The sequence below is a fragment of the Panthera tigris genome, chromosome B4, assembly GCF_018350195.1.
Source record: "Panthera tigris isolate Pti1 chromosome B4, P.tigris_Pti1_mat1.1, whole genome shotgun sequence".
NCBI lineage: Eukaryota > Metazoa > Chordata > Mammalia > Carnivora > Felidae > Panthera > Panthera tigris.
The window spans coordinates 46,250,640-46,314,842 of NC_056666.1; the positions used below are offsets into that span (position 1 = coordinate 46,250,640).

Here is a 64,203-nt window from a genome sequence, read left to right on the forward strand (position 1 = left end):
TTGGCCTTAGGGGGTCCTGAAGGTGACTTTAGGAAAAGACGGCTTCCTCCCCATATACTCCACTGTGTTTAGGAAGCCGCAAGAGGCCTTCAGTTGGCCTTACGTGAGGACACTTCACTCTCCGTCTGACCTCCTCCCTAAAGAGCCATCTGGATTCTTCCCCACATCTTGATTTTGGTTGTGAGATCCAAAACAGTATCCATTTAATGAATAAGAGTTTTACTGGGCCCTAAAGAAGGGTTATGTGCATTAAAAGGGCCAGCGGTTGGCAAAATTGTGAATTAGGGGAAATCTGTCTTCTCTACGACTCTTCCCTATCCAGTGGAAGTCTTTCCTCAGGCTTTGGCTGTCCAACAAGTGTGGGCCCCTACCTTGACCAGCTCTTCCTGGTAATGCCGAAGCCTTTGGTACAATTTCCCGTTGTCCTTCCTCTCCTCATTCCTATCAGAAGACACCTGTTCTGGGTTTCATTCCATCAGGGCATCCCAAGGCCAAAGATGGAACTCACAGTTGAATTTACCAGCCAATATTGGTGTAACAAATCCCTTTTCTCCTGTGACAGTGTATAATGGAACACATTAGTAGTGTCCAGCCTATACTGACCGCACCTCTACACCCCCCAGTTTACTCCTTGGTTCTTTCGCTGGGTATTTGCATTTTGATAGAGGACTTCCAAAGACCCCAAGTCAGTACTTGTTAGTTTGGTTTCCAGTCACTCTGCGATCTGGCCCTATCTTTCTCATCCAACTGTATTTCTTTCAGGTCTCCTGGCCCTATGGTTTATCCAGGTTGGTTTTCCCACTGTGCATAAAGAAACAAACTCCGGTCTGATTGCCTTCTCTTAGATGTTGTCCATGACCTGAATTGCCTTTTGCTTTATTTCCGCTGATCCTGTTCCCTAACCAAATACTTTCCCTACCTCTAAGATTTATCTCTTATTTCCTCTGTGAGCTTCCCTGACTCCCTTAATCCCTGGAGCCCTCACCACTCACCTCCTACCATGAACTCCAAGGCATGCTGGGGTTGGGTCTGTGCTCTTCACAATTAGTGGAAACCATATTTTCTGTCCATTTTATTTGCATCAATCGATTTTCAATAAATAAAATAATCAGTGAATTCAAAATAGTAATAAATAATAAATGTATTAATTTATTTTCTTTGTATTGGCCTCACCCCCTTGATTAGATTTATAGCTTCTTGGTGGGGGTCAGTCTCCACATTTTATGCCCCCATAGCACCTGGCCATCCTAGGTGATGGGTGGATTGTTCAGCTGGGAGAGTCTAATGATAGAATTCCTGACCTTGTGAAGGCAGGTCTTAGCAGTGTGGTTTTCCAGCAGAAGCTTTTTAATGGAAACTACCAGCAAACAAGTCAGGACCTTAACAAACCCCAGACAAATTCATTCTGAAGTGGTGCTCTATCTTTAGAGACTCTTCAACTTTAACGAGCCATTTTCCCCCCCTTTGAGAGAAGAATATTCCAGGGAGGAGAGTCCTCTCCTTTACTTGCTTTAGGCATAATTGTGGTTTGTCAGAAACTGTAAAAGCTAATCTAAAGTTTACTTTAAGGGTAAAGAGATTTTTCCAGATGATGAAATGGGACATCCATGAGAATTCACTCAGAGGGCCTCACGAGTAGTTACATTGCTGTCTGTAGGACAGCAGAGGATTTCCCATTTAATTCTTCCAAGAGAACTGTTCTGGTGACCCTTCCCCTCCCCCCCCCTCCCCCCAGCTAGTTACTCATGGCCACTCCTCACTGTGGTGATGTTTCCATTTCCAGCATGCTTGTCTTCTAAGAAGATTCTTCCTGAGCTCCTGATGGCTTGAGGCAGGTGAATTAATGGGTTAATGACCTCAAAGCCCTTTGAGCATCTTAGATAAAAGAGCTTGTCTCAGGTACTAATTATTGCCATTCTAAAATCTGGGGTCATGGAATTAACCCATCTGCTGCCAGGCCTTAAGGAAACGAGGGCCTTCTGTGCCTACACACGTCCACATTACTCACATCTCCTTTCTTTTGGCTTTTATGCAGCAATGACATCTCACCAAACAGTTCAAATGTGGCTTTGATGAATCAGAGTATATTGATTATAACAAGTCCAATAAAAATGAAGACAAAACAGTCAAGAGGCCAAACGCCTTTTGCCAAACACCGATTTGTGTTGTCTCTTTCTTCCAGAAACAGACCTGGAGGGAATGTTAGAGGTCACCTAGTCTCACCCTCTCATTAATAATTAATAAGCAGGAAGCCAATAGTATAACATGAGAAATTGCATAGCAAGGAGGCAGAGGCCCAGAGAGATGAAGGGAGGTACCGAAGGTATGGAATGTTAGAGGGGATGGCCAGGGCCATCTGATTGCTGGCACATTCCTGCTGCCATATTGGCTATCTCCCTGACACTTCCACCTCGGGAGGACAGGCCTCAGAAGAGAGGAGCACTCAGACATGACACATGGGTCATGACCGGAAAGAAAGAAACATAAAAAAATAGATTACGAGAGTACGTCAGATGCTCGGCATCCTGCAGCACACCCCGCAGCCAGGCGAGGACTGGCCGTGTGGCGCGTGGTGCTGGCCAGGACTGGGTTACCTGCTCATTTTGCTCACTGGCATCTCCAGGACCAGCTTCATGGTGGTGCCACCAGGGACTCCCATTCAGAAGGATCCCATGCTTCAAATTTAGCACCTTGTGGTCACCATCTCGAAATTCTTAATTTTGTCTTTGAATCTGTGTGATGAACGTGAAGTCAGATGAGACAATGGAGCAGGCCCTGAGAGCTTGGAGCCTGGGGTCAGGCGTGATCCTGCCTCCCATTGTCTCTCTGCTTCCCTGAGACAGGCTCTTTGTCGCCTACTCCCTACCACCACTTGGCGCCCTGGGTCACTTGGCTTCCCCATTTCTGGTCCTGCCCCATGACTGCTGGCACACTCCATCAGGGGTCACCTCTCCCCTTGGATTGAGGTGGTGGGCTCTTGGAAAGGGGGGACTGACTTACCCATGGCCAGGTAGGGTGCCACATTTTCATTTTGCACTGAGCCCTGCAAATTATGTAGCAGGCTTTGGGCATCTCATTAAACTTTCCCACATATGGTCAATTTAATGCATATAATATCGGGATGTTACCACTGTACAGTTTAATTGTATATTAATGGGATGTGCAGTTAGTTGCGAGGAACCTACAATGTTTTATCTGGGTCAGCAAAGTGTCAAGACTCAACTGAGTCTCATTTATGAATGAGCAGGGTAGTTTTTGGAAAGGAAATTATCCGACTTTTTTTTTTTTTTTCCAGTTTGCAACTACTGTAACATTTTAATTGAACTAGTATACATCGCTTTCATATTGGGTTGTTTTATCCTCATTAGAAGAAAAGAGATGATGTGCAAAATATAGAGGTATGTCAAGTTTAACTGCTGGATCTGGAAGCGTAAACACAACAACATTGAGAAAAATGTTGACTAAGCATTATAAAAAGGAAAAAGTAGAGGCAGGACCTTAAATATGAAAATCCCCTAAATGTGATTTAATTAAATAAGCAAAGCTTAGCAAAAACCACAGACTTGACACATAATTTTTAATGAAATTTACAGTCTGCTGACTTACCGGGGTTCAGCTTCCAATTTTTGGACTATGGTGGTGCCAAAGAGTAGAAACTGAGCTTCAAATTTGAATTTGATCTTTTTCCGGGCTAACTATGTGCTGAGCAATCTTCTCTCCTGATGTTGGGTGGTGGCAGCCGACAGCTCCCGGTCAGCCACAAGATCATGAGGCTAAACACCTCCATACACTTATAATCACTCTGCCCCCATCCAAGCATTCTGTTTTTCAGCATAGTATTCAATAAATTCTATGAAATAGCCAACACTTTATTATAAAACAGGCTTTGTATTAGATGATTTTGCCCAACTTTATGCGAATGGAAATTTCTGAGCACATGAAAAGGTTTTTTTAAATGTTTATTTAGTTTTGAGAGGGAGACACACAGAATGTGAGCAGGGAAGGGGCGGCGGGGCGGGGTGGGGGGGCGGGTGCGGACATAGAATCCGAAGCAGGCTCCAGGCTCCGAGCTGATGCGGGGCTCGAACCCACAAACCGTGAGATCATGACCTGAGCTGAAGGTGGACACTTAACTGACTGAGCCACCCAGGCGCCCCTGAGCACACTTAAGGCAAATTAAGCTAAGATATGATGCTTGGGAGGTTAGGTGTATTGAATGCATTTTAAACGTACTCTATGTTCGACTTAAGATGGATTTATCAGGATGTAACCCTGTTGTAAATTGAGGAAGATCTGTATACCATAATATCTCATCAAATCTGTCTTATTGCAGAGCACAGAGAAGCTATGTTTTAGCATAATTATAGTCTGCTATAAGTTTTGTGATTTAACTTGATAACATCACTGATCTAAGTTGCCAACACTTTTGGTTATATCGGATACGAGTGACAAGACAATTTTTATGGAAGATTTTTTAAGTTGTTTACATTTAATTTTACTTACAACTAGATTAAATATAATCTCTGAGTTGGAACAATATGTTGTGGATTCAATGTTTATTTAATCTGGAAACATTGCAAAGAAATTACAAGCATGGACAACAAATATGAGCAGAAACAATATCAGAGTTATTAAAAACTGATTAGCAATCATGGTTTATTCATCATGAATCTTTGGCACCTAAATTTCTTGAACCTCATGGATTCATTGAAACCAAGTGAGATGCCAGTGAGCAAAGCCTGTAGAAATATTTTGTTCAGATGTTGGAGCTGACCACATCTACTTACTATACATGATAGAATTTCTGGTCGCCATAAGATACAATATTAAGCAAAGCATGATACATAAACTCAGAAATAAGATTTAGATTTCTTGAACTGGGAAAATATCTCATTTCGCAAGTCCTTTTGGACGTGATACTCGGATAGTAAAAGTGCATATTAGGCTGATTTGGGGGCATCCTTAATTAACAATTTTGGAAGAAAACTATAACATGTCAAACACATTCAAGGATTCCAAAAGACAGGGCAGTTTTAAAAGATGGCTGTCATTATTGGACATTCCTCCAGTCAAGAAACGGGGTCGAATTCCCCACCACTTGAGGGGAGATCTCACTTGGCCGACTCTCTTGTAACCAATAAAATATGGTGGAAGTGATGATGCGTGAATTCTGAGGCTGGGTCAAAATGAGACTTGTAGCTTCTGCTTTGGTCCCTTGGAATACTTGATCCCCAGATGATTTCTCCTGAGACACAGCTACACAGCTCTGATGCTCTGAGAATCCCAAGCCACTAAGAGACCACAGGTAGGTTCGCTGGTCAACAGCACCAGCTCAGTCTTCCAGCCATCCACACCAAAGCACCAGACATGGGAATGGAAAAGCCATCTGGGAAATGGATCCTGTTGTTCCAGGTGTTCCACTGACACTACACTGAACAGAACTTATGTACATGTCTATATGTAAGAATTGTTTGCATTGCTATGAGTTTTCTATAGCTTAATGTTTATTTCTACAGAGTTCTAAAAAAGCCAAGTCAGTACTGGGTGACGAAATCCACTTTGAAGGCAAAGGTGACATTGGCAATTACTACTGAGTGGATTTGCAGAATCAAGTCTGAGTTAGCAAGTTTAGAGAGATCAACGCTAAAAGAGCTGGGTTGGTCTTTTTTTTTTTTTCCCCCCTGACTTGCCAATGTGCTACTCTCCTGTTTTTCATTTCCAGAGGTGAATACCTACCTACTTACCCACTGAGTGGTCAAATGACCAAAAAAAATGAGCATCTGGAAGACGGCACGGTACTCAGCAAGATAGCAAATGTTGGCTTAGCTAATATTGGAAATAATGAATCCCTATGGAAAATTTGTGGACAATACCAGTGCCTGCCCACACGAGAAATGTAACTTTCATAAACTGTTGGATCCTGAGAGAAGGCTCTGTATAACCCATTGACAAAGATGTCCCAGTGACAAATACGCTTTTTGTGTAGAAGTGCATATAATATTTTTCAAGGTTGTAGTTGTCCTGGTCTGAAACACATACCAATTTCACATCTAACCTCTAAATCTTTGTTCCTGTCATCAAGCTTTGAAGTGCGTTGAAACTTCATTCAGTGCTCCAAATGAAAACTGACATGTTTTACTTGGGTGGGTAAGTGGGGGTGTAGTCTAGTTAACGCCTCAGGCCCACATCCCCATACGATCAGAGCGACCAGCACTCCATTGAAACGATGTTCATTCCAGTCTTTAAATTTTCCTTAAAAATGTAATAATTCCAGCTGCTGTATGTTCCCGACATTATTGCAACACATAGAAGGGAACATTATAAAAAAATTTTTTTAATGTTTATTTATTTTTGAGAGAGACAGAGATAGATTGCGAGTGGGTTAGGGCAGAGAGAGAGGGAGGCACAGAATCGGAAGCAGGCTCCAGGCTCTGAGCTGTCAGCATGGAGCCCAACACGGGGCTCGAACTCACGATCTGTGAGATTATGACCTGAGCCGAAGTCGGCCACTCAACCGACTGAGCCACCCAGGCACCCCTAGAAGGGAACATTATAAAATCAGCTTGAATGAAATAAAATGAGAGATACTGTTACACTTCATTTTTCTCTCAAAGTCCCAATCATTCCTTTGTAGAGGAAAATCTGAAGCTTGCAGGGAAAACATTGAATAAAAGATACATTTGCTTTTCACTGAATCTGAGTCAGTAACTCTGAATCAATAATTGAATTAACCTTCGTGAACAGAAAAGAGAATAAGTAATTTCATTTCATTCTGATACTGAAGAATGATTAAGAGGTATTATGTTTGTTATTTAGATTGAGATTTTAATAAATTTCCAGTTCTACATAGAGAGTATTACTATATTACCAATCACAACAACACATTTGGGTGAATTTTTAGGGTTTTCAACTTTTACTGGATTAAAAAAGGCAAAGAACCAGGTTCAACGTATTAGATGTATATCCTCAGGTATACACTTTGTCCAGCAGCTGGAATTATTACATTTGTCTTCAGGTATTCCACTGGAATGAATTTACAAACAGGCAAGCACATCTGTTCACTAAAGAAAAATCATGTCTAAATTTTTGTTTATTTTCAATTTTGGATTTTTATCTTCTGTGTAAATATCAATAGAATCGTATGCAATGTTAACTCTGCTCTGTTTTTATTTACCATTGGTAGTAATGGGAAATATCATTTCATATTTTCATATCATTTGTTTCATCAGTGTGTGGGGGTGTGCATGTGCTGTTACTGGGTTGAAATGTAAGACGTATTTCTGACTGTGGGCTGGGGTTAACAAAAAGTTTGAAAAATCCTAGTTTCATCAAATGGGCACTGGCCTGGAATCCCACTTGGGTTTGGATACCAGCTATGAACTAGCTCTCTGATCCTAGACAATTTTCTCGATTTCTCTGAACTTACATAAATGCTTCCTCTTTCCTGTGGGTATATTTACTTAAAGAAGAAAACATCAGTGATTTCTGTGATAATTTGGTGTTAAAGAGTCTTGAAAGCAAAATGATGATACAAACTCTATGAAAGTTTAAAGAAGACCGTTGAACCTAGGAATACTATTAATTTTAAAGGACTTTTGTAACTTAATTGTCAACATGCAAACTATGATGTTAAATTCAAATGTTAGGTCTACAGAGGAAGGTAGTCCATTTATTTACTTCTAGAGCCTGTCTCTAGAAGTGTATTATCGGCATTAATTCATTCATTTGCTCATTTGTTGTTCTTTTTTTAAAGTTTATTTATTTTATTTTTGAGAGAGAGAGAGGGAGAGAGAGAGAGAAAATCCCAAGCAGGCTCTGTGCTGTCAGTGCAGAGTTCCATGTGGGGAACCCAAGAACCGTGAGATCATGACCTGAGCTGAAACCAAGAGTCAGACACTTAACTGACTGAGACACCAGGTGCCCACTCATTCATTCTTCTAATGACTGTTTCTGAGCATCTGTTTTTGCTTGAGCTGTCACAGCTAATGAGACCTAGGGCCCATTGCTGTATTCAAGTTGCTTATAGACTGAGGTGGGTGGAGAGTGAGCGGATAATGGAAACATTAGGCATTCAGTAAATAATCTGTGGGTACACCCGATGGGGGAATCAGAGAAGACCTTTCAGAGGAAGACATGTGTAAGCCAAGCTAAGCTACGTGAAACGAGGAATCAGAGGGCTCCAGATGGAGGAAACAGCCTGCATGCACAGTGGCTGAGGCCAGGAATGACAAGTAGGTGAGTGGGGGGTGGGGCATGAACAGGTGAGAGAGGAGGAGGGGCCCAGAGCCTTGTATTTTAAAGAATATAGATGCTATTCCGAGGGTAATTTTATTTATGGCATTTAAGCTTTCTATTGCATTACACTTAATAGGATTCATTTGTTCCCATACCCACACATGGCTATGGAACATCTGTAACTACTTCTTGTGTCAAATGCCGTGGACATAGAGATGAAGAAGACAGACATGTTTCTGGCCTCAATGAGCCTGCAGTTTGGTGGGAGAACAGGCAGTAAGACAGCAAATAAAATATATAAATATACATTATTTACTGGTTGTGGAAAGTACTATAAAAGAGACTGTGCTAGCGAAAAATGGGAGTGGGGAGTGCCTCTGTTAGGGTGGCTTAGGAGGGTCTCTCAGCGAAGGGGACACTGAAGCAGAGATGGGATGGGACGGGACAGGAAAGAGCCAGCCAGGACCATGCAGAAAGAGGAAGAGCAATCCAGGCAGAGAGGTAAGATGAGCAGGAGCACGAGGCTGCCAAAGAGTGGAGTGTTTGGGAAATTGAAAGAAGGCCACTGTGTCTGCAGCAAGGGATGAGAGTGGGACAGGAGGTGAGCATCAGACGGTGCAGGCGCTTGGGACCCAGGGAATGGAGCCCGGTGCAACAGAAACCACTAAAGGGCGGTTAGCAGGTTAGTGATGCGATCCAGCTTGGGCATCAGACTGACCCGCTTAGGAACTGGCGGCAGGAGCGTGGATCGGAGAGGATCAGGACAGGAAGCAGGAGGCCACCTCCAGCCCAGGCGGGCCGTGATGGTGGCTGTCGGTTTCCTAGGGCTGGTGGGGGAGGTAGGTGGGAGCCAGTGGGATTCGAGGGACACTTTGGAAGAGGAATCTGACTTGCTGGTGGTTGAGAGACAGAGAATAAAGGAAAACTGGGCCCCTGAAACCCCCAACCTGCTTCACCGGTCCCCCTTCCACATCTCAGTTTATAGCAAATCCATCTTTCTAGTTCCTCAAATCAAAACCTTGGCATCATCTTGACTTTTCTCTTTCTTTCACGCCCCATATGCAATTTAATGGGAAATCCTATTGGTTCTGCCTTGAAAATACATACAGGCTCTGATCGCTTCTCACCACTTCGGTGTCACCCGTTGACCCAAGTCACCATCAACCCTTGTCTGCTTGGCTGAAGGAAAACGCCTAGCTGGCCATCTGCTTCTGCTCTTGTCCCCACCCTAAGCCCGACCCTGTGCCTCTTATAGTATGTAATCAGTACAGCAGCAGAGGGATTCTTTCAAAGGATGGCTTTATGTATCTGCTTAAAATACTGCAATGGTCTTCTCCCTTTTGTGCAGAGGGAAAGCCAGTGCTTTAAAGTGGCCTCTGAGGGGCGTCTGGGTGGCTCAGTCAGTTGAGCGTCCGACTTCGGCTCAGGTCATGATCTCACGGTCTGTGAGTTCGAGCCCCGCGTCGGGCTATGTGCCGACAGCTCAGAGCCTGGAGCCTGTTTTGGATTCTGTGTCTCCCTCTCTCTGACCCTCCCCCATTCATGCTCTGTTTCTGTTTCAAAAAAATAAAGTTTAAAAAAAATTACAAAAAATAAAATAAAATAAAGTGGCCTCTAAGGCCTGACAGGACCAGCTCTTTTCATTACCTCTCTGAACTCGCCTTCTGTGCTCTGGCCTTTGCTGTCGCAGCCCCATTGACCTGCCAGCTTGGCCTCAGTCACACAGGCTTACCTTGTCTTAGGGCTTCACATTGGTTTTTCCTCTGCCTAGAATGTGCTTCCCCCACACCCCACCCCCGTCCCTCCCGCCCCGCTCCCGATATCCACATGGCTAGCTCGCTCACTGCCTCAAGTCTTTGTTCTCTATGGGGCCTTTCCACACTAGTAAAAATTTCACACCATCCTCTAACACTGCCTATTTTCTTATCCAGCTCTACCTTCTAATTTTGCCATAGCATTTATTATTTTCTAAAATATAAGGTAGTAAATGATTTATTATGTCTACTGTTTACTACCTACATACCCAACTCCACAGGGCAAGGATCTTTGTTTCATTCACTGATGAATCTTTAATTTTTTTTTAATGTTTATTTATTTTTGAGAGAGAGAGAGTGAGCAGGGAGGGGCAGAGAGAGAGGGAGACACAGAATCGGAAGCAGGCTCCAGGCTCTGAGCTGTCAGCAGAGAGCCCAATGTGGGGCTTGAACTCACGAATTGCGAGATCATGACCTGAGCCGAAGTCGGACGCTCAACCGACTGAGCCACGCTGGTGCCCCTTCACTGATGAATCTAATCGCCCACAACAGTGGGCATATAGCATACAGTGGGGGCTCCATAAATATTTGTGAAATGAATGAGCGATGAGAAGGAGTCAGTAATGTGTTACGCCCAAGAGGAGAGCCTAACACCACAAGCTATAAACATAAGCTAAAGCATGGTTAATAGCGAGGACTCAGCAGCAGACAGTCAGCAACATGTATGTGGCCCCTGGACTGTCACTCTTGGCCAAGCTTGCCTGGAGGCACTGTGGGAATGGTGATCCAGGAGAGGGCCTCCACTCTTCCCTACCCACCCCTCCAGTCTCTGTAAGAGAAGTTGGGAGGAGACAAGAAACAATTGGCCAACTGGTCAAGTTAAAATGGGGGCTTTCCAAGGAGAATGGCCTTGTTGGCAAGAGGAATACTCTGGTATCAGACGATAGCCACACAGGAGAGGGAGAAGCTGCTTGAGGACCACCCACCAACTGAGGGTTTGTCTCTTACCAGGAAGATTTCCAGGTTTTTGCCTCAAGGTAGTAGGGGGATGGTGTGCTACTTAGACAAGGAAGACTGAGACAGGAAAAGGTCTTGGTGGCTGGACCGAGAGTTCAGTTTCGGACACATCAAGTCCAAAGTACCTGTGAATTGTGTGTGTGAATATGTCAGGTAGTCTGTTGGATAAATGCAATCTGGAGCTTATAGATTTATTTTTGCTTTTTTGTCCTTTTCTTTATGTGCCAGGTTCCTGTTGGTACCAAGCTGGATGACAGGGAGACGGGACACCCCTTCACCCTCACTTTCCAGCTGTCTCTCAGCAGCTGCATAAATTGGGAAGCACATTCTTTCATTTATTCATCCCGCAATCAGACACTGAGCCTTTGCTAAGAACTGGTATTCTGCTGGGAGCTGAGAATACAAAAACAAATAAGCCTAACTATCAGCATTCAAGAAATCACATCGAATTGGTGAGCTATGCTGACAAATGTGGAGATGGATGCACTCGAAGGTGTAACTTGAAGAATAAATGAATACACCCACCTCTCTTCCTACCGGAAAGAGACTCCAGAAAAGGGCAGGCCTTATCAATTACCTATTAACCCCCCACAAGTGGTTATTTCAAAGGTCTTATGTTTTTGCATCACTGAGAGGGGGTCTGTTCAGTGTAGGTCTTAGCAATGGACCCATTTCTTAGTTCCACATGCCTGCAGGCCACCTTTTGAAAGGAGATGGGATGCATACAAAAGTTAAGTCTGGGCTGGAATCGAACACTTGGGAGTCACTGGCACATGGATGGTCACAGAACCCAGGCACGTGATCTGTGAGATCATGGATGGGCTCCCTTGGGAGGGTGTGCAGAGCAAATGATGTGGCAGAAAGAGGGTAGAGTATTACTCGACTCTACCGCACCCCCCCCACCCCGAGAACCACAGCAACCTAAGGGCAGGGTGGGGAGTGAAGGCACTAGGGAGTAGTCTGGGGTGGGTGCACCTCGAGAATGACAGATCACAGGTGTCAAAGGAGGAATGCAAGGGAGAAGGTGGTGACTCTATCAAATGGTACAGAGGAGCCATTTACGCTGATAAAGACCAAAATGTGCCTGCTGGACTTTGTGAATGAGGATCACTTTCAGAGAACATAAATGTCTATCAACAGAGTGAACGAGAGGCAAGGAAATGAATACTCTGTGTGTAATTTGTTTTTATTTTAATTAATTAATTAATTTTCATAGACAGAGAATGTGAATGGAGGAAAGACAGAGAGAGACACAGAATCCAAAGCAGGCTCCAGGCTCTGAGCCATCAGCACAGAGCCCAATGTGGGGCTCAAACCTATAAACTGCAAGATCGTGACTGGAGCCGAAGTTGGATGCTCCACCGACTGAGCCACCCAGGTGCCCCTGTGTGTAAAGTAATTTGTAAGGCAATTTGTGGAGGAAATGAAATGGTACCTGGAAAACAAGACAGGACCAAGGGAAGTTTCTCTGTTTTTTTTTTTTTTTAATTTTTTTTTAACGGTTATTTATTTTTGAGACAGAGAGAGAGCATGAACAGGGGAGGGGCAGAGAGAGAGGGAGACACAGAATCTGAAACAGGCTCCAGGCTCTGAGCTGTCAGCACAGAGCCCGATGCGGGTCTCGAACTCACAGACCGTGAGATCACGACCTGAGCCAAAGTTGGACGCTTAACCGACCGAGCCACCCAGGCGCCCCAAGTTCCTCTGTTTTAACTGGAGGGTGTGAGATGATCATACGTTGGAGAGGAGAGAGCCAGGGAAGAGGAAAAGATTGAAATCATAAGGGTGGAGTAAGATAGTCCAGAATTCTTATGGAAGTGAGACCTGGCCCCAGCAGAGGTGACAGGATAGGTCTCGATGGACAGTGGGACACCTCATTTTCTGTGAAAGGGAAGGAATCAAGGACGGTATTGTCCAACGACCACCAAGCCCTTCTCCTAAGAATTACATAGACTCCAATAAGTCTGTTTCCTCCATGGGGCCTTTGCAGACACAACCAAGTGCTGAAGGTTCCTCTTGGTTTCTAGAATGGCTGAGGCTTGACAGGGCTCTGCCTCTGGTTGAGGCCTCTCCGTTCATGAAACACACTCCGCTCACCCCGCAAACACCCTGTGTGAATGCCCCCATTTGGTGGCCCATAAGAAAGGACTCTAAAATCAGAGTGGAGACAACATGATTACAGACACACATGATATATTCAAAAGTATGTTGTGGACATTGTTTAAGGAGGGGCAATAGTCCTGTGTTTGCAATGGTGGCATATGAACTTCTTTTAGCTGAATTTTAATCTGTAGAGGGAGAGAGAGAGACGGGACAGACCAAGGCTGCTGGTTTGACAGGTAGCGAATAGGTTGCTGCTGGGTATCTGTGTTGTTTCTGGAGTTTTAAGTTCCTGGAGTTTGGTTCACCGAAATTTCAGGCCATGCCATGTACCCTAGGGATACAGGGATTATATCATTGCCACTTTGGCTCAGCCTCAGAATAAATTATACAGGGAGGGAGCGTCCACCCAGTATATTCCCTCTTGGCCTCCTTTCCTTCTTGCCAGATGTTGAACTGAATGTTTAGGAGTATTTGGTCCTGGAGTCAAACTTCCTGAGCTCCCATTCTAGCTCTGTCATGTACCATCTGTGCAGCCTGGCACATGTTAATGAACCTTCCTGAGCTGACCCAGTTCATCTGTAAATGGGGTAGAAATGGTGGCGCCTGTGACTACCTCACAGGGTTGTTGTATAGAATAAATAATTCACATAATGAGTTTGCCTAGGGACATGCCTGGGACATGACGAACGCTCCATAGATGTTAGTCACCAATAGCTTTCATTTAAAAATTCAAAACAATCTACATCAGCAAGACTGAGCATCCACTGTGCACATATCCTTATACTCTGGGGGTGACATGGGGAAGAGGGGTGTAACTGGGGGAATCAGAGAAGAACGTGAAGTCACTTCAGCCGGGATGTGAGGGATGGATAGGGAGGCAAGGGGAGGTTCTAGGTGTGGGAGCAGCATGAGCAAAGGCACGGAGTGGGGAAAGTGAGGGGTACTTTTGGAGAACCAGCATGTATTCTCATGCTATTGGAGGATAAGGAGCCCAGGAGAGGAGAAGAGGCAAGACATGAAAAGAAGCTGGGTTTGAGCCAGCTCATAACATGACTTTCTGATGAGGGTCTAATGAACTCATTGCCAAGGAAAACTTAACTCAAGTTTTATCTGAAGTTTGATTACGAGGTTGCTCTATGCAGCCCATACCGATTCCTGCCACACTTTCAGTCCACTTTGGCATTTCCACCTCACACAGATGGATTCTCCGTTCTGCATTTGTGCACATCGCTTGGGTCTCTCCCCAAACTTCTACAGGATGATGATTGCTAGAGAAACAAAACATCTCTAAAGAGAAAGCCTAGAGCTAGTCAAGAATATAAATTCAATCAAAGGCAAGATCCATGGCATTCAACCAAATGCTATGAAGCTTTAATTACTGTGCTCAAGATCAAAGTAATTTTACTCAAGAGTGAAGAAGCCAAATGTAAATGAAGGAGGTCTTCCTTAAACAAGTGATGACCAGTTCCCTGAACTCAGCCAAATGTTCCACTGTAGTCACAGCCACAATCACCTGACGGCCATTAAGCACTCGTGTAAGCAGGAGAGTGAGGTATCGTGCTGGGTTATGTACAGGACAAAGCTTACTGGGTGGTGCTCACAAAACATACAAGGGTATTAATGCCACAGGAAGATGGCTTCTGGCTGAAGGCAGAGACAGCATCCTTATATACGCAGTTCCAGGCTGTGGTCCTAAGCATCAGACCCTGAGCATAGTTGAGATAATTTGTTAATATCTGTACTCTACTGTTTCCTGGTTTCCAACTTCATTACACAATAATCTCAAATATTAACTATATGCTCTACTCCAGATCCCAGGGAGAGAAGGAGGGAGATGGGGCCAGAGGGCCTTTTCATAACGTTCTATTTTGGGAAAGATACAGACGAGAAGCACATGGGAGTCAGGAAAAGATGTTACCTTCATTAGTTCACAGATTGGCAATTGGAAACCCTGGTTTGTGGTTGTTTTTCATTGTTAAATCCAGATTGAAGATAAACATTTTATTTCCTTCGCTCCTGTCCCTCTTTTTTTCTTAATTCACTGTATCACCATCCAGTCACCCCCTGTCCTCACTGTGGGGTAGGGGGACTGAAAATCAATCCCTTCTGCACTTTGATGGCACTCCACTCTTCTGGGCTTTCAAAGGGGGAGAGAGGAGAGATGGGGGAACAGGAACCACTGGCAGAGGAAGGCAGCAAAGTGCGAAGCCATTTGCACCAGCTCAGAAATGAGAATGTAGAGGGGGCGCCTGGGTGGCTTGGCTGATTAAGTGCCCGACTTTGGCTCAGGTCATGATCTCACAGTTTGTGAGTTCGAGCCCCGCATGGGGCTCTGTGCCAGAGCCTGGAGCAGATTCTGTGTCTCCGTTTCTCTCTGCCCCTCCCTCTCTCCGCCCCCTCTCAAAAATAAACATTTAAAAAAAAAAAAAAGTGAGAATGTAGAATTAAAACCTTTAAGATCCTCTGCAATCTGGCCTCCACCCATCTCTTCAGCTGTCTCTCATTTCTCTCTGTCCCAAATTCTTGATTCCAGGTAAACAGCCCTACTCACTGTCCTCTTGCAGAAACCCCTGTAGATTAGCTACTCCGAAGCCATTCTGAATGTCATTTTCCCTTGTTGCTCCCCACTCCAGAGGCTGGAAAGTTAAACACACACACACTTACCCCATCTCTGTTGCAGGTATGGGGGCTCTATGTCAGTCCTGGCCCATTAGATATAAGTGGAAATCTGCTGGGGGAGTGTCTGCTTGTTTACTCATAAAATTAGATGATACTACTGATACAGCCTTTCCTCCTCTCCCTTTTTTCCTACCTTGAACATGGACGAACGTGCAATGGCAGGAGCTGCGCCAGCCATTTGCAGCCATGAGGGAAACAGCAAGGCAAGTGCAGAGATGTAAGCATTGAGCTAATGAACCTACCACTAGATTTCTTGCTATGCGAGAAAAAAAACTGTATTAGTTTAAGCTACTGTTGGTTCAGTTGTCTGTTACTTAAAGGTTAAATTCATCCCTAAATGATGACCCTGAACTAGGTCAGGGGATATAATGGAGAACAAACCAGGTATGCGGTTCTTCCTTATTATCAAGAAAGAGGGAAGAAAAAAAGAGTAAGTCCCCAAATCACAAATACTGGCTTGCATTAAGAAGGAAAACATAAATACAATGCTATGATAGAAAACTGTGGGGGACCCTAGTTTAGACAGAGGGGCCATTATAGACTTTTTTGAGGATGAGGGGGTTAGGTTAGGGCCTATGGGAAGAGAAGAGGGCCCAGCCACTTGAAAAAGAAGGTAGAAAGGATTTCTGGCAGATACAACAGCTAGTGCAAAGGCTCTGGGGGTGATAAAGAGCTCGTTGTGTTCAAGGAAGCAGAAGTTCACCAAGGCTGGAGGATAGAAGGAAGAGATTATAAAGAAAGGAAGGGGAAAGAGTGCTCAGGGGCCAAATCACACAAGGCCTGGCAGGACATGAAATGGAACATACATTTCAGTCTAAGGGCAAAGTGAGAGTTTTAAAGCAAAGTCCCTCTGGATGTTGTATAGAAACGGACCAAAGGGAGGTGCGACCAGTCAGGAGGCCGCTGCGGGAGTCCAGGGAAGAAAGATGGTGACGTGCCCTAGGATGGTCCCGGTGGAGACAGAGTTGCCTCAGTGGCACTTCCTGATGTAGTAATGCTCGCTGGCCATGTCCTCCTTGCTGATGTTCCCATTTTCTTCCTGCACCACTGACCATGTCTTTGTCAGTCTCTTTTCCTCCGCTCTTCTCCAAACATGGGGTTCCCCTGGATGCTTACCTAGGTTCTCGCTTCTCCTCCGCAGCCTTTCCCTGGGAGAGTCCGTAGTTCATCCACTCCATCTGTATACTGACGGCCTCCGCACATATGTCCTACGTGCAACTGGGAGGCAGCCTCCCTCAGGTGCTCCCGCACGACCATCGCGTGGACGCTGCTCTCGGTCACCTGCTTCTCGCCTGGGCTCCCTGCCACAGAGAGTGGCAGCTCCATCCACCCCGCTCCAGCCAACATCCTGGGCACTGCCCTGGACCCCTTCTCCCTCACCTCACTCACCCGGTCACCTCCAAGTCCTGTCGATCCTGCTTCTCTCGAACTGCCCGCTTCTCCCCACCCCCACGCCACCATCCCACCTTAGGCCCCCGTCCTCTGAGAGTTTCGTGACTGCTCTTCACACCTCCGCTTGCATTCCCTTCCGGTCTCCCTTCCACAGAATTTTCCCTTTAAACCACGGCGGTGTCGTGTTCCTGCTCACAGTCATTCACGTGCTTTTCCTTTCTCTCCGGGTAAAGTTCAAACGCCTTGCCGTGACCTAAGGCCCCTGTGGCCGCGTTGGCATCTTGGCCCTGAGTTCAGTGTGTGAGCCTGTGGTGCTCAGCTGTGTGTGAGGGTCACCACAGTTCCTCCCTCCCAGAGCGTGTACGTGGGGTACGTGGGGTTGCACGTAAGGCACCCAGCACGGTGTTTCCAGGTGGCCAAGGCTCCAGGGTGCTCTCTCACTGGTCTTCAGAGAGGGGCCCGGCCCGGCCCTCAGAAGAGATGGCCGTTCTGAATGGTTGCCAAGAAAGGCGACGGCATAGCTCTTACCCCTTTCCTTAGCAAATCCCGTTTTATCCTGGTGAGGATCCAAGCTCATTTTGGTTTCTTTCCTCGCTGCTCACGTTGTAACTTTCTGATGGGTGCCGAGGTGGGTTTCTCCCAGAAAACCTTTCCAGCTGTCCCCGGGAGGGCTGTTGACAGGACAGGGCCCTGGTACCTGCCCCATGACCCACCAGGCTCTTCTGTCCTCTTGCTTCACCCACACATTCTGTTTCGGCTCAGTCGCTTTCCCGCCTGCCCCTCACAGCCCCCAGAAGCAGGGGGTCGAGGGGCCCTTTCCTTCTCCGCAGGCCAAACCGCACATTCTTCTTCAGCTCATGAAACCAGACCTGCGCTTTTTCTAACCTCATCTCGTCACCATGAATACATCCTCCAAGCAAATTTTCTGCCTTCAGGGATGTGTAACAGAATGTGATGATTTTTCTCATTGGTCTACTTTGGTGACTCCCGGAACCCTTCGTGGACCACAGCTGCAAAAAGGATAGTCAACTCACGGTTGTAGAATCATCACAACACAGTCAAGGTGAACGTCTCTGATGTGGACACGTTCAAGCATATGGCACATGTCCTTCTACCCCGGGATTTTTGGCTTTATATTCTGGAACAAAACTTGGGATTCTTTAACAGTAAACATCATCACTAGTACTCATAACGATGTTATTTATGAGACTCTGGAGTCGTGGAAATAACTATACTTAGGATCGGTATCAGCTGTTTGAATCGAAGATCTTTATTTCCAGACAAAGATCTCGTAAGGACCACAGATGAAAGATCACGCACAAATCACATTTTCCCCTCAATAGCAAAAATACAAGTTCAATAATTTTTAAAAAGCAGTTTTGAGTGCCCTAGATACCTGGAAAAACGTTGCTGATTCTTTTTCTGGTCTACCACAGAGCTTTCTAAGTCAGTCAGAAGGATGCCGCCTACCTGGGCTGTATTATTTCCCACCACGAGAAAAAGAGCAGGGATGGAACATGCTGATTTCAGAAAACTGGCAGTGAAGGGCTCTGAAGGAAGGAAGATTGGTTAAGCTGGAGATACAGCCGGCAGCTTTGCTCCTCCCTCTCCCCTGAGGAAGCGGACACAGAAACACATGTCCAGGAAGGTCTAACTCAGAGAATTACTCATGCTTTCACCAGCCAGACCTCATTGCGGCGTCCGTAGGGCTTCATGGGAGGATCGTACCCAGTGCAGAAGTAGATGTCACTCCGGCAGGTGGCTGTGCCCTCCAAGGCGGTCCGCAGCTGAGCGGCGTGTGCTACATAGTCGGCCTCCTTGGCATAACCACCAAACTGCCTAGGGTAGAAGAACAAGGGGCTGGTTAAGAAAACACAGGGTCTCCAAGAGAGGGGGGAGTCTTTAAAAAAAAGAAGTCACTGGCCGCTCTTACTATGACAAGCACGCGAGAGCAGTAAGACGTTTGCCACTTCCTAGATGGGGAGATTTGACCCCTCTGAGCCTCAGATCCTCGTGTGTACAATGGGGATGTGCTGTCTTTTCCCCCCAAGGTTGTTATGAACATTAAATAGAGTAATGGATGTGAAAAACTAATGCAGAGCCTGAAACACAGGAGTCAAGTGCTAAGTGTGAGCTTCCCTTTCCTTTCTGGAATCTCCCCGAGCGAGGGTAGGCTGACCTTCCCATAGGCTGGGCCTTCACCCTTCTCTCTAGATCTCTCTACCGCCCAGGCAGCCACTCCTCTGGGCCCCTCTGGCTCTAGCTGAGGAAGGAGGAGGAGACAGGGGCGTTAGCTAGGGTGGAGCTGAAGCTAATGTCTCTTCCCCAGCAGATCCTTTTTGAGGAGGGAGCACATCACAGCAGTGACAGGTAGCAGCTCTGTTAAAAACACAGAGCGACCAAAGGCAGAGACCCGAGGAAGGCTTGGGAGGCCCCTTGGCAAGCTGTAAGCATGCCCCAAATAAAGAAATCACTTCTAATAAATCCCTTCTCCTGTTCAAATCATGAAAGCCTTCTTTTTCTAGCATGTAAAAAGACTTTCCTAAATCAGGCTTTTTCTTGATGGCAGAAGGTGGGGACAGAGAAGGAATAAAGCTTGCCTTTTCAAGATGATTATTCCCTCCTTACGTCATCTGCCTACGCTCCAAAATTCATCCTGTGGCCTACCCTAAATATACCACTCTAAATCTGGGTTGCACTAAAATCTTTATTAGAGTCAAATATGTCCCCAATTCTAATGAGCTTTATGACTCAAAAGTCTGAATCTGCACCAGGCCAAGATTAGGCCAAATGCATTATTTTTGGTGGGGTTCTCTGAGTCACGCTTTGCTCTTTTATAAGCGGTTAGTCATGCTGGGCAAGCATTCAGCACGTTGATTACAGGGTTACTGATGTAAAAACACCCAGGATTTCATCTTTAAGGGATTGATTCTTCCAGTGTCTAGACAATCACCATAGAACATGGACAAAGCTGAGACCAATCTGGAAGAGAAGAAAGTTGGTTCAAGTATATCAAAGAAAGACTACAAGGCAGTTGAAGAAAAGCTGAACTCTAACTCAAGGAGAGAAAACTGGATTAGCAGACCAACGATGAACATTAAGGAAAGACTGTTCTGGCAATAAAAGCTTGCAAGACATTGGAATTATTTTCAGAGAATGTCTATAGGTTGAGAGCCACTTGCCTGAGACGAATCAGATGCTGAATGTAGGAGTGCGGTGTGCCCTCTGCATCCCCCTCTCATGCTGTGACACTATATTTTATCCTTGAAAATGAACAATGTTGGCTCTTTAGGCTACTGGGTTTTTGAAATGTCCAAAGAAGGTGTGGTCCTCAAATACCTTCATTCATCGGTTGGAGCCAAAATGGCTAGTTGTGTGCTCAATCATACTACCTCTGCCCTTTCCTAGCTCATGGTCTTGGGCAAATGCTTGAATTTCTCTAATCTTCAGATCCTTCAACTGTTAAATAGGGTTGACAGCAGAATCTCAGAAGGCTGTTGTAAAGATGAAGGGAGAAAAGACTGTGAACTGCTCAGCACAGTGCCCGTCACAAAGTAAGCCCACAACAAACAGAAGCTGTTGCTGTTACTTTGCAATTCTGCTCAGAACAGCTATCTGGTTCCCTGCCTTTGGGGTGGGGGACATGACGGTAATCTACGGTAATATCAGGAACCCGGGAAGACAGCCTAGTAATGAAGACCCGACTCGATAAACAATCTCACCTTCTCAACTGGACCCTCTCTCCAAACCCTGTTTACTTTTTCACTCCACTTCCCCCGCCCCCATTTCTTTTCCCTTTTGCTTTTTGTTTTTTCTCTCACTCTCTTTTGTTTCTTTCCTTTCCTTCCTTCCTTCCTTCCTTCCTTCCTTCCTTCCTTCCTTCCTTCCTTCCTTCCTCAGCACTTATGACCTTCTAACATACTATATAATTCATTTATTGTGTTCATTGTCTATGGTCTGAATTCCTGAAAGAATATAGGCCCCATGAAGGCAGGGATCTTTGTCACTTTCCCCCCTGGTATATTCTGAGCACCTAACACAGTGCCTGACACGTATTAGATCTATTGGCTAGATGAACAATTCTGGGATAAACAATAAGGATTAGGGTCTTCAGGTCGACAGACCTCAAGATGATAGCACTTAGGTCTATTGGCCTCCATATTCCCTCACTCATGTAATAAAATCTGAAGCACATACTAAGGGGACAGTAGTGGTAATTTAAACAAGAAAACTGGATTGACTGGAGCCACACTGGGAAGGGCTTTGAATGCCATGCTGACTTTGAACCTGATCCTAGATGCAAAGGTGGACCTACAAGGGGGTTGAAAGAAAGAGGCTGACATGATCAGGTTGTGTTCTGGAGAAATTCCTCTGGTGGCAGTGGAGGGAGAGATAGAGTCAGTGGAGGCCAGGAACAGCCAGGTGTGAGGTGGAAAAGGCTTCTGGACAAAGGCACGCGTGAGGGGTGACTGGATATGAGGGGAGGGCAGGGAGAGGTGGAGGAGTCGAAGATTCTCCAGGGCTTCCAGTAAAGTCTCTAGATGGCAACTGGTGCCAATAACCAGAATAGGGATGCTAGGTTGAAGAAAAGAAGGAGCGGGGTGAGGACGGTCAATAATATGGTTTGGGGGCATGTTGATATGAAGGTGCATCTGTGAAATACATTCATGCAACTATTACTGTGTACCTAGGTGTGTGTCGGGCACTGTGAAAATCTCCTCAGACCTGGGAAAGAACTGGAGTCAGAGATCCTGATGTGGGAAGGTGGGCCTAGTGACAGCTACTGGGAGTCCTCAGTGAGTAGCTACTGGCTGTCATCATGGTAAGGAGGGAGACGAGGCCTGGATGGTGAGCAGACAGAGGGTCAGCAGTTTGCTCTTGGGAGTCCTCCTCCCCAAGCAGTGAGCGGAAAAAGTGGCCTTGGCAAGGGCCACTGGAGAAGGAACTTGTCTGAGACGTGACATGGAGAATGTCATCATTTGGGGATTCTTAAGTTCATTAAAAAAAAAAAAACAACAAACCCAATTAAAAAATATTTATTCCCAGGCTGACTGAGATGCTGATAATGAGAATAAAAATTCCCTATTGCTTCATCATGGAGGTATTCTACTAGAAAACAAACCAAGCGAGTGGGCCATGAAACAGATACATGTGTTCTCCTCACCGGTAAATCAACCAACTCACCCATACCCAATCACAGAACGGCATAAACAGGCCAGAAAACCAAACCCCACAGGGCACGTGGTCCTAATAAATGATTCAGGCCCAGTGCTGGCTCCTCAGCCTGTTCACAGGTAAGCTGCCTCCTTCCTCCCTGCCTCAAGCTTCCAAGCTATCCGCGGAAGATAACACAGTGCCCATGGCTCTCCAAGTTCACATGCACGTTTGAGTGTGATTTCAAGAATTCTCGTAACGCGCTTTGAGCTCCTCAAAGGAAGTAAACACGAAGTCTATACGTTATTTTTGTAAGCCTGTTAACAAGTCTCAGTCTCCATCTTCAAAGAAGCTCTCCTCCGGGGCACTGCATTTTATCTCCCCCCACGTCAGAGTTCAGCACTTGGAACAAAGAATTGGGTTACTATGGGAACCGAGGAAAGACACACACACCCTAGATTGCAGAAACATGAAAGGAGCTGACTAAAAAGGTCTGGAAGAGGTTGGGGAGGCGGGGGGGGGGGGGGTGGTGGTGGTGGTGATGGATGATGCAGGCATCAATGAGGCAGGCCAACAGACAAGAGGCTTTGGTCCAAAGAGGCAAAAGATAATAATAGTTCAGGCATGCAAATAAAATAGGAAGAGAAATGCATGGTCTAGCCTGACCATCCAACTTGGTCTAAAACTTTATCAACAAGCCCACACAAATTTAGAGACAATCTGCTATGCATGTAGCCCTGTGCTAGGCAAAAGAGGTATTAAGACTAGGAGCTGATAATTTCACGTCAACAGGAAAGAAGTCACACTATAAGGCATTTCAGGCCATCAGACTGAACCGTGCTCACGGAGTCGAGCATCACGGGGCACAACACACAAGCTAGACACCACAGAGCTGTAAAGACGACGAAGACGTCTATCTACCCTCTCGAGGTCTAACTGTAGTGGTCAGGACAGAAACACACATAAAGATTATATAGGGCAGAAGGAAGCACTAGAATGAAGGTAGAAGGTACAAATGGAATGCTCTGGGGGCGGGGAATAGGGAATGATTGGTTCTGACTTACAACACGAAGGGAAGGCATCACGGAGGACCTGATATTAAGCAATTGTTTATTGAGCATCCCTTCCTGATGCCAACAATGAACAATACGACAAAAATGCCTGTCCTCACACAGCTTCCAAGAAGCAGAAGCTGGAGACAGTCTGTAGGAGGAGCTGGGTGAAAGTGAAAGCGTGGAAGTGGAGGGTGCCTGCGCATGTGTTGGAGGGGGGCCCTGGGAGCTGGGGGGCGGCGTGCGCTGAGATCAGGTGGACACGGAGTGGGGCGACGTCGCGGATGCGATGCCATGACAGAGCATTTTTACTAGGCTTCGCTGCCTGGCTACACATTCGGGGACCCAGCCCAAAGTTTCCCCATCCCCCTTCTCATTTTATTACTAGCTTGGGCTTAGATCCCAACCCTGATGCGTGCCTAGGTCAGAGGCAGGCGCGAGGCCCGTGACCGGAGTTGAGCAGCAGCGGGGAGGGAGTGCGATCGGTCCCACGCTCTATGGAAGGTGGTGATAAAAGGACAACTTAGAAGGGGCAGAGGTGGAAGAACTAGAAATTATCAGGAGGACACGGCAACAGTTCAGGCAAGAGGTGCCGAAGACCAAGGCGGTGCGGATGCAAGGGGAGGCACGGCTGGGGGGTGACCAGGACTTGGCCGACAGTTGATGTGCCAGGTGAAGGAGTCAGGATGACATTTGAACGGGACGAGTAGGAGGACAGAAGGGACCTTTAGTAAGACAGAACACAGGGCATCAGATCTGGGGAGGACATCTGAATTCCATGTTCGACGTATTGATTTGGGAGACCCTGGGGACGTGTTTGGAAAGATGCTTCCTGGGGAGCTGGGAACGAGAGGCTGGTGGTTGGGAGACAAGGCAGCGCGAGCCGTGTTGACTCAGGCTCACCCGCCCAGAAATGGTGACTGAAGTCCCTTCCAAGTACCCGTTCGCGAAGGACTGGTGGGACACCTGACCGGTTGTGGGGGGAAATGTTTTTAGATTCGGAATCTCATCACTGGCAGGCTCTTAGAAGGGAGGTGGCTTAAATATCAGAGGTACTCGATAGACATTTGCCCAGTGGAGCCAAACTTCCCAGTTAGTACGAACATTACATAGCACACGGGCTGCACGTCTCTCCAGATGATGCTTAGACTCCTTCAGGGCAAGGGCTTCCTTGCCTTGTCACCTGTCCCTCTTACTGTTAGATACTTCATGCCAGAGTAAGAAATATGCTCCCGGGGCGCCTGGGTGGCACAGTCGGTTAAGCATCCGACTTCAGCCAGGTCACGATCTCGCGGTCCGTGAGTTCGAGCCCCGCGTCAGGCTCTGGGCTGATGGCTCGGAGCCTGGAGCCTGTTTCCGATTCTGTGTCTCCCTCTCTCTCTGCCCCTCCCCCGTTCATGCTCTGTCTCTGTCCCAAAAATAAATAAAAAACGTTGAAAAAAAAAATTAAAAAAAAAAAAAAAGAAATACGCTCCCCTATAATCTCAACCCACAAACACGACTTCTTATCTCGGAAATAACACAGTCCTCAAATACTTGAGACATCATCTGTCTCTCATCTCTCTTCCCCACTAGAATGTTTTTCGGGCTTCAAAGGGCGGCCACGTCACTTGTTCCCCTGCACTATTTTGAGGACCTATAGCAATTCCTGGCACAGAGTAAGTGAATAATGAATATGTGGTGTTTTTGAATGAATTCATGGGTGTGTAAATGGCCTCACCTTAGTCATGTTGAGTCTAATGATTGCTAAGACATTCAAGGGAGCTGGAGAGATGGTCAGGCTGGAGATTTACCAATGGAAGGGTGACAGTTGAAGCTATGGGAGGGGACCAAGATTTTTAGGGAGGACAGCAAAAAAAGAGAAGTGCAGGGAAGGCAAGGACCAAGACTTTCACTCACTTATTTATTCAACTTTTAACTGAGCACTTACTAGAGACTAGCCCAAGGTCCTGCCCTCAAGAATATCCTGGTGAGGGAGTAGACAATAAACAAATGAACAAATGGGTATATAATGCAGGTGAGAATAAGTGAGGTGAGGAAAATAAAGGGTGAGGGGACAGAAAAGGAAGGGGTGAGGTTTTTGAAAGAAGGTGAGGCTCCTTGCAATCAAAAGGACAGAGCTTGAGTATTGAGCTGACCGAGGAGGCAAAACTATATTATGTCACCCTCGGCCTGAGCCTCCTGTGATTACAGATGGGTGCTGGAATTATCTACGAACTTGGCTAACACTGGTCTATAGCTCTGGAAACACCCTAGAAGCTTAGCAGTTGTACTCTTTTTACCAAAGTTCATGTTCTCTAGGCTGAACTTCCCAAGCTGCCAGTGTCCTCAGTTAGGGGCTGGTTATTTATTTATTTATTTATTTATTTATGTTTATTTATTTATTTTGAGAGAGAGAGAGTAGGGGAGGGGCAGAGAGAGAGGGAGAGAGAGAATCCCAAGCAGGCTCTGTGCTGTCAGCACAAGGCTGATGTAAGGCTCGATCCCACAAACCGTGAGATCGTGACCTGAGCTGAAATCGTCTGACACTTAACCGACTGAGCCACCCAGATGACCCAAGGGCCTGGTCATTTAGAGAGAAAAACAACATCAGCATCCGTTGGTGCCTCATGGCTGACAAAGTGGTGTCATATGCACATTTCACTGGACCCTAACAACAGTGCATCATAGGCTTTATTTTATTTTATTTTAATGTAATTTTTTGAGATATCAAGAGTGTGAGTGGATGAGGGACAGAGAGAGAGAGAGAGAGGGACGAAATCTTAAGCAGACCCCATGCCCAGCATGGAGCCCGACACAGGACTCGATCTCATGATCCTGGGAAGGGTTAAGAGCCAAAATTAAGAGTTGGACACTTGGGGCACCTGGGTGGCTCAGTCAGTTACACGTCTGACTTTGGCTCAGGTCATGAGCTCCGCATCGGGCTCTGTGCTGACAGCTCAGAGCCTGGGGCCTGCTTCGGATTCTGTGTCTCCCTCCCTCTCTTCCCCTCCCCCGCTCACACTCTGTCTCTCTCAAAAATAAACATTAAAAAAAAAAAAAGTTGGATGCTTAACTGACTAGGTGTCCATAAGTTCTATTTTATAGATGAGAAAACTAAAGCTCAGAAAGCCCAACTGTAAAACTCATAATAATTAGAGTTGAGGTTTGAACTGAAGTGTATCTGTAGGAGCTTGACTTTTTTGTCAATTCTAGTAAAACTTGACCTGATTCTCAGAGGGAAGTGAAGTCAAGAAGAGAAGAGGCTAACTCTCACCAAGCGTCTACCTAATGTCTCGCGATGTGTAGGCATTTGTGGATACACAATATTGCATCCTCACAACAACCTTGTGGGTTAGGTACTCTTGCTCCACTTGGGGAAACTGAGGCACAGAGAAGCTCGGCAACACGCCAAAGGTCCTGTGGCCATTGAGCTAGCATTGGATCTCAGGTCACCCTGACAATGAACTCCTAGTTTCCAACACTTTATACCCAGACATTTCACCAAAACTGTCAACCTCCTCCTGCCATCGGTCTCTGTTGAACTCAGTGCTGAATTACGCTGAGGAGGCTGAGCTGTAACCTAAGTGGCCTTTGTGGAACACAGAGGGAGGACAGTGGTCTGGAATGGGGCCACTCATATAAATGTGAGGGTATTTCTATTGCCTCTTGTGAATACTAAAAGGATTCTGATAGTATTATTCTTTCTTAGCCTTCTATTCATTGACTGCTAACACATACTACTAATAAATGTATACTCCCTTCTGAACATCCCTTCACAAGCTCATACAAAAGGAAGGCTGAATGAAGGATGCAAAGCTTTCATTTTGGAATTAATTTTTTGGTCATCTAATGCACATACTGTGTACTTGACTTTCTACTACCGCATTCACACTGCCTTCCACATAAAGGTACTTTTAAATGCACACTTGACTTGCAGTGTCACCCAGTGGCTGGTTGAGGAATAACATGTTAATTTAGGACCATGTGTTCCGTTAAAAAAAAAAATTCACTAAGCCATGCAAGGTACCATTATTTATCATTTTCATCGGTTTAGATTTCAGAGAATTAAAAGGAAACTTCCACAGACCTGATGTTAATAGTACTTTTAAAGAGATACCCTCTCACACTATAAGGAACCAGGGTCCTTGGAGAAATGGCTAATTCCAGCTCTAGAGCAAGAAATGCCCAGATGTGCTTGAAACATTTCTGTGACACCAGAAAGCAAGGAAGCTACCATAGAGCACTAGAGTCATGTCCAAAGGACTCAGAAACCAATTGGAAGAGGCTCCCCCTGGCCAAAGATGGACAATTTGAACATCAGTAAGAACAGCTACAAAGAACTGAAACACATCCATTATGTCTAAATTCGTATGTTAATACCGACACTCAAAAAACAGATCGACACCACCTTGTGTGTGGCAGATGTTCAGGAACAAAGTCATTATTCTGAAAACAGATAAGGAAAAGGCAACAAGCTACAGAGAAGGTATCTTGCATTTTCTCTACGACTCCATCTCAGGGAAGTCAAGTGGCAGACGAGGAGAGGTTTCTCTTTGTATCAAAGTATTCCAGCTAATAACTGAAGGACAAATAGAACACATTATCACTTTACCAGCTCTAAGAAAGGCCTCTAGGCAAGGGTGATCTACAGTCGCTGACCTCGCAAAAACAGAGGCAAGCAAACCGTATGGGCCCCCGATAGAGGGATACAGCACCACCTATGAAACATCCTTGCCAAAAGCAGCAGCTGGAATCTGACTATGCCTCTGGTTCTAACGACTAATTTACAGGCAGTGCTGGAGGCAGAGGAACACGTTAAAAGGTCACTGAAAGGCAATCTGCAACATTCAGACTACAGGAAACAAGAGGACAAATGACCCCTAAGCAGTAATGAAAAATGAAAAGGTGTAGTGGCGAGGAAGGCCGCAGATTAGTAAAAGCTTAAAAGGCATACCAACCAATTGCAATGTATGGATTTTATTTGGATCCCAGCTCAAAACAAACTTTTAAGAACAAATTTTCAGGTAGTGGGAGAAATCTGAACACTGGACATATTTTATATTATTATCACATTAATGAAATGATGTTAAAATTTTAGGAGTAATAAGACATTATGAGTGTGTTTTTAAAAGGTCTTTGGTAGTCACACTGAAGTATTTGTGGATGAAATGATAAAATGTCTGGAATTTGCCTAAAAATAACCCAGTAGAGGGGCTGGGTGGTAGTTGTGAGGGTACCCATGACACAGATTTGACCTTGAGTTAATTATCTTGAAGGTGAGTGATAGGTTACATAGAACGTCATTAAGTTTATTGTATCTTTTTATTACACAGGTTTGGCCTTGAGTTAATTATCATTGAAGGTAAGTGATGGGTTACGTAGGATTTCACGATCTTCTATTTTTTTATAAGTTTGAAAATTTCCAAACTAAAATGTTAAAAGAAAAAAAATCATACCAACTCATCACCCTGGGTCTGGTAAAACAGACGATTCAAAGCCAGCCTCATCCGCTTGAAGTCTTATGCGAACTGATTTAACCATGTCAACCTCATTCCTCATGAAATCAAAAGGAGTGAAGGGAAAAAAAATTACTGAAACTTACCACAGGTCATGAAGTGATTTGTAAAGACAGAAGCATCTTAGTAGCTACTGAAAGGTACTCTTTAGTAATAATCCTATGAGGGACATTGTTATGGCACTTGACAGATGGAGAAACTGTCTTAAAGAGGGTGAGGGACTTCCTAAGCTTCTGGGATTCAAACGAAAACATACTTATTCATTGGAGTATACCAGACTGCCTCCCAAGACACAGGGAAGAGAATGGAACAGAGGGATCAGGCATGAAGGTCAGACAGGTGAGACAGAGGGCATAAGATTTAAGGAGGTGCTTATTCTCTCAGTGCTAACCCTACACTTGGACAACTGTGAAAGTGGGTGTCTCTTTAAATTCTGGGCCACAGGCACCTCACCTCGCTTCCCCACTCTAGTCCCTGCCCTTGGGAAAGACATTCTTTTTTTTTTTTTTTTTTAATGTTTATTTATGAGAGAGAGACAGAGACACAGAATCCGAAGCAAGCTCCAGGCTCTGAGCTGTCAGCACAGAGCCCGACTGGGGGCCAGAACCCATGGACCTTGAGATCTTGACCTGCGCTGGAGTCGGACGCTTAACTGACTGAGCCACCCAGGTGACCTGGGAAAGACATTCTTTACTTAGAGTTTGCTTTCTCTGCAGACTCTGTAGTGAAGGCTGGAAAGTCTGATGACTGGAGAAAAGCGGAGTTTCCAGTGCTAGCGGTCCAACTGCAGTACACGCACTGTCCTCTGGGGGGCCCTGCGTCGCTTGGCCTAGGACTGCCCAGAGCAGCCAAACTCACATTCCCAGCCTTAGTGTTGGCAACAGAGAAAGTTGCACCCTCAGGTGCAGAAGTGGGGCGGGGCAGTCAAATAAGTATGTTTGGAGGCCCCTGGGCGTGGACAAAAACTCTCCAGTGCAAGATTATTTGTATATTTATTTTTCTTTAAGTTGTTCCAGAGCAAGAGCAGATCCATACCTATAGTTGATACTGGTGATGTTCCTGGTCTCTGACTATACATGGTTCAGTGCCTGCCACGAAGTAGGATTTTGAAAACAGGGAGTCATTGATTATCTACAAGAGACTTGGTTTCTGAAGGGAGGTTGGGGCCCAAAGAATAAAAACATGCAACCATCTGTACCTGTTGTGCTCTACAGTCAAAAGGAACATGACCCCATTCGAGGCCCTGGCAACAGGACTAGAATGATAATAGTGCTCTGCTCAAAGGACCATGGACAATGAACAGCTAAGGGGGTGGCAGTCCAGCTCTGGCAAATACTTCCTGCCCTTCTGGCATTCAAAGGGAGCATGGGCTAGAAAAGGAGATTCCCCCAAGTCCTTTATGTATTTATGTACTCATTTACATATTCGTGACCCCAAACTACCGCTTGACTTAGATATTCCCAGAGTCTCCCAGAACCCTGCTGTGGCTAATGTGGATGTTCAGCTTAAGCTGTGGGGATACTCTATCCAGGTGAATTTGGCAACTGGCAAACGCATTTATTCAGCTACAGTACAAATGTTTGTGTGTTGGAAGCTGAAGAAACTGAAGTGAGAAATTGTCAGGACTCGGTATTTCTTAACTTAATTCATCGACAATACAGAGAAATTAAGGAAACAATCCTATTGACATCAAATAGGAAAGAATACCTAGGAATAAATTTAACGAAGGAGGTAAGAGATCTGTACCTGAAAACTGTAAGACATTAATGAAGAAAACTGGACAAGACACAAATAAATGAATAGATATTCCATGCTCATGGATTGGAAGAATTAATATTGTTAGGATGTTCATACTACCAAAAGCAATCTACAGATTCAATGCAATCTCTATAAAAATTCCAATGGAATTTTTCACAGAACTAGAAAACCAACCCTGAAATTTGTATGGAACCGCAAAAGACCCCAAATAGCCAAAGCAATCTTGAGAAAAAAAGAATAAAGCTGAAGCGTATGTCCTGATTTCAAACTGTATTACAAAGTTATTATAATAAAAACTACGGCATTGGCATAAAAACAGATATACAGATCAACGAAACAGAATAGAGAGCTCAGAAACAAACCCATGCATATATGGTCAACCAATTCACAACAAAGAAGCCAAGTGTCTTCAATAAATGGTGTCTGGAAAACAGGGCAGCAACAGGCAAAAGACTGACATTGGACCTCTATCTTACGCCACACACAAAAATCAACACACAATAGATTAAATACTTGAACATAAGACCTGGAACCGTAAGATTCCTAGAAGAAAACATAAGGTGTAAGCTCCTTGGCATCAGTCTTGGCAACAATTTTTTGTATTTGGCAACAAAAGCAAAAATAAACAAATGGGACTACATTGAACAAAAAAGTTTCTGCACAGCAAAGGAAACCAACATAATGAAAAAGCAACCTACTAAATGGGAGAAAATATTTGCAAATGATATATCTGATCAGGAATTAAAAGCTGAAATATATAAAGAACTCCTATAAATCAACAGCAAAAAAGCCAAACAATCTGATAAAAAAATGGGCAGTTGGTTAAGCATCTGACTTTGGCTCAGGTCACGATCTCATGGTTCATGGGTTCAAGCCCCATATTGGGTTCCACGCTGACAGTGCAAAGCCTGCTTCAGATCCTCTGTCTCCCTCTCTCTTTGTCCCTCCCCTGCTGACACACACACACACACACACACACACACACACACACACTCTCTCTCTCTCTCTCTCTCCCCCCAAAGTAAATAAACATTTTTAAAAAGTGGGCAGAGGATCTGAATAGACATTTTTCCAAAGAAGACATACAAGTGGCCAATACATACATGAAAAGGCGCTCAACATCACTAATCATCATTGAAATACAAATCAGAGCCACAATGAGATATGCCTTCACATCCATTAGAATAGCTATTATCAAAAAGACAAGAAATAACAAGAGTTAGCAAGGCTATGGAAAAAAGAGAACTGCGCACTGTTGGTGGGAATGTAAATTGGTGCAGCCACTAGGGAAAACAGTATGGAGGGTCCTCAAAAAATTAAAAGTAGAAACTACCATACGATCCAGCAATTCCACTTCTGGGTACATATCCAAAGGAAATAAAATCACTATCTTGAAGAGATATCTGCACTACCATGTTCACTGCAACATTATTTATAATAGCCAAGATATGGAAACAACCTGAGGGGCCATCAACAGATGAATGGACAAAGATGTGGTACATATATACAATGCAGTATTATTCAGCCATAAAAAAAGGACAATCTGCCATTTGTAACAATGTGGATGACTTTGAGGGCATTATGCTAAGTGAAATAAGTCAGACAGAGAAAGGAAAACACTGTATGATCTCACTTATATGTAGAAGTGAAAAAAAACAAACCCTGAACTCACAGAGAAGAGCTTGGTGGTTGCCAACGACAGGGGATGTAGGCGGAGAGCTGGAGAAATGGGTGAAGGTGGTCAAAAGGTACAGATTTCCAGCTATAAGATAAATTTGTCCTGGGGATATAATAGAAAGCAAGGCGACTATAGTTAACAATATACGGTAATAAATATTTGAAAGTTATTAAGAAAGCAGATCTGAAAAGTTCTCATCTCAGGAAAAAGCAATTGTAACTATGTCAAGCGATGGATGTTAAGTAAACATTATGGTGATCATTTCATAATATTTACCTATATCAAAGCATTACATCTTGTATACTTTAAGTCACTATAATGTTATATTTTAATTATATCTCAATAAAACTGGAATAAAATATAAATGTAATGTAAATGCTTCCTCCAGATGATTAAGGAGTGGTGATGGAAGTCACGTGCTACCCTGGATGCCTAAAGATTCCTCTCCTTACAACAATAGAATAAAAACAGAGAGAGAGGCAAACCATAAGAGACTCTTAAACATAGAGAACAAACCTAACGTTGTCGGTGGGGAGGTGGGGGGATGGGCTAAATGGGTGATAAGCATTAAGGAGGACACCTGTTGGGATGAACACTGGGTGTTACACGTAAGTGATGAATCACTGGGTTCTACTCCTGAAACCAATACCACACTGTATGTTAACTAACTTGAATTTAAGTAAATAAATTAAACACACACACACACACACACACACACACACACACACACACACACACAACCCTCTCCTTACAGGGAATAGACAGTGATGCTTTCCCTCTCCTCGATCTTAACACTGTCATCGGTGGGAACTGGCGGGTTGCTCTGAAACTGGTTTGGAATCCGGAACCAGACTTTCAATTTCTTCTGCAGGGAGCCATCATCACTTGGAAACACAGCAAAGGAAATAGGCACGGTCATGCCCATCCCGATTCCTGAAAACATAAAAACCCACAGAGTGAGGGTATTGTAGACAGAACTTTGGCTCAGAACTGTGAAAGACCTGCTGGTCTCATTCTTCTTTCAAATCAGGATTCTTTTTGTTCTTGAAATTAATAATAAATCTTTCAGGTATGAAAACTATACAGTCAGATACATACAAAACACCTCTTATTTGTATATTTTGGAAATAGGAGTGTAGTGATTCAACTCATTTGGAAAACATTATTTGCTAATATATATCAAGACTGTAAATAGATCAGTATCTAATTACTCTCTATTTAAATATAAATTTTAAGGAAATAATCCAAAATGTGGAAAAGGCTACAGGTGATAGGATATTCATTGCAGCAGAATTTATAATTGTGAGAGACTGGGAGCCATATAAGTGTTCAAAACAGCAATATGTCTAAGTGAATTATAGGCGCATGATACAATATAACATAGCTATCAATAATTACGCTTAAGAAGACAATTTCTCAAAGGTGGAAAATAGTTATGAAATAAGTAACAGAAGGGTATACAATTGCACAAACACTATGATTACATTTTAAAAGCCTATTAAAGGATGCCTGGGTGGCTCACTCGGTTGAGCGTCCTACTTTGGCTGAGGTCATGATCTCACGGCTTGTGAGTTCAAGGCCCGTGTTGGGCTCTGTGCTGACAGCTTGGAGCCTGGAGCCTGCTTCGGATTCTGTGTCTCCCTCTCTCTCTGCCCCTCCCCGCTCACGCTCTTTCTCTCTCTCAAAAATAAATATTAAAAAAAAGCCTAGCAAAAAGCCCTAAAGAAATACATTCAGAAGACAACAATGATTGTATTATTTGGGGTGCTGTTGTGTTATGTTCAAAATTTTCTTTGACGAGTTTTATAATTTTTATACATATTTTCTTCTAAAAAAAAGTTATGACAGTATTAAGAAGGAAAAGATTTCTGACTTCCTACTGGTGGACTTATACAAAGCCTGATTACTTTAGTCCTAGTAAATGTTACTGAGGTTAATACCAGTTTCTAACTTTCTGAATTATCAGCTTGAGAAATACCCTAAAAATAAAACATCACATCTCTTTTTTCACCTTGCTTTCTGATTCACTTTGGGTTTGCACTGATCATAAAGGGTAGTTTAAATTAGAGAGCTTTAGTGTTACATTCATATTAAATATGGTTTTCATGCTGACAGGCACACTGAAACTTCACGCCCATCATTTTAAAAATAGGGGCACAGCCATCACAGACTGCCAAGACTGTAAGGAGTGGGACAGCTTAAAAATTCTCAGACCCTTCATTTGCTAGAACAGAGCCGGGGACCTGCCGTACTCAACACTCACTGAGCCTCAGTACCCTGCAGATTCTGAGCAACCAGACCAGGGGACTGAGCAGAGATGTTCAGCCTGGAGGCAGAGGTCTCGGGGCAGAGGTTGGCCTGGCTCTGTGACTCGGCTTCCTTCACTCAGTCATGGTAAGCACTGTACGGTTAAAAACCCCAGAGTGTATGTTCACGCCTGGGAGAGAAGCAGGAAGGCAGTGATACTGAGCAGGGATACCACCCAACGAGGGGGAGGCTGGGATGAAGTCAGTGTGGTTCCCGCCCGCCCCCCATCCCCCCACCTGCCGAGTGCCCCCGTGCACACAGTACAACAAGTTCACAGGCCACGGAAACACATGGTGACATGTGCCTTGTGGCCTCTCCCTGTGTTTTCCACTGATGACGGGAGCCGTAGCAAGCTTGCCTCTGAGACTAGAGCCACATCCCTCAGGGATACTCACCCTTGTCATTGGTGCCCCCCACATACTTCATGACCTTGGGCATGGCTTCACGCAGACCCTCATCCACAGGCTTATCTGTCACTTCCACTGTGGCAAACTGTCCGCCTTCACAGGTCCTCTCCTCATAGGAGACTTCTTCCTAGGGGCAGAATACACATGCTTAAGAGATGTAAAGTGGTAACCTGTGGTGACTCCAGAAGCAGTAACGGTCCAGCTACAAGAGACCCTGACTGCTAAAGAACTTTCCATGACGAACCCGGGCATGGTGGCAGGGTAGAAGAGAGGACAGTAGAGGTATGAAGGGCCATGAGAAAAAGGTTCTGGGATTTCTTACAAATGTAGAGTCAGCAGAAAAAAAAACTTGGTATAATCAATATTCTCAGAGAGATAAGAGAAGATACTGCATTCCCAAGCCACTCAGAATGTCCCCCAGAATGCGATAAAAATAGAATGTCCAGGGATCAAAGGGCTCTTCGAAATTAAAAATACAACAGAAATGAAAAATTCAGTGGAGAGGTCAGAAGATAGAGCGGAAGGAAATCTTCCAGAAAGTCAAGTGAAAAGGCAAAGAAAACAGAGGAGGAAATGAACTCAGGGGATCAGGCCAGGAGATCCAACATCTGAATGACAGGAGAGCCAGGAAAAAGAGAAGAGAATTGCGAAGGAGGAAACAAAGAGATACAACAACAATGCCACAGACTCCAAGGCTCCAGGATGGGCCTCATTCTAGAAGCAGGGACTCCGGGCAAGAAGAAACAGAGTAGTTCTCTTCACTCAGTACTTCCAGACACTACTCCTGTCTCGCTAAATGGTACCCCTCCCCCACTCCCCTGGATGCTCAGCTCCACTACTTCTCCAGAGCCTTCCTGGCGGGACCCCCACCCCCGCCACCCCCAGCATGACCACTCTCTGTGTGGGTCTCTGCCCGAAGGTCCTTTGCCATAGAGACCCACGCAGCTCTCCTTCACTCCCTCCTCCTCTTCCTTGCCCTGTGATATCTCCGATAATTTCATATTCCTCAACATACACTGTAAGACCGTGTCTTTCAAACGTTAAAGAGAACCACGACACATAACAAGAAATGTGTATTTTTTTACAAGGAGAAACAAAGCTTCACAAAAATAATACTTTACCCTTCGGGAGGGGATACATTCTGAATCTAGCCTTTTCTTTCTTCCCCGTTGACTTCCACTCTACTCAAGTAAATTTCATGCTATTCCACGAAAAGAAGAAACACGTGCCCTATATTGAGCTATCGGGTAAGGAAACACTGGTGCAGTTTGAAAAATCTGCCATGAAGTCTTTGTGGACAAGAGCTATGCCACAGAGCATCATAAATTAGATGCTCAACAGACGTTTATTTATTGATTAAGGAACTGCCTTGCTTACTAATGATGATGAAAAACAGACACATGGGAGAGAGAACTTGGCTGCCCCTGGCTGGGGAAACAGGACTTCCTATGACATCCTAGACTGAAAGGTCTCAACTCCCAAGGGGACCGAATGACTCTCTGGAGGTGGGGCTAAGTGGCCTGGATAGTCTGAAAAAGTACACTTACATTATAATTTTGTGTTTAGAATGAGAAAAATACCTATTGTGTTTGTAATGCAAAATTAAAGGAGAATAGCAAGAAGCAGGGCGGGGGGCGGGAATTGCACCAGACCAGGAATCAAGAGGCTGAAAATCTACCGCGGCTACTAATTCCAAGGATTGCTGTGAGGCCCTCCCCTCGGAGAGCGTCACACTACCAAAGAGTCTCCAGTAGCAAACCCTGCTGTGTAAACGGGGCGGTTTTGCTCGTTCTGGCTCTGTCGCAGCACAGACGACACACACCTTCCACTGGAGGTCCCACCGAGTCCTGCCATTTATGTTTTAAATTCCAGAAATGCTACTCTGTGAATCACAGAATTTCAGCCTGAAATTTCCCAAAGAGGAAATGAAGAACCAGAGGGATTGAACTGCCCAAGAACACACAGCTACTAAGCGGTGAAATTGGAACCAGACTTCACACCTCCAAACCCTAGTCTAATGCTTACTGCCGGACTCTATACTGTATGGGGGATGATGTTAGTGCTTTGAAGCATCTTTCTTTAGCTACTGAGTAAGTTATTTCTTTTTTTTTTTTAAAGTTATTTATTTATTTTGAGAGAGAGAGAGAGAGAAGGAAAGAGAGAGGGAGGGAGAGAATCCCAGGCCGGATTCTGCATCGTCAGCATAGAACCAGACGCAGGGTTTGATCTCATAAACTGTGAGATCATGACCTGAGCTGAAATCAAGAGTTGGATGCTTGGGCACCTGGGTGACTCAGTTGGTTGAGTGTCCGACTTTGGCTCATGTCACGATCTCACGGTTTGTGAGTTTGAGCCCTACATCGGGCTCATTGCTGTAAGCACAGAGCCTGCTTTAGATCCTCTGCCCCCCACTCCCTGCCCCTCCTCCGATCACGCTCTCTCTCTCAAAAATAAATAAAATATTAAAAAAAAAAAAGTTGGATGCTTAACTAACTGAGCCACCCAGGCGCCCTGAGTTAGTTACTTCTGATAGACATTTGTGTGCCTGCATCAAACTCAGAATAGGGGCATCCAAATTCATTTCATGGACCCTCATCTCTCACAACTAGAGAAACCAGTGATAAACTCTCAATGGAGAAAAGAGCTGGTTGGCTCTTTCCTTTGTTCTTTCTTTCCTTCTTTTTATTCACTCAACCTACAACTATGGGGCATCTACCGTGTGCTGAGCACTGTGGCATGGGCTACGATACAGAGAAGAGAGACAGAGTCTCTGACACCAGGAGGGGCACGGGCTAACAGGTAATAATCTGATATGTTTAAGAGGAGAGGCAGGGCAGGGTGGGAACACAGAAGAAGACTAGTCAGGTTGTTTTGCAGGGCACGGGTGCATGTTGACGTGTTTGGCTAGGGCAGGCTGACTTTGAGGTGCTTATGGATCATCCAGCTGGACATTCAGCCACTGATGCATTGATTCATTGAATAAATATTGAAAACCTCTGCTGGGTGCTATAGATTTAGAGATTAATATGATATGGGCAGTCTGGTTGGGTGGTGAGAAGATTATAAAATTATCGTATGATGTAGTAAATGTTCTGATAGCTCGGGGAGGGCGATCCCAGGTCGTGGACACCACGAGTGTAAATGAGAACAACAGAAGAACAAACTGCTGGGTGTGATGTGGTTCACTGGGGCTGGAGCAAAGGCGGTCAAGCAGGGCACAGCAAGAGAGGGGCCAGACGCACAAAGACCTCATAGGCTGTCACAGGGAGAAGGATTTTGTGACAACTGTTCTAGTGACAGTGAGCCAGCAAGTCAGTTTCATCCACCCCACATTAATTCAACTGACTTTGTGATCCAGATATGGAATTTCGAGTAGGAGGGGTCCCGGAGCAGAAAGGAGAGTTCTGGGGATGGTTTAGGCGGTATGTGCTCTCAGCCTGTCCCCCTGGCAGAAAGTCCAGGGACAGGGAGGAAGGGCTTCAAAGAAAGGAATCCAGTGTGATTCAGAGAGATAAGGCTTCCATGATAAGTCTACCCACCCTTAAGGCTCAACTCAACCTCCTCCTCCAGAGTGATTCCTCCTTCTGAGGAGCTCGGAAGGCAGACAAGACTAAGGTTAGAAGGGCCCTTTCATATCTATCTGTTCATCTGCGTCCTGTTATAGATGAGCAAACTGTCCATTGTGCAAGCTGGACACGTGGGTCTAGAGCTCAGCAAGACACTGATACAGGTATATAAGTTTGGGAGTCATCAGCAGAAGGGGTAACTAAAGCTGTGAATGGAGCGAAGATTGCCTGGGGAACAAATGAGTGTTCCGTATCACTTAATCATGTTAATTAATCCCCTACCTACAAGCCGTCATTCACCAGTTTCTTAACCTATCCAGGTGGTCTAGGCCCCGCCTAACTTCTGTCTGCCTTGCCAGCCACACTCAGAGCACTTCCTCACTGGCCTTCTATTGCCTTCAGTGCCATGGTCATTCCTGACTCAGGGCCTCTGAACCTGCCTCTTTTCTCTCCCCGGAATATCTTTTTCCTGTCTCTGCCTGACGAACCCCTACTTATCCAAAAAGCCCCAACCGAAAAGTCGCTTCCCAAAGAGGATCCCAATTTAAAACAAGTTCCCCTGGTATTTTGTACAGGCCCTTGTCCTTTCGAGACACAATACGTATTGTAATTACAGCTGAAGAATAACGTGTTTAACCTCCACCTGCAATCCCAGGCCCCATGGGGGCAGGGGCTGTCTGCATACTTTAGCATGTACTACTGTGTCTTGCATATATTAGGTACTGTAAGGGTCTGTGGGGAAGGAGACTGCGGAGTAAAACCTGGTCTTACCCTAACGACAAGAAATACAACAGACAGAGCTGGGTAGAGAGATAAGAAACTAGTCTAGTTATATTTATGCTGGAGAAAAGCGGGGTCACAATGTCTAAAGGTGGTACCATGGCAGGTCCCACCTTGTTTTTACAGCATCTAAGTCGATAAACTCTCATTGTTTACTGGATCGCTGAAACCTAAGTGACGGGTATTACAAAACTACTCTAGTTCTCGAGGGGGAATTGAAATAGAATTCCATTTCTGCAGAAAATAAAGCACCTAGGTTAACCCAGTTAACACATTTGGTTCTTCAGATTTAATGTCTTTAGTGTGTTTCATTGTCACATGGAACAGAATAGTCCACCTCCGCCCCAGATCTGGCTAGCTTATGCTCCCAGTCATATAAGGATTTGGCCCATGACTACAAACATCAATATTCAGCATTCGATGGGAACCCTGGTCAAGTTCAAACTCCAGACAGGGATCTTGCAACAATGCCTCTTGCAAGGGTATTTGCAAGGTCCTCTGCAAGGTCAGTTTTTTTTTTTTCCTTGCCACCTGATGTGGTGGGTGTACATGTTAATTCTGGAAGCCAGCTTTCTCATTGTAAGAAAATAATAATAACAATCAACCTAACTCAGGACTTTCTATGTGTCGGGTATTATTTTAAATATTTTGCATGGATTCGTTCACTCAGTCCCTCCAATGATCTTGTGAAGACGTTAGTGTTTTTATCTTCATTTTCAGATGAAACTGGAGCACAAGGGGTTAAATAACATGCCCAAGTTACAGCGGGCAGGTGATTGAGCCAGGATTCCAACCTAGGATGTCGGGTCCCAACCAATGTGCACAGGCTGGAAAAAAATCCCATAAAGATGTCAGTTGTTGATGTCAGTCCTGCTCTGAGCATCCACAAGACCCACCCAATCCAACACAGAGAGCAGTGTGTCCTCCTCTCTCCAGAAGCAATGTGGAAGGCACCTGATAAGGTCTGCAGCAGACTGGACCTCCCCCATCACAATCAGTTCTGAACATCTGGTGAGCCTGAACCTGAGCTACACAGGACACGCTTCCTGCCATCAATTTGCCCAGCGAAGTAGGCAACAGTTCCTGACCCAGACTCTTTCCAGGGTAAGATGTTCAATTTCAGGGAGAGTCTGTTTTCAAAATAATAACACCCTGAATTTGTGTGTGTGTGTGTGTGTGTATATATATATATATATATATATATATATATATATATATTTAAAAAGGCTTGTAAGTACCTTTGAATATTTAAGTAATTGTCACATAGGCATGGTGATTCTTGTATTACAGTTGAGGAATTTCAGGGTTCAGAGTGGTTAGGAGGTCAAGTAGTTTACCCAAAATTACCTGTGAAACTAAAGGGATACTAACACCATACCAACCAAGTGTTAGGTATTTTGTTGAACAACTTTGAATTGGTTATCTCATTTAAGCTTCCAAACAATCTTATAAGATACAAATTATTTCCTCTCATGCTTACTTCAGAGAAGTTAAGTAAGTTGCCTGTGACCACACAGCCAGTAAGAACAGAGCTGAGTTGTGACATGATATTACCATATTTGAAGGGGGTAAACATTTTAAATGTTTATTTATTTTGAGGGAAAGAGAGCACAAAGTGGAGAAAGGGCAGAGAGACGTAGAGAGAGAATCCCAAGGAAGCTCCTTACTCAGTGCAGAGGCCTATGCAGAACTCAATCTCACCACCCCAAGATCGTGACCTGAGCTGAAATGAAGAGTCAGAACGCTTACCCGACTGAGCCGTCCAGGCACCCCGCATGCCTTTTAAAAAATTAATATGTATAGTAACACTGGGAGCAGTTGGGAAAGATATTTTTATATCCATTCTACAGCTGCAGAAACTGAGGTCGGTCAGGTTAAATGATTTGCATCAGCCTGATAGCAACATCCCAGATAGCACCATACTCCCATCAAACGTTGAGGGAAGATGCTTATCAGGGAGTTGTATTTGTCCTTAGAGGCACCAAATCAGTGGTAGGTGACACTGTATCCATAAGGGAAACAGAAGCTACCAGAGTATTTTGAACAGAGGCATCTTGATTCAAGGAACTAATTTCATAAATAATAGAAGAGCGGAGATGCCCCACAGGGAACAGTGAGGCAACCCAGAGGTGAGTGAACACCTTAGGAGGGGTAGAGGGAGGATTATGCTACCTGAGCTCAGACACCTGGATCACTTGGTGGAAGCTAGAACCATGGTGGCCTGTCTAGAAAGAGCTGGATCCACAGAGACACTCTTGGTGCCAGAGCCCTGATAGTTTGGAGAAACACCTTCCTCCCTTCCTCCCACCCTCTTATCTCCCAGTAGTGCCTCCCACTGGGTGAACCTCACTGCCAGGTGCCTGACATCGGAGCCTGGGAAACAGGCAACTGGGATCAGCCCCCACTCCACACAGAGACCCAGAGAGCAAAGCAGGGAGTGGGTGAGGAAGGGATCTGAGGGCAAACAGGCAGCAGACCAACTCAGACCTGAATGTGCAATTGTCTCTTAACCTAAAGAGACCAAGTAAGCTGGATTCCACTATAGAAAGGAAAGCTCTCTGGAACTTGTTGGTAACATGTGGATTCTATAAGTGTTAGGGCCAAAAAGCACCGTAGACATCCCTGGGCTGAGTCCACAGACTGGCAGGCACACAGGCCTGGTCTAGGCACAGACAGATCCTATGGCCCGCAGTTTACAAACATTCGTAGGCAGCTATCCACAGTTAAAACCGACATATTTGCACAGCCTCACTCCTAAAATTCCCTGTTCCTTCCTCTCTCCCCTGCTTGTTTTTCTTCACAGCCTTGATCACCATCTGATAATGATGTTTGACCTGTTTTTTTGTTAACTAACCACTAAGATGTAAGCCCCATGAGGACATGGAATTTTTTTGATTTTGTTCACTGCTCTATCTCCACAGCCTGTAAGACGGACTGGCACACAGATGGCACTCGACAAGTAGTTCCTTGTCGAATAAATTAATTTTAACTTGGGAGAGTTCACACCAAGAATCTGGATTTCTGGTCTTCCTTAAAAATCTGGCAACTCTGGTTTATGTCTCTGTGAAGCCACATCACTGCCTTTGTAGAGGGGGCCGTGAGTTCTCTCTGATTTGCCTCAGACCCCACCTTGCCCTAGCACCTAACACGGCTAGCGTCATTCCCCTTACCTGCTTGGATGCTTGTGGGCATCTGACTATGTCACCCTTGATCTGGGCTAACCTTGATCATTCTATGTGCTGCCGAGGAAATGGAGAGACAGACAGATGAAGGGACAGGCCTCTGGTTATAGTTGCTTGAAGAGTGCAGACTAGAGTCTAGTTGAGGGCTTTTGTGACCATCACTGTAGCAGGTACCAGAACTTGGCCGCCAGACAACACAGTCCTTTAACATACGAGATGCGAAGCTGGGAGCTGAGTCTACAAAGTGCACAAAGTAGTTGTCTGCAAGGAGACTATGCTCTAGTGGGGGACTCTGTCTTCAGGGGGCAGTCCCATTTGCTTGTGCTAGCACTGATGTAAATTTGGGGGGAGACAGCAGTCACGCCCTCTTCACCAAACCTGTATTCTAGCACCCAACTCTGGGAGTCCCACTGGCCAACATACCATTTCACAGCTCTGGGCCTTTGCACCTGCTCTCTCCTTTTCTGTGCACTTCTAACCTCTCTGAGGCCCAGCTGAAGACACCTCCTCAGGGCAGGCCCCCTCATCAGCCCCTGGCAGAATGGTTTGTTCCTGCCCCTGTGCCTCTGTGGAGCACAGATCCTGTTCCTTTATACTCAGTCCTCCAGGAGTTGGGAGTTTCTTAAGGACAAGCATGTTTCTGGTCTTTCTGCAACCGAAGGTCTCCCAGGAAGCAAAAGAGCAGAATGCTTGGGATGTTTAAACTAAGGAATGCATTCAACAGGCGCAGTTCTATCGCCACGGGGTACCCCTCCCCCAAAGCAACCTCTCCTTTTTGTCACCCCTCCTCCCAGCAGAGCCCTAGGCCTGCTGTGCTGGACTTCCCTTACTTCCTCCTTCCCAATTCACGTGCTGGGCACTGGGGGGCCGCGCCCCCGGTAGGCGCCAAAACGCACATTCCGGAGCACAGCGCTGTCCCACCTGCCCGTCAGAACCCGCCCCCGCCCCCCCTCCGATCAGGGTGCGGTGGGAGGTGCCGCCCCGCTTCAGGTCCTCGGCAGCCCTGCGGGCCTACCTTGCCCCCTTTGCTCAGGACCTGCCAAGGCCACGTCTCTACGCTCCCGAACAGCGAGTTCTTGATCATGCCCAACATGTTGCGGCTGCGGCGCTCCGGACGCACCTGCGGACTCGAGGTTGCAAAGGTGGATAGGGCGAGCGGGGCCGCAGGCCGCGGGCTGGGCTGCTGGGGCTCCGCCCCGCGGAGCGGCGCTCGAAGGCGGGCTGGGCGGGGCACGGCGGGAGCGGCGGAGGAGGGGCCGCGCTCCGCCTCCGCCGGCCCCGCCTCCTCCACTGAGTCCGACCGTTCTGGGGGGCCTGGAAAGAGATTCTCCCGCGTTAGGGATTTAGGCAACGGTAACGGAGAACTTCCTACATCCCGCCGCCCTCCACTCTGTCCACGGCTGCTTCTGCTCTCAGGTACCTGGACGCCAAACTTCCAAGCCTCTGATTCCTCTCGGGCTTTTTTGGTGCTCCACTCTTAAGGCTCTGCCCCTCGCAGGGACTGAGTAGACGAGGTTCAAAGTCTCTGTAGCTCCTGACCCCTGGAGACAGCTGATGGCGGCATCTCCACCTACAGATATCCCAGTGTATCCCGCTCCACCCCGTTACCTCTCATCTGGACGATTGAAAAAGCATCTTAACTAGTTTTCTCCTTACTACTTTCTTTCCTGCAACCAGTTTTAATCACAAATTCCACGTTAATTTCTCAAATCGTGGCTTTGCTCATTCATCCCTTCTATTCAGAACCTTCTAACCAATGTTATTACCATTTGTTGAGTGCCTGTTCACCCTGACAAGCATTTTACAAATATCACCTCCTCTCACCACTAAACATGCATATTTTATAGCCATTTTACAAAGGAGGAACTCGATACTCAGAATAATTGACTTTCCTAAGGTGAAAGACCAGTGTGCAGCTTAGCCAGGATTTGAATCCCTGAGCATGCTGTCCATATGCATGGTGTCAATATTCTCTGACAGTACAACGTTCATTGTGTCCCTGGAAACACCCTGCGGTCCTTCTGTCTGAACTCACCCACCATTTTGTTTATTCAAAGTGTTCTGCCCATATGAGGAATTTAAATGCACCTTTAACTCACTGGTAATCATTGTCATCTGGAGTTGTTAACCTAATTGTTAGCCTCATTTGTGCAGGCCGCTCTGCCCCAATCTTGAAGGACTTCCTGCTGTGCCTGCATCTTGACAGAGAGGACCTTGAACTTGAGCCAGATAGTGGTGATCAATAATGGTGATGCTGATGGCGTCCAGTTTTGTGGTAACATATGTTAACCTTATTGTGTATAAACAAGATTTACTTTTGACTAATATTTGTTGATTACTATAAAATAAATGTTTAATTATTTTAATTACTTGATGACACTGATTATGAGGCACTGTTATTTTATGTGCCACCAAGAAAGAAAACAAATGTTACCTGGTAAACTATGATATTTAATTGATTTGAAATCATCCAGGGACATTAAAATGTGAAATAGCATGCAGTTTACGATTCGGAAGAGATTGTATGTTGCTTTGTAAGAGTTCCTGGGTCTTTCCTTCTCATAGTCATGTCCCTTTTATTACAAACTAATCTATTAAAGGGCAAAGATCTATTTTTCTTTAGCGTTACCCTCATCCAAGGGTTGCTCAATGGCTTTCCAATGATTAATAGAATTCTTCTTCTTTTTTTAAAATATTTATTTATTTTTGACAGAGACAGAGAGAGAGAGAGAGAGAGACCGCGCGCGCATGAGCGGGGGAGGAGCAGAGAGAAAGGGAGACACAGAATCCGAAGCAGGCTCCAGGTTCCGAGCTGTCAGCACAGAGCTGGACGCTGGGGCTCGAACTCACAGACTGTGAGATTGTGACCTGAGCCGCAGTCAGACGCTCAACCGACTGAGCCACCCAGGCTCCCCAACAGAATTATTCTTGACATTAGATCTAATCATCTGTTTTAGTTACAGTGAAATGGGGCCTATTTCTCAGCATGGTCAAGTAGCAAGAACATTTGGGAATCAGAAGAACATAGGGTCAGAAGATCTGGATTCCAATTTAGCTCTGTCCTGCTAGTGTGATTAGTCTCCTCTGCAAATTCCCGAGCCTCTGCAGGCCTCCATTCCTACATCTGCAATGTTGGGGTAATAATGTCCCTTTACAGTGCTGTCAGCAGGATGGAAATTGCTCAGGCACTTAAAAGCACTGTGTGGACTGTTAAGGGCTAGACTCTCCCTACTCCTAGGATTAAGTTGGTTGCACTACCTACAACTGACCCCAGCTGCTTCAAGAGCATTGTATGGATGCATCATTTTAAAGCACAGATTATTAGGAGTTTTCCTTTCTCTGAAGACTTTGATATGTTGTGAGATACTTCCCTTTGCAATTTATTAGCTATTAAAATTGAATAATGTTGACCGTGTGTGTACTATAGACAAAAGATACCGTATGGATTGTTTAGGCAGTGGGGTTTTAAGGATGCAATGTTATGATGAAGCAGAATTTGGTAGGAGAGGGATAATAATAACACTCCTTAAGGGCTGTATATGAACCAGTAAGCATCAGACGTGCTCTATTAGGTTTATCTCCTTTAACCTTGACCCTGGGAGGAAGGTACTAGTACTTCCCCAGTGTTGTAGATTAGGAAATTGGGGCATAGAAAGGCTAGGTAATCTACCTAAGAGCAGGCAGCTAGTAACGGTGAAGGTAGGGTTCAAAGGCAGGTACTGTAGGGCCAGAGTCATGCTGCTCTGAATGCTTCTGTAAATATCTAGGGCATTAGAGCAGGAAGTGTGACCCCCCCCCCCCCCCCCCCCAATTTCCAAGTCACCAAGTGCTGAAGAGGTTGGGGAAGAGGGCAGTCGGAGACTTCACAATGAATCACAGCAATGGCTACAGCTGCTTTTGTTTCCTTGGAAATGATACCCAGGAAGAGAGACAAGTTCATGAGATCGGGGGTGGATGCGGGGGTTGATATCTACAGCAGAAGAACCCACTCAAAATTTGGAGCTTGATGGGAGGAACACTCAGAAGCAGGGTTTACCTAGGCCGAGAGAGAAATCATGCAGGTAGTAATATTTATGTGTAAGGCAAAACAAAGCAGAGCTCTAGCAACCAAAGTTGTATGCATGTTGAATTGCCTACTAACCATTTACAGGGAAGAGAGAGCGAGACCAGGAGCTGTGGGAAGGGAGTCTGGTGAAGTGAGCATGGTAAGAAGGGAGAATTCAGCTACTGAGGAGAGAGGAAGATTTTGAGGAAAGACACTTTAAATGGAAGTGGCTTTTTTTTTTCTTTTTCCCTGAAACATATGATAATTGCCTCTTCCTTCTTTGCAGGAAACGTTTATTAAGCCAACATACTTTCCCAAGTCAGGGGGTCGCATGGGAAGTCAGAGTTGAGCCTGGCCTTAGTTAAAAGGAGACAAGGTTCAGTTACTTTGGATAACATTTGATTGGCCTTGATTTTTAGTTTTATTCTTCCTGTGAATTGAAGTCCAGAAACACACTCTACACCGAGGTTGTACAATATGACATCTTTCCCTTCAAATAGGACAGAATAATGGAGACGTGTTCCCTTGTTTGTAGGTTATTGCAGTCAAGCATGACGAGCCATTTTGTTTTTGGTCCCTCTGCCCCTTTCAGAATGGGCTTGATTTATTGTTTAAAAATCACTTGCACGCTAAAAATATTTGTGATGAATATGCTAATGATACCACTGATAATATCAGTGCAATGACAATAGCTCCTAACATTTTTGGCATCTTTACTATGTGACGATTATAACTTAATTTCCTCTGAGAAAAAGCCACTTTAAAAAGCAGGTAGACCAAGTTTCTGAGCCTTAAAAGCTGAGGCTGACAATTAGGGCAGAACTGTGTTGCCTCAGGGAGGAGAGGTAGGTTGGAGAAACAGATATGAAAAGTCATTAGCGTCTTCAGGTACTCATGGACACCTTGGAAGTGATGAAATTCCCCAAGTAGAGAAGGTAGAATAAGAAAAGAGAGCCTAGGGGCGCCTGGGTGGCTCGGTCAGTTAAGCGTCCGACTTCGGCTCAGGTCATGATCTCACGATCCGTGAGTTCGAGCCCCGCGTCGGGCTCTGTGCTGACAGCTCAGAGCCTGGAGCCTGTTTCAGATTCTATGTCTCCCTCTCTCTCTGCCCCTCCCCTGTTCATGCTCTGTCTCTCTCTGTCTCAAAAATAAATAAATGTTAAAAAAAATAATAATTAGAAAAAAAAATAAAAAAAAATAAAAAAAGAAAAGAGAGCCTAGACACGACACTGAGGAATGCCAGCATTCAAGGGGGCAGAAGTGGGGGACAGTTGTACTAAGGAGAATGAGAAAAAGTTGTGACATAAGGAGCCACTAAGCCAAGAAGCCAGAGGAGAGAATGTGTGTCCCAAGAAGGACTGATGGACAGTGTCGAATGCTGCTAAGAAGCCAAGTAGGAAAGAGACTGGGAAGCATTGGCTGGATGTAGCAACAAGAAAGCCTCTGATCTTGGCAAGAACAGTTACACCGCAGGCTGAGAGGTGCAGAAATCAGTGATCCTTGAGTGATCCAAGGAGGTTGTGGATGGTACAGAAGCAGATAGCACAGTCTAGTTGTTACAATGAGGGTAACACACAGCAGCTGAATGAGGAGAGGTCAAGATACATTTTTTTTTTAAACCATGGAGAGACTGAAGCAAGTTACTTTAATTTTGAAAAAAAGGAGCTAGGAAGGAGGAAGATGTCAAGATTCAGGAGTGAGGTGGTTGGCTGAGTGATATTTCTGAGAAGTTAAGAAAGACGTACATCAGGACGTATCTTCCATTATGCAAAGAGAAAAGGAGGAGATGAGTATAGGTGTCTATGCTTTTGGAGGTTGCATGTGGGAAGGTATAGGAGCCCATGTCAGAAAGATTTTCTTTTCTCCGTGAGTAGATTATGAGAATAATAGAACAGGTACAGGGCAGAATAGGCACCATTTTTTTCCCTAGAGGCAAAGCATCGGCAAACCAAATCGTAATTGGTGATAAGGCATGAGAACACGGTTGTATGCAATACTAGGAAGCCTAGAGTGTATGGTCCAGGTAGTGGGGATCTATCCCACTAAGATTTTTACATAGGGGGGCTAAATAATTGGTGTTCCTGACTCACGTTAGCAGAGAGGGTCATCTGGTGTAACCAAGAGGCTTCTGAGTGCGGGTCCGAGAGACTGAGGCTCAGAGAGGAAGGCGTTCCCCCCTCTAATGAGTTCCCCCGTTTGCACAAAGATTGCCTCCCCGGTCAGCCTTTCTCATCAATGATATCCTACCCTGTCCTTTTTGACTGTGCACATGTTCTAACCTCAGGGAAGACCCACTCTCTGCCCATGGTAGTGATGCCTTTGCTTCCGAATTACAAAAACAAGAGGTCATTTCCTTTAATTTTCAGCACTTCTTCCTGAAGTGCTCTGTTTCAGGAAGGCTCTGTACTGGAGCAGTGAGCAGAACAGACAAAAGCCCTTGCTTTTTTGGAGTTAACATTTTTAATGTGGGAGACAGGTAGTAAATAAATGCACCAATAAATATATGATAGGGCAGGTGGTGTGTGTTGAGCCAGAGGTGCGTCAGTGTGTGCCGCTTTATTTATTTAAAATTTGTTTAATTTTATTATTTTTCAGAGAGACAGAGAGAGAGAGAGAAAGAAAGAGAGAGAGACAGAGTGCGAGTGAGGGAGGGGCAGAGAGAGAGAGGGAGACACAGAATCCAAAGCAGGCTCCAGGCTCCGAGCTATTGGCACAAAGCCTGACGCGGGGCTTGAAACCACGAACTGCAAGATCATGACCGGAGCCGAAGTTGGATGGTCAGCCGACTGAGCCATCCAGGCGCCCCATTGTGTATGCCACTTTAGACAGGGCAGTGACATAGCAACCGAATGCATTGTATGGTCCTTTTTTGGACCCTGACTGACATAACTAAAGGTTAAATTTTTTTTTCTAACTACTCCATAAAATCGAACCCAGGAGTGACAGTCAATTTTTTGTTGGATATAAATTAATGTGTATCTCCCCACCAAGTAACAGCACAGCGGAGAACCTGGATGATCCCTTCCACAAATGATCAACATTAACGTCACCAACGAGGCACGACATGCCTCTGGACTAATGCTCTGAGGATGGAAAATTGCCCATGTGACATATGTGGCATACCTGAATCGAATGGTAAAGATATCAGAAAAACCAAATAAGAGAAAATCCTCTAAATTACTGGCCTGGGGGGCACGTGGGTGGCTCAGTCTGTCGAGTGACTGACTCGTGATCTTGGCTCAGGTCACGATCTCACAGTTCGTGAGGTCGAGCCTCACGTCAGGCTCTACCCTGACAGCACAGAGCCTGATTGAGATTCTCTTGTCTCCCTCTCTCTGCCCCTTCCCTACTCACATGTGCTCGTACTCTCTCTCTGTCTGAAAACAAACAAACAAAAAACAACTTAATAAAGAAAAATTACTGGCCAGTATGTTAAAAGACAAGGAAAGGCTGAGAAGTTGATCCAGTTTAAAGGGAACGAGGAGACATGACAGGTAAATGCTGTTTGTGACTGTGGACCAGAGTCTGTACTAAGAAATACTATGAAGAACTCTGTACTAAGAAATGTTATAAAGAACATTAGTGGAATAATTGTTTAAATTGGAATAAGACTGTAGATTAGATAAACGTATCAACGTTAAAGTTTCTGAAACTAATAACTGTATTGTGATTGTGCAGGAGAATATCCTTGTTCTTAGGAAACATACACTGAAGTATTAAGGTGACAAATGGCATGATATATGCAGCCTACTATCAAAAGATGTGGAGATAAATTATAGTAGCTATGCACACGCATCCACATAGCCTTCGTCTTTCGCCTAATACGTTTGTGCCCTTGTCCTAGTTTACTCTGCCCCAGCCAGACTGGTCTTCTTTGTATTCCTCAAGAGTCAGGGCCTTTGCACTGACTATTCCTTTGCTTGGAATGTTCTTGCCCCAGAAATTCACTTGACTGGCTCCTTCTCATCATTCAGGTCTCAGATAACCTCTTCAGAGAAACTTCCCTTGACTACCCAACCTAAAGTGTTCCCTCTCCCCCAGAACACTTACCGTGATCTGAAAATATTTAATTAATTAATTTCTATACTTTTCGTTCTTTTCTCTAGCTCTTTCCACTAGTATGTACATATCATGAGAGAAGGAACCTTAATTAGGACTCTGTCTCCAGTACCCAGTGTCAGAAACAGAAGTTCTCAATATATATTTGTTGAATGAATGAAGATGGGAGGAGGTGTGAGAGGATGGGAGGGGGAGAGTGGGAGGGGCAGGACTCTAGGAGGAAAGTGGGCAACATGAGCACAGTTATTGGAGAGACTGTGGGTGTGTGTGTGTGTGTGTGTGTGTGTGTCTCATGTTCCATCCTATACCAACCAAGTACACTGTTTTAGGAGGGAGAAGGAAAAAGCTGTAAAAATGTGCTTGTTTGAAACAGAGTTGATCATAGTCAGCAGTTTTGGGGAAAAAGAGGAATCAAAAGAGAGGAACTTTTTTGACATACCCATAACTCCATTGTAATGTCAGCGATTTCTTTTTGATGACAGAATCTCTATGAAAATTGCAGCTACAATGGCAAAAAGGATCTAGTTCCCAATTACATCTAAGTGGACTGGCTTGTCCTTTATTTTGGGAAATTCCCCTTCCATCTTATCCTGTTCAGAACAGTGTTCTAATTTCCCCATTTATGGTACCAACACCTGGACGTCATCTTTGTCTCTCTTCACTGTCCCTTCCTGGTGATACCTCACATAGAATACTTTGATATGTGGACCTGTGATGTCAGTCTGAGTTTCTCACAGTGTGCTCTTTGCATCTCCTGTATCTTCTGTATCAATGCAGATTCCTTGGCCCAAAATCAAAATCTCTGGGAGAGGACAACAGGAAAACAGTTAACTTTTAAAAAATTTCATGCCATTTTTTTTTTTTTTTGAGTCACGTATACATTTCAAAAACCCAAAAGGTACCGAAGGATATGTAGTAAAGAGTTTCCTTGTAGCCCCTGTTTCTCAGCTACCTACTTCCCTTTCTCGGAAGCATATATTGTTACATTGTTTTCAGATATATTTTTTCCAGATTTCTTTTTCTACATAGACAAATACGTGCATCTATTGTTCTCCCCACTCCTGCTGCACAAATGGTAGCTTGCTATACTCATGGTTTCTATAAACTGTTTTATGTGCCAATACAGAATGAATTCGTTACGTGTTGGTATATCAGGAACATCCTCATATTCCCCACAGCTGTGGAGATTCCCGTGCGTGGAGGTGCCACACTTAAAAAGTAGCCAGTCAATAGCCGTTTATACTTTTGATAATGAGAACAATGCTGGAATGAATAACTCCCTACACATATCCTTTCCCACACGTGCAAAGACATCTAAAAAATTCCTGCTGATACTTGTTGGCCAGGTATTTTCATTCGCTGCATGTTTCCAAGAGGAAACAACATGTTTCCAGAGGAGGCGTTACCCATTGGGGCTGAGCTGTGACTTTTCCCTAGTCATTGGTTTGGAGGAAGTTAGAAAAGGTGGAGGCAGGTCTTGAGAAGGACAGGCACCATGTCGTGAAGTGCCTGCCTCAGCTGAGGTCTTTTGGAGCCTCCGATGGAATGGAGGCTAATTCTCCTTTAGCCACGGGGAGGGGGCTGCTTTTGCATACTGGGAGGGTTAAGAGGTATAAGGGTTCAAGGTTGTTAGGCTCATGCACCCAGATATCCCCATCTTAGGTCTCTGATTCTCACTATCATCATACAAGGTCCTTGACCTTGACAGGAGACCTGTTTAGGCTGCTGTTCAGTATTCTTTGAGCCCTGCTAGCCTAGTAATGAAATTCTGGACTTGATTTTCAGCATGGTCTGCCCCCTGGGCTACAAAGGATAAGCACTTCTTTAAACACTGCCATGGAGGTTTTCTCACTTTCCCAGGGTGTCTTGAGTTGTCTGGTTAACCTGAGCCCATCTTTTTTTTTTTTTTTTTTTTTTTTAATTTAAATTTAAATTTAATTTTTTTTCTTCAAGGCTTCTAAGGCTATGAACAAAAGCCAGCCAACTCCACAGTCTTTATAATTATTTCCTTCTTACTTATCACCACTAATGGAATCCCTACCCATGGCTGACCTATAGGTGACCCAGTTCCAGAATCTCATTCTGAGGGTCTGCTTTCCAGACCTACTTCTACTGCCCGTTGTTTTAGCCGATGGTCTTCAAGAAATGCAGGGCCTGAGACAAGGACTTGCTTGATGGTCATTATTTTGGGAAATGATCCTTCCAGGAGCAGAAGAAGGAAGAATGAAGCAGGCAAGGAAGAACAGATAACCGAAGAGCACCTCACTGAGTTGATCCACTGTGAGGAATTCGAGGTGAACCCTGCTAGGGAAGAATGTGTGTGAGAACTGTCTGCTTGAAAGGGAAGGGAAGGGAATACTTATCATCGCCTCCTGTTCTTGTATGAGGGTTGTCCCATGGGGCACTAAGTCTCTTGCATTTCCAGTTTTTAGAAAAATTATTTCATCCTTTTGTATCCTCCAAAAGTGACCAGTAAGGGTTGTTTTTTTTAATGTGTCATTACAAACTTATGGATTTTAACATATTTTGTATGTTTCACTCTCTTATAATCATGATTCTTAATGATAACGTTTCATCTTTGGCTATTGGGAGCCCCTTCAAATTGTTGCAGTTAAAAAAAATGTTTTAATATTTATTCTTAGAGAGAGACAGTGTGAGTGGTTGGGGGGTGGGGGGCAGAGAGAGAGGAAGACACAGAATCTGAAGCAGGCTCTAGGCTCCAAGCTGTCAGCACAGAGCCTGACGTGGAGCTCGAACCTACAAGCCTTACGATCATGACTTGAGCCAAAGTTGGACGTTCAACCAACTGAGCCACCCAGGTGCCCCCAAATTGTTGCAGTTTTGACCATTGGGAGCTCCTTCAGATTGGTTCTTGTGACCTTTCAACATGACCCCAGTGGACTTTAATAGCTTCCTTGTTTCTAGCATGACTAGATATTACAGGCTCATTCCTGCTCCCAATTGAAACTCCTCTATTGTTCCAAGGAGTACTGGTTGCTTTTCAAAAGCAGTAGTATTTAGAGATTCAATCTGGGCACTAGGGGTCCTCATTGGGTTGGCCATCGGGTTTTCCTTGGACAGAACTAGAAGTATGTATTCTTGTATGAAAAAGAAAAATACCTCATGAGAGTTAATTCTCATACTTCCAACTCAAAACATTACACTTTTTCTTTACCTAATTCATTTATTTTATGTTTGTATCTCTTTACTCTTACTCATTAACATAACTCATTACTTAACTTGCTTTAGCTTACTCTGTGTGTATATATAATAGTTTCAAACATCATTTGCAAATTACATACTGGCTTTATCCTGTTATATACATGTGTATAATAGTCTCATACTATTGTTATTAGCAATATGAGCCCTGAATACAACTTAAGATTTCTTTGAAATTTTATTTTCCCTTTAGAATACATCCCACTGGGAAAATACAGTCAAATTGCTATATTTAGAAGTTACTAAATTAAATCTTCTCTATATAGTTATGACATAAACTTGATATATTTGATATCTTGTTTTCAATTTCTGGGACTGATATTTTCCCATCTTGATTTAATTTTGTTTTATAATTATGTAAACCATTGACATGGTTTCTAAGTTAAAAGCTATACCCAAAGTAAGTTCAGAGAAGTTTGGCTTCTAGCCCTGTTCCCTTTAACCTGCTTCCTCTTTCCTCCTAACAGTAACCATTTTCCATTACATTTTAATTTGTTCTTCCATCTTTGAAAATATATGCATTTTTTCATATTTCCTCACTTTTTAAAAAAGTTTATTTTGAGAGATATAGAGAGAATGCGAACAGGGGAGGTGCAGAGAGAGAGAGAGAGAGAGAGAGAATATTCCAAGAAGGTTCTGCACTGTTAGCGCAGAGCCTGACTTGGGGCTTGAACTCACAACTGATGAGATCATGACCTGAGCTGAAATCAAGAGTTGGACGCTTAACCGACTGAACCACCCAGAAGCCCCAATATATTTCCTCACTTTTAATGTAAAATTTAGAATAGTAGAATTTTATGTTTCACCTTGCTTTTCTCACTGAACTAAAATAAACATATGGAATTCACTCCATAGTGGTACATAGAAATCTTATTCCTTTCTACAGCTGCATAGTTCTCCACAGTGTGAATTTATCCAGATAAAACAGATTTGGAATAAGTAACTTGAAGGGTAGAGTTATCACTTGCTGCAAGGGGGAAGACTGCAAAAAGAACAGGTTTTAAGGGGACTGTCAGGAGTGCGATCGAAGACACGTTTTGTTGGAGATGCTTATTCATATCCAGGGAGAGTTAGAGTAGACACTTGTCTATCTGAGCCTGGAGTTCAGGGGCAAGGTCCAGCCTGGACATGTAACTTGTAAGTGAATAGCCAGAGAGGATGGTGAAGGATTGGAGGAGTAAATGCTTCAGGCTGGTCAGTCCTCCCCTGTCTTCATTAACTCGTAACTCCTGCTGAGATTGCAGTTGCCTGATTTTATCCGCTGGGTCCCTATTTCACTGATTTCCCTGGCAAATGGGAAGACAGTCATGGCCTCAAAGCAGAATAAGGAAGAGGCAAGAGGAAATGTAAACTTGTTGCCACTAACCTGTTTCTCGCTGCCAGTCATCTGCCCCAGGCTGTGGCCAACAGGTGTCCCAACCCGCTTCAGGTGCACAACTCCTACCTCCCCAGAACTTCTGACTATCCATGTCATTAGTTCCTGGAATTCACATCCCCTTCAACTGTTTCCTCATTTGAATCACCTGGGGAAGGGAGCCAGCAATCTGTGCCAGGTTTCCATCTTTGCAGGAAGTAAACATTCTATTTGATTTCTAAAATTAAACAAGGGAAAGGGACATTTATTTTTTTTTAAGAGAGAAAATATGGGGAAACGCTGGTTTATCATCTCTTCCAAATTTTCTATGGCAACACCCCAGAGAAATTGAACCTGATTAGAGTCAAGTTGAGGAAAACAGGCATTCAGCAAAGCTGGGAACTGCATGCTGGGTGAGAAAATAAAATATTGACTACCGCTAGGAAAAAGAAAGCATTTTTTTGTGAAGAATTCTTATGATATAAAAACTCTGAAATTCCACGGTGGGAAAACATGTATAATGCTTCCTTAAGAGATATAGCCCTAGTCTTCAATATACAGGAGGAGAGATACCAAAGTTCATCACAGACTATTTCACAGGAAAACTGGAATCAATGTTAAATACAATCACCATTAGACTATAAAATTGAACTGTGACATAATTTGAGGTTAATAAAATTTAAATATTAGATATCTAATATCTAATATTAGGTATTAGAAAAGCATTTTGATAGAAATTAATATCCACATTAACTTCTCTTGATTGACTATGTTTTTAGTATATTTAATTTTTCTTTTCTATTTCTCTTCTGGTGGCAACTTTAAAATATTTTATAGGGAATATATGTTTATTACCCACGAACACAACTGAATACAGAGTCAAAAGTGAAAGTTCTGTAACAGTACTCTCCCTTCGTGATGTAACGCAACATTCCTCCCAGAGATAACCACTTTTGACAGTTTTAGATTTATCTTTCCTGTCTTAGTCCGTTTGGGCTGCTATAACCAAAATACCACAGATTGGGTGGCTTCTAAAGAGCAAAAATTTATTTCCCACAGTTCTGGAGGCTGAGAAGTCTATGATCAAGGTGCCATCATATTTGGTGCTTCCTGGCTCATGATGGCTGTCTGCTTGCTGTGTCTTAAGATGGCAAAGGGGTGAAGGAGCTTTATGGGGTCTCTTTTAGCACGAATTCCATTCATAGGGTTCTGCCCTCTTTATATAATCACCTCCCAAAGGTCTCATTTCCAAATACCATCACACTGGGGATTAGGTTTCAATACATGAATTGTAGGAGGATACGAACATTCAGTCCATTGCATCTTTTTATATACATTAACTCACACACACACACACACACAGGATCATTGTCTATATGTTTCTGAAACTTATGATGGATATGTTCCCATCTTACTACATTTAGATCTACGTCATTATTTTTTTCATTCTGCACACATACTAACAAATTATGTTTTTTAGAAATCTATTTTTTTTACTTCAAACAACTCAGTAGAATAATGGGCAAAAGATAGAACTAACAATTCTCAGAAAAAGAAGCACATAAGAGAAGAAACATAGGACAATATTCTCAACCTCAGTAGTAATCAGGGAATTACATGCTGCATATACCCTTTATTATTATTATTTTTTTTAATGTTTATTTATTTTTGAGACAGAGAGAGACAGAGCATGAACAGGGGAGGAGCAGAGAGAGAGGGAGACACAGAATCTGAAACAGGCTCCAGGCTCTGAGCTGTCAGCACAGAGCTGGACGCGGGGCTCGAGCTCACGGACCGTGAGATCATGACCTGAGCCGAAGTCGGACGCTTAACCGACCAAGCCACCCAGGCGCCCCTGCATATACCCTTTAGATTAGCAGAAACTTTAAGAAGTTTTGGCAATTCCATGTGTTGACAATGATGTATGTACATCAACAGACTCTCTAATACACTGCTAGTGGGAATGATACTATTACAACTTTTAAATTAAAAATTTTTATTTTTGATACAGTTGTACTTTGCATACACTTCAACACAACAATTCCACCCCTAGGTGTCTATTACAGGAGAACTTTCCCTCAAATAGCAAGAATCTCGCAACAGCACTCTTATATATGGGAAAATACAGAAACAACCAACATACATTAACAGGAGAATAGCAAAATAAATCACGATATATTCACCCAATGGACAATAGAAAAGGCGGTGAAATATAGCTACTTAAAATAACATGGATGAATCCTTGAAATATTTGTTTAAGGGAAAAACAAGTCCAGAAGATGATAATATGTGATACCATTTTCATAAAGTCAGAAACAAGCAAAATTAAACAGCTATTGTTTAGGTATATATCCACATGTATTAAAACATTTTCATGTTTTAAAGGAAATTGAAAGGCAATCTTCAGTATCTTGGTTATCACTTGTGGGAAGCAGAGAAATAGAATAGAGAAAAAACACATGGCTACAAACCAGTGGGAATGTTTTAGTTGTTGGATTGAGTATCAATTTCATGAATGACCGCTAAATAATTACAATTGTAACATATTTTATATCATGTATTCCTTTGTATCAAAGGAAGTTACATACTGTATTATAACTTAGTTGCAGGTGGACAACATGATGATTCCACATTTATTCATATTAGGAAGTGCTCACCATGATAAATGTAGCTACCATCTGTCACCACAAAATTATTACATACTATAAACTATATTTCCGATGTGTACATTGTATCACTGTGTCTTACTATTTTATAACTGGAAGGCTGTACCTTTCAAAAAAAATTTTTTTTAACATTTATTTTTGAGAGACAGAGAGAGACAGAGCATGAGCAGGGGAGGGGCAGAGAGAGAGGGAGACACAGAATCCGAAGCAGGCTCCAGGCTCTGAGCTGTCAGCACAGAGCCTGATGTGGGGCTCAAGCCCAGGAACCATGAGATCATGACCTGAGCTGAAGTCAGACGCTTAACTGACTAAGCCACCCAGGCGCCCTATGGAAGTCTGTACCTTTTAATCCCTTTCCCCTATTTCACCCACCCTTCTCCCAAATGTAATGAATTACATTTTTATTTCATTGAAATGATATACAAAAAGATAAAATTAAATGAACCATACCCTTATTTTATTCTTCTAAAATGAAAATATTATATATATAATCTGAATAAGTAGTATCTGGTTATTGGTCCCAGATGTATCTATTCTCTAAATTGCCAGCTTGTATTTTTTGCACATTCACTAAAAGAACAAATCCGCGGATCTATAAGGCAAATGTGTAGAAAGCAATACATTTGTAAAAGAAGCAAATGGACTCTTGCATCCTTGATCTTGAAGACAGGGGATGGGGCACCTGGGTGGCTTGGTCGGTTAAGCGTCCGACTTCGGCTCAGGTCATGATCTCACGGTCCGTGAGTTCGAGCCCCGCGTCGGCCTGTTTCAGATTCTGTGTCTCCCTCTCTCTCTGCCCCTCCCCTGTGCATGCTCTGTCTCTCTCTGTCTCAAAAATAAATAAACGTTAAAAAAATTAAAAAAAAAAAGGGGAGTGGAGGAAAATATATTCAACAATTTCTCAGATGAGGGAACAGCACTGCAGGACTAAAATTAAGGTGAAGGAAAGAATTTGTAAGGGATTATATGGGATAGGCAGAAAAACATGCAAAAATCCTTTCTCTAAGGTGCTTTCTCTTATTTAAGGTTGGCCTAATGAAGAACAGAGCTTCATTCTTAGAAGTGAGGACAAAAACTTGGTTCTTTAAGGTTAGCATAGAAAGGGAAACAGAGAGAGTTCTGTGATGGAATGGGATAGGTCCAAGTAGATCTAGGTACATTCCTTTCTCTGAAAAAAGCCTTTCTTGAACGTCAAGCTTTGACCAGTGGAAATGGACGTTTTCAGCTTTTAGAAAACACATTTAAGGTCTTTAAGGATTTAAAGCACACGCATTGAGAGAAAACAGTTTTGAGAGGAAGGGGGGATTAACTCCATAAAAAAAACCTTCTCTCTAAGGAATGTGAGGCTTGATTGCTGAAAGGAGAAATTAACGTCAAAGTGAACCTCTTGTATTGGGAGACAAGACTTCATATACCTAAGGCAAAGGGGAGGGGGAGAAAGAAAAATATTTTTGATAGAAAAGGGGAAATAACTTCAAGCGAAATTTCTTGAGACACTGCCTCGTATGTCAGGCATTTTAAGGGTTGCCATATGGCATGGGGATTAGGCCTCTTCTATGGCTTTGGAAGGAAGCGTTACTATTGCTGGATGGGGGTCACGGGTGGCAGTCGCAAAGTTATCCAACAGCGGGTATCTGCTACACGCCACGGGCTCTCAGAGGCTGATAATACCTGAGCAGAAATGAAATGACTGGGGAGTACAGAAGTAATTCTTAGTTGGTGAGTGTTAGATTTGCAGACATCTGGAATCCCTTCCAACACTGAGATCCAATGTTACTAAAAGGAACAACCCCAAACCCTCAAATCCCCTTCAGCAAGACTGGCCCTGGACCTGGCGGGGAGCGAGGTAGGGTGTCTGTCTGTGGTGGGGAGGCTATTGGTGGGTGGGGGATGACCTGGGGAAATATTTCTAGCAGGGCCTCATCAATATAAACAGTTTGATTGAAAAAGTATTGGAAAATTCATGGGCATGTGGGTGGGGGCAGGGTCGCAGAGCTCCCCTAATGAGAGCGACAACAATGCATTGCACCCACTTGGTCCCAGGCGCTGGAGGGAACTTAGGACATATCAAGGAAGGCTCTTCAAACTGGGTGTTCTCTGAGCTGTAAGGCCCAGAACAGGAACCCTGTTTGCCCTGGTGTGAAGGCTGTACTTACTGCCCTTTCGTCTGAAATTCTCATTCTGGATTTACTTAGAAGGCATGACATTAAATTTGGTAGATGAAGATTAATGAAGTGTTTTTGTTTATTCCATTTTTAACTAGATTTTTGCCAAGTTTTATCCTCCACTTCTTCATTTAAATCTTTTAATTTTTTAATTATTTTTTAATGTTTTATTTATTTTTGAGAGAGAGAGAGAGAGAGAGAGCAGGGGAGGGGCAGAGAGAGAGAGGGAGACACAGAATCTGGAGCAGGCTTCAGGCTCCAAGCTGTCAGCATAGAACCCGCAAACCATGAGATCATGATCTGAGCTGAAGTCAGACACTTTACCAATTGAGCCACCCAGGCACCCCTCCATTTCTTCATTTAAATGAAAACTGAAGAACATGTAGTTTACCATATACCAGGATCTGGAGGAGATGATATATCATCGATGAGATTAATATTTTAAAACCTGCATAATGATGTAATGGAAGATAGATCGAAAATTAAATTGTTATTTCACTTGGAAAGAATTATATCATGTAAAGCCAAAGGATAATAAATTCTCCAGTGTTTAATATTTCTAACCCAGTTTCAAGGTGAAAGAGAGATGTGCACAGATTTTCTCAGTAAAAGAACTCAATCATAAATGTTTAAGGCTGAGAAGAAAAGGAAATTTGTACTTTTAAGAGTGGGTTGGCATTATGTGAAATGCCCATTGTCAGAAATCTACCTGACTTTAAGACTCTATTACTGAAGGAGAATGTTTTGTGTAAATACATAAAAATAAGGGCTTTTCACAGGCATGAGAATGTAGCTTCGGGTACTGTCTCCTGAATAAAAGGATAAAATCTTAGCCCCCGGGGGAGAGGTTAGAATGAAAATATTGTTGATGATAATAAGAAAATAGCTTCATGTAAATCTAAGAATCCTACTTAATCGTTTGTAAAGCAATGACAAGGCAAACAACAACAACAAAAAATCCAAGCTCTTTAACGCCAACATAAAAGATAGAATGAAGAATAAATAAGTTTAATTTCATGCAAGAGTAGTCCCACGCACTATTATGTCTCTAATAAATCCTAATGGGTTTTATTTTTAGGCTCTTCCAAAATTGGGGCAAGTGCCATATCTCAGCTAGACTGCGTTCTGATGCTTTTGATCTTGAGAGGGAAATTCCAGACACCAAGGGCCAGAGGCTACCAGAGGATTGCCCAACACCTTTATGACCTTCCTTGCTGTTGTCGTCTGCCTCAGGGGGTCTTCCTTAAAGCTCCCAGGGGTCCTTGGCCCAGATTTGGTGCGTCTTTGTCTATCTGAATGTCCTGCAGGCATGACCTCGTGACTTTTTCAACCAGTAGGATTGTTTTTCACTCTCTATATTACTTTGCTCAGAGAAGATACTGTGGGATCATGGAGATAACCCATCATCTCCTCCACTTCCTTTGGGTCACCAAGGGGCATGTTTATTCCTGTCCTCTTAGAAATATGAAAAGATACAAGCCTGGTTTCTCCATAAGGAGGGGCTTTTAATGGTGACGGTGTAAAAAAAAGAAATGTTCCTTCTTTTCCTTTGTGTCTGATGTACAGTCTGGCTTCTGGGAAGAGGTTTACAGATCTTGTAGTACCTTGTTTGAGAACAATAATTAGGAATGGTGTGTTAATTCCATTGGCTCCCCATTAGAAGGAGGAATCGCTCCGTGGCTAGATCAGGGTCTGGCTCCACGTGAAGGTATCTGTAGCTCCTGTAATAGGTGTTAAAAGCTGGGGGCTAGAGAAGAAAGTAGCCTGGGAGAGAACCTAAGACAGGGCAAGAAGAGGAAATAACATCATTTGGAAATGTAGTATGAGAGAACAGACACCCATCAGGCAGAGGGATACAAAAAGAATATTTTTGATTGTTGAAGGTTTAGGGGGACAATAAATTGATACCCATCTTCCCTGCATAGCTCTGACTGAACTGAGGATAGAGCAAAGGGATGGGAAGGTGGAGACAAAAATACCGGCTTCACTATTAAAAGAAAGCTATACTGAATAACATGGCTTAGATCTGGGGCCGAAAAGGGCTTGCAGATTCTTTCTTTGAATTAGAAAGACCTACCCAGCAGGACAACTGCAGAGAACAGACCAAAATAAACGCTCTGAAAGCAAACAGATCACTCCTAGGCTACTCTTCCTTGGTCTCTCTGCTGCATTTCAAACGATTGATGCACTCCCACTGCCAAATACTTTTTCTCTTGGCTTCTGGGACACCAAATTCTCCTGGTTAGTCTCTGATCTCACTGGCGACTCCTGCTGGCTTCCTCTGCTGGTTCTCCCCATTCTCCAAGAACCAGGAATGTTGAAATGCCACTCTACTACCCCTCCCCTTCCCTGCTCTCCTCAGCCACACTCACTCCTTATGCTGACCTGCTTCGAATATGGGCTCCGTGCTAACAACCCCCAATTTACATCTCCACCTAGTACTTCTCCCTGTCTCCATGTTCTGATATCCAACTGCCCAACTGCCATTTCTACTTGCACATCCAATTGGATGTCCAACTTGGCAACCCCAAGCCAAACCTTGATCTCCTCTTTCCATCCTGGTCCTCTCCGTCTCCCTGTCATTGTTTTTTTCCAGTCGCTTACGCCAAAAGCCTCAAGGTCTCCTTAATTCTTTCTTCCACAGCTCACATTCGATTCATCAGAGAATCCTTTGGGCTCTGTCTTCAAAATAAATTAAGAGTCTGACCACTTCTCCCTCCCTCCTCTGCCACCATTCTTGTCTAAGCCATCATCAGTTCTCACTGGGATTATTGCACTAGCCAAAAGCAGTCATCAACCCTAAGCATCCCCATCGTCTTTTCTCAGAACAGGAAAGTGATCCACAGGAATCCTTTTGAAATCTAAGTCAAATCAACACTTCCGTGCCCCCAAACGTTCGAAGTCCTACCTAACATAGACTAAATGCCAAAAAATCTTTCCTTGGGTCTCCCACAGACTCTGCATAACTTGTTTCTGCTCTGGCCATGTCTGATCTCATCTCTTACTAATCTTTCTTTAGAACCATCCCTTCAAGCCACATTTCTGCTCATCCTCAAATAGGCCAGGCTTCTGCCTCCAAGACTTTTCATTTCCTATTCATGCTGCCTCCATAAATCTTTGTTCCAATGTCACCTTCTCACTGAGATCTTCTCTAACCATCCCACTTAAAATTGGGCACTCTGCCCCCCTCACCACCTACAGCTTCCATCCTTCATTTCCCCTTCCCTATTCTCTCTTGTCTACATAACATGTATCACCATCTGACACAGCATATATTTTATTTATCTACCTTTTTCCCTCCCTGGCTCCTCTGCTCCCACAAACACATATGCCAGAGAGTAAGGAGTGTTGTCTGTATTGTTTGATCTTCTATCCCCAGCATCTAGAATAGGGCCTGGAAAGTAGTGATCACTCAAATACTGGTTGAATGAATAATTTTTAAAATGAATGAATGTATGAGTCCCAAGGAGAAACAGCTATGCTAAGCATGCCCTCCTTCTTCTGATCTCACCGGATCAGAAAACTCACTTCTTCCATGATGTTCTAGTGGAAATCCCTCTGTAAGGAAATCTGAGCATTGGGGAATAAGTGTCCCCCCAAAAAGTGATGGAAAAAATATAACAACCTATTATAAAACATCTCCTCAAATAAGACCAGCACTAGTATTTAAGACTAGGGAAGTGGCAAAAAGATTGGTTTCATGCAAAACCTTCCAGGTGAAGAACAAAACTCAAATTCTTAAGGTTAACCCAGAGAAAGAAATAAAATGAGACAATCTGTGTTGGGAAGGAGGACATAACCGTATGCAAAATGTCATCTCTAAGCAACCCACTTTTGGTCTTTAAGGCCGGGGTAAGGAAATAAAAAGTTGTTACTCAGGTGAAAAAATAAAATTCCCAGGTGTGGAAGATTAAGATAGAATGATATTTGTGATAGGAAAGAAGAAAAATAAATGAATGTGATTTTATGAATTGCGTAAGTAAAAAATCAGCTTTATATAGAGTTTCTGAAAAATTTTCTCAGAGCCTTTAGTTCTTTAAGGACACACTCTTTTTTTTTTAAGTATCTTTTTCAAGTTTATTTATTTATTTATTTATTTATTGAGAGAGAAAGAGAGAGAGAGAGAGAGAGAG

The 64,203-nt window shown here is 44.1% G+C and overlaps 1 protein-coding gene across 3 annotated transcripts; it reads right to left on the reverse strand.

Moving 5' to 3' along the window:
- Positions 1 to 18,429: 18,429 nt before the first annotated feature.
- On the reverse strand, positions 18,430 to 43,765 carry HEBP1 (heme binding protein 1). 3 transcript variants are annotated; one of them, XM_042991794.1, is made up of 6 exons: positions 43,578 to 43,635; positions 42,551 to 42,799; positions 35,023 to 35,161; positions 33,073 to 33,253; positions 32,315 to 32,422; positions 18,430 to 19,019 (listed from the first exon to the last, which is right to left on the reverse strand). In XM_042991794.1, the coding sequence occupies exons 3-6, from the start codon at positions 35,063 to 35,065 to the stop codon at positions 18,848 to 18,850; spliced, it is 504 nt and encodes a 167-aa protein (XP_042847728.1). In that variant the 5' UTR covers positions 35,066 to 35,161; positions 42,551 to 42,799; positions 43,578 to 43,635; the 3' UTR covers positions 18,430 to 18,847. The 3 variants fall into 3 exon arrangements, with proteins under 3 accessions (XP_042847728.1, XP_042847725.1, XP_042847726.1); XM_042991791.1 differs by lacking the exon at positions 42,551 to 42,799 and having other exon boundaries at positions 43,578 to 43,765; XM_042991792.1 differs by lacking the exons at positions 32,315 to 32,422; positions 42,551 to 42,799 and having other exon boundaries at positions 43,578 to 43,760.
- Positions 43,766 to 64,203: the final 20,438 nt, after the last annotated feature.

What these genes read in the sequence shown, in the direction of transcription:
- HEBP1 (XM_042991791.1), bottom strand. Translation starts at nt 43,655, where the DNA reads ATGTTGGGCATGATCAAGAACTCGCTGTTCGGGAGCGTAGAGACGTGG. An exon ending in GGGGGGCACCAATGACAAGG is followed by an intron (nt 33,254 to 35,022) that starts GTGAGTATCCCT and finishes TTATGTTTTCAG; the next exon opens with GAATCGGGATGGGCATGACC. An exon ending in CAACCACCAAGCTCTTCTCT is followed by an intron (nt 19,020 to 32,314) that starts GTGAGTTCAGGG and finishes CTTCTACCCTAG; the next exon opens with GCAGTTTGGTGGTTATGCCA.